The sequence below is a fragment of the Adiantum capillus-veneris genome, chromosome 7 (genome assembly GCF_014529385.1).
Source record: "Adiantum capillus-veneris isolate H3 chromosome 7, ASM1452938v2, whole genome shotgun sequence".
Lineage (NCBI taxonomy): Eukaryota > Viridiplantae > Streptophyta > Polypodiopsida > Polypodiales > Pteridaceae > Adiantum > Adiantum capillus-veneris.
Window position 1 is genome coordinate 169,067,939 of NC_140937.1, and position 72,089 is coordinate 169,140,027.

The 72,089-nt window shown below is 42.0% G+C and overlaps 1 protein-coding gene and 1 pseudogene across 1 annotated transcript; both read right to left on the bottom strand.

Moving 5' to 3' along the window:
- Nucleotides 1-11,515: 11,515 nt before the first annotated feature.
- On the bottom strand, nucleotides 11,516-36,364 carry LOC147455027 (protein S-acyltransferase 24-like). Its single transcript, XM_086516896.1, has 13 exons — nucleotides 36,017-36,364; nucleotides 16,777-16,917; nucleotides 14,733-14,845; nucleotides 14,536-14,615; nucleotides 14,269-14,432; nucleotides 14,051-14,189; nucleotides 13,857-13,956; nucleotides 13,528-13,579; nucleotides 13,352-13,429; nucleotides 13,185-13,283; nucleotides 12,370-12,448; nucleotides 12,144-12,292; nucleotides 11,516-12,065 (listed from the first exon to the last, which is right to left on the bottom strand). The coding sequence occupies exons 1-13, from the start codon at nucleotides 36,254-36,256 to the stop codon at nucleotides 11,817-11,819; spliced, it is 1,683 nt and encodes a 560-aa protein (XP_086373022.1). The 5' UTR covers nucleotides 36,257-36,364; the 3' UTR covers nucleotides 11,516-11,816.
- Nucleotides 36,365-46,003: 9,639 nt separating this feature from the next.
- On the bottom strand, nucleotides 46,004-49,382 carry LOC147455028 (brassinosteroid LRR receptor kinase BRL2-like; annotated as a pseudogene).
- Between the last annotated feature and the right edge of the window lie 22,707 nt (nucleotides 49,383-72,089).

Here is a 72,089-nt window from a genome sequence, read left to right on the forward strand (position 1 = left end):
GCTTCTGCTGGTAGCACTTCGTCTGGCAATTCTGGTGATAAGGGCAAAAAGAAGATGCGTTGCCATTATTGTAAAGTTAATGATCATTTGATCAAGTCGTGTCCTAAGTTAAAGGCCAAAGAGGCTAAGAAGAAAGAGGGTGGTTCCACTGCAAATGCTGGTTCCACTACAAATGCAGCCATTGTTGCGTCTTCTGTGAAAGAAGACTGTGTTGCTGCAGAATGGGCTTTTAGCGCAGAGTGCACTTACAATCTTGATGACCATGATGCATGCTTGTCACTTGCTGCAGATTCACATGTGTGGTATTTTGGTAGTGGTGCTACAAAGCACATTACCTCACATCGTGAATTGTTTACCTCTCTCGAGTCTGTCCCTCATGGGAATTCAGTCACTTGTGCCAACAATGCCTCTTATCCGGTTCAGGGAGTTGGAAAGATTGTGCTTACTGTTCCAAATGGCAGTTCCTTCACACTTGTTGATGCACTTTATGTACCTGGGATCAAGAAGAATCTCTTGTCTGTATCCGCACTTGCTAGACTTGGACTTGTAGTCAAAGTTGTGGATGACAGATGTACAGTTCATGATCTCAGTTTTGGTGATGAGATTGTTGCATCTAGCCTTTTGTGCCGTGGGCTGTATAAGCTCACTTTGTATGACAAGCGTGGATAAAATTTTGCAAATGTTGTTGCAGATTCAAGGTCTATTTCAGATGCAAAACTTTGGCATGCACGTTTTGGTCATCTGAATTTTGCCAGTTTGCTGCGTTTGCAGAAATCTGATATAGTTTCTTCTTTGCCGCCTCTTGAAGCACCTGTCAAACATGTTTGTGAAGGCTGTATTTTGGGTAAGATGCAGCGTTCTAAGTTTCCAAAGGATGGTTCAGTTCGGGCCACATGCAAGTTACAGCTTGTGCACAGTGATGTTTGTGGGCCCATGCAAACTCCGTCCTTGGGCAATTACCTTTACTTCGTGACTTTCATTGATGATTACTCCAGGCATGCATGGGTATTTCCGCTTAAAGCGAAGTCTGAAGTTTTTTTGTGCTTCAAACAATTTCTGGCTATGGCTGAAAATGTCTCGAAATGTACTATGGGCATCCTCTGTCCCGATCGAGGGGGGGAGTATATGACTCATGAATTTAAAATGCATTTCTGGCTAGTTGTGGGATAAAACACCAATGTACAGTGCCTTATACACCTCAGTAACATGGTGTTGCTGAGAGGAAAAACAGGTCACTGACGGAAATGGCATGATGTATGGTCAAAAGTCAAGCTTTGCCGCATTCTTTTTGGCTTGAGGCCATCATGTGTGCCACTTATGTACTTAACAGGTGTGCTACGGAAGCTTTTCAGTCTATTACTCCATATGAAGCATGGCATGATAGAAAGCCTTCTATTGAGCACATGCGTGTTTTTGGCTGTTTGGCATATGCTTTGGTGCCACAAGTGCAACGCAGAAAATTGGATGATAAGGCTGTCAAATGTATTTTTGTTGGTTATAGTGCTGAAAGCAAAGGTTATAGGTTATATCATCCGCAAACAAAGTGTATTCTGGTTTCTCGGGATGTAGTGTTTGTGGAAGATTCTGTTCAGCCCTTGCTGTCATGTACTAGAGACAGTAATGTAAGCTCACAGGACATTTATGACACTTTGTTGCCTCTTTTCAGTGGTGGAAATACGGATGTAATTTCCAATGAGGCAAATGTACAGCCTATGGGGGTTTCTGAAAATGTTACAGATCAGCCTATTACTGATGCAGATGTACATGATGTACTTGATGAGGAAAGGGCTAAAAATGAGCAGGCTAGAGGTATGCCAAAATGGCTGGTGCACACTTTGCGTGACAGTAAATTGGATGCACCTTTGTCTAGTCGTACTCGTTCGGGTTCTCGCCATGCATCTTATGCATCAGATTGTTATGCTTTGGCTGTGTCTAGCTTACATGATGTTGAGGAGCCTCTGTCTTTTGATGAAGCACAAAATCAAGAAAATTGGATGGCTGCCATGCACTCAGAATATGATGCACTTATAGAAAATGACACATGGACTTTATGTGATTTGCCTCCTGGCAAAAAGGCCATTGGTACAAAGTGGGTTTACAAGTTGAAACGCAAGCCAGATGGTGAGATCGATCACCATAAGGCTCGACTTGTTGCAAAGGGTTATGCACAGCAAAAAGGCATAGATTATGAAGAGACTTTTGCTCCCACTTGTCGTATGACTACTGTGCGTTTTCTATGTGCATTGGCATCTCATTTTGGTTGGGATGTACATCAATCAGACATTGTTACTGCTTTCTTGAATGGTGACATATTTGAGGAAGTTTATGTAACGCAGCCTCGCGGTTTTGTCATAAAAGGACAAGAGGACAAAGTGTGCAGATGTAAGAAGGCTTTGTATGGGTTGAAGCAATCTCCTCGTGCATGGTATGAGAAAGCTGACACTCATTTGGTCAAACGAGGCTTTCGTAACAGTCCAACAGAAAGCACATTGTATGTAAAGCGTGAGGGTGATGTACTTCTCATTGTGGTTCTTTATGTCGATGATTTGCTGATCACTGGACCAAATGAGAGACATATTGCTGAATTTAAGGCTGATTTGAATGCTACTTTCAAGATGAAAGATTTGGGGCTGTTGCATCATTACTTTGGGTACACAGTTTAAGCAATGTGATGGTGGTATTTCCTTGTGTCAGAAAAGTTACATAGAGACAATTCTATGTAAGCTTGGACTTGAGGATTGCAAACCTATTGCCACTCCCATAAAAATAGGTTTGAAGTTGAGTCTACATGATGCTGGCGATCCTGCTGATGTCACTCTTTACCAAAATGTTGTTGGCTGCCTCATTTATGTATGCAACACGACGCCAGATATTCAGTCTGCAGTCTCACAGGTCAGCAGATTTATGCATGCCCAAGGTCTAAGCATTGGCAGGCTGTCAAGAGGATTTTCCGCTACCTTACTGGCACTTTACATCTTAGCTTGTTTTATCCCAAGGGGGGATCATTGCCGCCACACTTACATGCTTTTTCGGACTAAGATTGGGCTGGTTGTTTTGACACGCGAGTGTCCACAAGTGGTTTTTGTTTCATGCTTGGCAGTTCATGTATATCATGGTTGAGCAAGAAGCAACCTACTGTGGCCACTTTGAGTTGTGAGGCTAAGTACAGGGCAGTCTTCACAAGTACGGTTGAGTGTGTATGGCTCAGATGCCTTATGGCTGATTTGGGTGTTGGACAGGACACTGCCAACACTATCTACACTGACAGTCAGAGCGCATTGGCAGTTGCGAGGAACCTAGTTTTTCATGCTCGCACAAAGCACATTGAGGTGCATTACCACTATGTCAGGGAGAGGCTCTCAACAGGAGAGATCAGCTTGGCTTATGTGCCAACACAGGACAACCTTGCAGATCTTTTCACAAAGGCATTGTCTCGTGAGAAGCTTGAAGCTTTCCGCAAAGCTTTGGGCTTACTCCCCTTTGTGGACTGATCAGTCCTCAAGGCATGGCACTTCCCTTTACTCATGTGCCAGCTCTCATTCACCAGGGGGGATTTGTTACCATATACATGTGGTAGTGACACACTAGGACCGCTGGGGCATTTTTTCCCTCTTTAGGAGGTTTTTCCCCCCGAGCATTGTATATATGCCCATCACTCTAGGGCTATCTATCTTTCCATTGCACACTAAGTAACACACTCTCTATTTTGTGCCTTGAGCTTCCTTCGTCTTCTCCAAGCTGTGTGTGTTTCTCTGCAGCCCTAATTCCAACATTTCGTAGTGCACGAATAAAGAGATAAGGTACTACTCAGATACCTTCTAATTTACTAAGGTGTTAGATAGCAACCACCACTATTTTCACTCACAATGTAAGTACTCTGTCGGCAGCTATGAGCAACCTAAAGTTCCATTTTCGCACAAAGCCATCAAGGTGCATTATCATCATGTCGATGAGAGACTCTTTGTAGGATAGGTCACGTTCGCTTATGTGCCTATGCAACTTTTCTTACGGATGGTACAACCTACAACCTTTGCTTTCAAGATTGTACCCAACAAAAATGCATTTGACAATCTTGTCATCCAAATTTTTGCTCTCCATTTGTGGCACCAAAGCATAAGTTAAACAACAAAAAACGTGCATGTGATCAATAGATAGCTTCTTATCGTGCCATGCTTCATAAGAAGTCAAAGAATGTGAGGCTTTGGTAGGACTCTTTTATAAGAAGAGCTTCCACGTTTGTTTTATGCATGGTATAACCTATAACCTTTGCTTTCAAAACTATAACCAACAAAAATGCATTTGTCAATCTTGTCATCCAAATTTCTACACTCCGTTTGTGGCACCAAAGCATAAGCTAAACAACCAAAAACGTGCATGTGATCAATAGATAGCTTCTTATCATGCCATGCTCTATAAGAAGTCACAAGCTGCAAGGCTTTGGTAGGATCTTTGCAAAGCTTAGTCAAGAAAAAACGAATGTGGTAAAGCTTGACTCTTGACCCGTGCCATCTTCGTAAGCGACCTGTTTTTTCTTTCAACTACACCAATTTGCTGACATGTATATGGAACTGTACATTGGTGTTTTATCCCACAAATAGCTAGAGATATATTAAATTCATGAGACGTATACTCCCCCCGTTGATCTGAATGAAGGGTGCCCATAGTATATTTAGAGACATTTTCAGCCACCATAACCAAAATTTCTTGAAACACATGAACATATTGGACTTAGCTTTAAGCGGATACACCCATGCACACCTAGAGTAATCATCAATGAAAGTTTGAGAAACAACAAAAGCCTACTCAAATTGCACAATTTTTAGCTCTGTTATTTCTTGAAAGTGACTCTTGCAACTAGCAATTTACATAATGCATCAGACTTGACAACTTGAGGGTTTCCTTGGGTCATAAGTCTCCAAGTACTCGCAAAATTACGGTAAGAGTCTGGAAACACATCAAGAACAGTCTACACAAGTGAGCTGTAAAAAATAACCGCTTGAAGAAATGAGTTTCTCATTGATATCCTTGATACTAGCAAGAAAAGTGTCCATGTCATCTTCCTCTTGCATAATCTTTGACTCCACTTTGTTATATAGCAATGCAATTTTAGGTTTATTTACGACTTGCATACTAGACCTGATGTGAACTCCTCCAAAAGAGGGGAAAAAAATTAGGATTAGCACAACCTGAAGACAACTAGTCGTCAGGGACTTGTTCTGCAAAAAATTGCCCTCACAAAAATTTTGCACAAAAGGAAAAAATTACATGCACAATGCTACCTATAGTGAAAACGGAGGCCAAAATGAGTCTGAATCAAAATTCTCAGCACACCAAGCTCTACAGGCTTTCCCAAAGTATTACTCGACCAACCGGTGCTCACCAAAGCTCACCCAATTTGGAGAAAGTCAGCACATGCGGTGCTGGCAAACTAGCGACTATGCTCGGAAGGATGCAACCTGCTCTGATATTAATTGTTGGAATAGGGTTGTAGGAATGCACACACAACTTGAAGAACATGAAGAATCTTAAGGCACACAACAAAGAATAGATTTCGTAGTGCACAAATAAAGAGATAAGGTAGCCCTAGACTTATGGCGTACATACAATGCACACAAGAAAAAGCCTCCTAGTCAGGGAAAAAGTGCATCGGTGGTCCTACGTGTGTTTATACACATCACTACCACATATATGGAAAAACTTCTTTGTGCATATAGTGTTGGACTGAAGAGAACCAATGCTCGCTTAGCTATGTCCTACAAGGAGATTTTTTGTTTGGAAAACAGAAATGAACCAAAATTGCTCTCCCCTTCTTGCAATGCTTGAGCTATCATAACTCTACTATCACTTGAATGCACAAGACTAGAAACATTAGAATGAGCGAGGAGGAGAGGATCATAGAGAGTATGGTGTGGAGAACATTCTACCAATGCACACGACTAGAAACATTAGAATGAGAGAGGAGGAGAGGATCATAGAGAGTATGGGGTGGAGCACATTCTATCAATGCAAAACATCTCCCTTATTCTCTTGTGTATATGAAATTGGTTTGCAAGGTTAGTAAGGTGGACAGCCAGTCATGTCCAGCAACCCACACACAATGATCCATTACTCTACACATTATACATCTTAGAGAATATCATTGCCACTAGATTTATAGTGCAGCTCATGTATGTCTGGTGGTTGAGCAAGCATCATCCTACAATGGCCAATTCTATCTGTGAGGATGAAAGTAGAGTATATTTTACAGCTATCATTGAGTGTGTACTACTCAGATACCTTATAATTTACTAAGGTGTTAGATAGCAACCACCACTATTTTCACTCACAATGTAAGTACTCTGTCGGCGGCTATGTGGAACCTAAAGTTCCATGCTCGCATAAAGCCATCAAGGTGCATTATCATCATGTCGATGAGAGGATAGGTCACCTTTGCTTATGTGCCTATGCAACTTTGTTTATAGATGGTACAACCTACAACCTTTGCTTTCAAGACTGTAACCAACAAAAATGCATTTGACAACCTTGTCATCCAAATTTTTGCTCTCCATTTGTGGCACCAAAGCATAAGTTAAAAAACAACAAAAAAACGTGCATGTGATCAATAGATAGCTTCTTATTGTGCCATGCTTCATAAGAAGGCAAAGAATGAGAGGCTTTGGTAGGACTCTTTTATAAGAAGAGATTCCACGTTTTTTTAATGGATGGTATAACTATAACCTTTTCTTTCAAAACTATAACCAAAGAAAATGTATTTGACAATCTTGTCATCCAAATTTCCACACTCCGTTTGTATGTATCTACTCTGTCGGCAATTATGAGGAACCTAAAGTTCCAAGCTTGCATCAATCCATCAAGGTGCATTATCATCATGTCGATGAGAGACTGTTTGTAGGATAGGTCACCTTTGCTTATGTGCCTATGCAAGACAACCTTGGTGATCTTTTTGCAAAGGCTATGTCTTGTGAGAAGCTCAAGGATTTTTGCAAAGTTTTGGGCTTCCTCCCCTTTGTGGACTAATCACATAGTCTTTGACACTTTCATATACATGAGTGCCAACTGATGCTCAGTGCATCACTCCCAGCTACCTAAGATTGTTTCTTGAAGCTTCTACACACAAGGTACAAAATGTGATTGGCATTTGAGTACTCCTTAACATATGTAGTTTGTAAGTATGGGTCACATAGATGATATTTCCATCATTCTTTATTCTTGCAATATGTATCTCACCAATTTTCATATTTATATGTAAGCAAGAATATCATGGCTTCCTATAGCTGCTGCAAGAAACTTCATAACACAATGTTCTCTATTTTTCTAGCTTTTGAATGTTTTGGATCAATTATTCATGTATTACATGATTGTTTTCTCTCTTCTCTATCTTATCTTCGTGGTAAATTCTTAGAGACATGTCAGCATGTGAAACGAAAGAAGATATAAAAAGATCCATTTATTATTTTAAAATCAAAACAACATTTAAAATAAGTCTCAATCATCACTCAAAACATTGAAAGTATGCCTAACTCAACTCTCCTCCAAGGATTCTATTAAAAAGCCAAAAAGTCTCTCTCTCTCCCTCTCTCTCTCTCTCTCTCTCTCCCCCCCCCCCCCCCCCCACCAAACGATACACCATTATGCAATAGGCAATGAGCTACTACAAAAACAAAGTAGAGAGTAAAGTAGGCTTCTTAAGATAATGAAAAAAATGCTCACTAGCTCTAATCCAGACATTCTATTCCTCTATTCTTTCTCATAACAAGGATCCACCTTCCTTTTTAATATCTCCATTGGATATTTTGATACATGCATTTGCTTATTTCTACCGACTTTGTTCCCCAACTCTCACACTTTTCACACTAAATATACACCCCCAAGGAAAATCTCTAGACCGTCTTGTCCCTTGAAAACTTTGTCAAAATCCCTCAAATTTTTCCTAGCAACTTTTAAAGATTTTGAGCATTTCATGTCTTCGGATTTAAAGAAAGCTTTTAGAAAATAAAAGCCTAACCTTATAATTTGATCACTTTGCCAACATTATTAGTGATTAGACCACAATATAACTCAGTAGGCTCTTATCAAAAAATGCTATTATAATGGCAAAATCCCTCCCTTAATTTTTGTTCGTCCTTGACTAGAATCATTATGGAGGGAGAGATATCATGGTGCTTTGGATGCAGCCCTTAACTTCACCATTCCATAGTATGTCTACTCAATGCTTGAGGACAGTCTATCACAAGCGTGATGTCACATGCAACTCTTGAAACATACTTATGCATACACATGATGAAGACAATAATATATCAAAAGCATTGTTTGATCATTAATTATTATAACGTTTGAATGCACTTGCATTTAGGAAAAGAAGCCTAGATACTTATCAAAGATATGCTTTGGGAAACAACTTGTTTGTTCTAAGCACAATGACCAAATTTCACTAGGTTAAGTTAGGTAGCCTCGTGAGAAAAAATATCCTAACTTACCTATGAATAGAATTATTGGTAATTCGTAATCTACATACTCATGTCCGTGATTTTGTGGAAATAAAGTTCATGAAGGTACTTTCCCACTATCCATTGGGATCTCTATTAAATACACTAGATCACCCACTTTTAGCTGCCTAACTTTAAATATCTAGAACTTTAGATAGCCTAAGATGAATTCTTGGACTTTTGATACAATTTTGACCAATAAAATTGCCAACTTACTAGTGTGCTTATCTTTCATATCCTCATATGGCCTCTCAATGACCCACACTTCGACTACCATGGCACTCACAAAATCTATGGTGCCTAGTGTCTAAGTCCACAAATACACATACTCCCCCCTTATGTAGTATGTGCCTGTTGTTGGATTGGGTTTTCTTACAATATCCAATTCATTGCTTATCGAGGGAACCATGTGTGGAGTTATCATTTACAGGTGCCTTAAGGGAGATTTTTCCTTTGTATTATAATCCACACCTAAGGGTATCATGGGTCATGTTCATGTTTCCTCTTAAGAAATCCTAAAAGCTCACCTTTTGACTATGTGAAACTAAGGACATTAATGTTTGGCATAATATCAGAGCATTTGCTATCATGTATGACGATATATGACCTGCTTGAGATGTAAAGCATTTGATGCTCTCATGAGAAAATACGCACTCAAATTGGAACCATATTAATAGTGTTTCCTTTCACTTAGAGCGTGTAGGTAGAACAATTTTAATGAACTCTATGTAGCTTCTTGATCTCAAAAGCAACATGTTTACCATCTTGAAGTAGCATTGCACCAATGGATTTAGCACTAGCATCAATTTTCAATGCAAACTTTTTGTGAGGATCGACAACTAGTGCAAGAGTAGTGGGGCAATTTCATTTAAGCTTGTCAAAGCTACATTGTTGCTCTTCCTCCCAGCAAAAGTCACGCCCTTGAGCTTTTATTTGGTATGTCTTGAACATTGCTATCTTTTTTTAATCCTTGATAAACTTTTGGTATATCCTACCGTCCTGAGAAAAATCTTTAGTCACTCTAAATTTGTGGGAGGCATTTAAGGATAGGATTAATCTTGGCTTGATACATTCAAAGACCTTAAACGAAAAATACATTATCTTGGACATGTATTTTTATAGTATACTTTAGCAACTTGAAATCCCTACAAAGATGCTCCAAGTAAATGGGAAACTTATCCAAAACACAATGAAAATTTTACCAATGTATTAATGCAATCATGAAATAAAGTGAGTGCAATGCTGTCTATCTCATAATAAACTATGTTTGATACATTATCTTGAGTACATCACCAGGCCAAATCTATACCTAATCTCATAGATTTTTAAATAAAAAATCGATTGAATAAATTTTCAACTCTTATTACGGGATAAATGTTCTTGATAGTGACAATAATTGAGCATGTAGGCTTTGTGCTTTTGATTGCAATTATAGGCTTTTATTGACTATCTAACAACTTTTAGCTACAAAGTCATGGAGCCATAAGTTTGTAAGTAACAAGCGGTTGTTTAGTCCATGGGTTGACAGAATTCAATTGATATTTTTCAATTCTTGGAAAATTTTGGGTTTCTTGAACGTAACTATGTTTTTTATTTTTCAAGAACCTAGTGTGCTCCCTTTGTCTCTCTCTGATTTTTTCTTATGCATGTAGTGTGTAATTCCAAATATACATGTGGTACCGTGCAACCCTACGTCAACATATTGTCCTTTTTTGTGAGCAACATATACTTTTGCGAAACACGTAGCATTTTTAAATGAGCTTGCTATCACAATATGATAGTGCTGTCTATGAATAAACACAAAGCCCGTGAGGCATTTTTCCCCTAAATTGACACTTACTTCCCCTCAGTTTACATATAAGCCCATAGCCATAGGGCAACTCTTATCTTCATTTATGCACACGCTAAGTGATACTATGTCACATCTTTGGTGCCCTTGAGCTTATCCAACCTTCATGTGTAATTTGAAATGCACAAATCTTTGCAAGTAAACTTTTTTGGTTGTATAGTTTGTTTAGATTTAATAAAAATGTGTGCACATGCACTAGAATGTATGTGTGTGTGTGTGTGTGTGTGTGTGTGAGAGAGAGAGAGAGAGAGAGAGAGAGAGAGAGAGAGAGAGGTGTCCCAACTTTCGATTTACTACAAAATAGTGTTACACAAATCATAGATTTAACCCAAATCAATACCTTATTCCTATCAAGATAGTATGACTATGAGTGTTTCTTAGGTGATTTGTGAGGCACTTACGTGATAAAATAATTTACCCTTCTGCGTAGCGACATTCAACATATATTTATATCAGCCTCTTCATCAATCCATCCTTATTCCTCCACAAGGATGTGTGTGTGTAGAGAGAGAGAGAGAGAGAGAGAGAGAGAGAGAGAGAGTTTCAAATCAATGAACATTCATATTTTGGCCACACGCGTGATAAACTAGCCTACTAGAAAAATAGGTATATTCATTAAAAAAATCTTATATCCACATCTTTAATCAAGTCAAAATTTATGATTAGTCCAATGTTCAAGTTAATTAAGTATATAGAGGCCTTATGGCTCTCATGGAATGTTCGCAAAGTGCACAAAAATTTTAATGCAAGACTAGCATACTTGAAAACTTCTTTTGGAGGGGGGCTCTGAAATCCAAAAAATGGAAGTAGGCATGTGCATAAGATGATAAAAATCACAATACAGATGTGTGTGTGTGTGTGTGTGTGGAACTCACTAGAATGTGCACGCGTGCATGCATCGATGTGTGTCAGGGTAGTGACCAAGGTGGTCGACCACTCGTGCTCCACCTAACCTTCAATAGGCACAGCTAGTACAAACACCGCAAATCGTGATTGGCTGCTCTTTAATTAGGTGCAGGAAATGTTCTCTGTTTCTGACTTTCAGATGGGCTCAACTTGGATAGCTAGAGATAGATGCGATACTACGCACCCGGGTTCAGAGTGATTAACACCTAGAGTACCAATTCCGAGATAGTTAACAAAGCTACTTGGCAGCACCACTCAAATCACTCCCCACACCAACCAAACAAGAACATAGTTTACTGACCTCCAAGAAAAGTGACACATGATCAGCAGACAAGCCAATGAGGGAATAACATGGAAGTCAATGCTTAGTGAATAACAGGGAAACATGGATTCATCTTTAATTACTGTCCTTTTCTTGTAATTCCTTGCATCACATCAGATAAGAATCATGAGTTGCAGCTTGAAAGAATTGACCTGCCATTGCATTCCTTCTTTCTTCCTTTTGCTCGAAATCAATAGCTCTGCTATAGATGACATTGGCATTACAACCAATATGAATCTACCGACTCTCAAATCTATGCATGCGAAGACAGCTTTGTATCATAGGGATCAGGTGTCACGTTGCACTCTGGACGTGTTGGGTTGAGACAATGCAAATCAAGTGCGGGCAATTCGACATCTTCAGTATAACCTTGGACAAGAAAATCGCTACAGTTCTTGCGACAGCCATTGTCATATGGGTTATAAAAATGGCCATCTGTACCTTTCAAGTACCCATATCGCTTGGCATTGAACGTTTCATTTGTTGTAATATTCCCGGCTATCTACAAACAGAGATTACAACAGTTCATTGCACTTGTAGCAGATGCAATATTCAGAAAACCTTAGTCAGCCTGATTTACCTGTTTCACCTGCTTGATTGTCAACAGTGAAGCCCCACAGAGCATGAAAGCATCTGCCACGAGGGATACCATAGCACCCGTATGATGTATGGCAACATAACTGATCCAAGCTCTTCCTGATAGTTGAGCATTGGTATCCGTACAGAGTCCTGAAATGCAAAGCTATTGCATAACACCCAAATGTACAAAAACATATTTGCAGATGATTGTGATCTAGAGAACATACTCTGAAGTGTTACGATCTCAGCAAGAAGCAATGCTGCAGTCTCTAGGCTGAGAAACACGACGAAGTCCCACTTGTTTCTCTAAAAATCCGACAACAAATAATTAGGAAGAGCACAAACCAAATTACACATTTTATGACTTTACATACAGCTTCACTACTTGCAACTTGGTGAGAAGATAATTGAGAGACTCTGCTAGAGAAATAATTACCCTACCTAGCAAAATTGAAGCCTGGAAGATGATTTGACATGTTTTTAGTACAACTCTATGACAAATTTTCAGGCTCAAAAGCAAAGAAACTACAACTAAGCCACAACTAAAATGGAAGCAGTATACCCCATCAAAGAGAAGTATGTCAACCAAGCCACATTTAAATGAACACCATGTCCTTAATCCTTTAGGAGCAAAGCCCAACAAGGTGCAAATCAGTAAAGAAATTGCTTTACTCTTCTCCAAAAAGCCATGATTTGCCAAAAATAAAAAAATATGCCCAGTCTTTGACAAAGGCAGCAAACAATATCTAGCCCCTAAGTCCGTAAGTTCATAAATTAAAGGAGGCAGATAAAACAGCACACACATTGAGATATACATGCACTCAGGAATTTATGCATGCTAGCTTTGTATTTGGAGTATCAACAGTTTCACCAACTAAGAAGCCTACATGGCTCCTAAAGCAAAATATTTCTGCAATTAGAACCTGCTACCAGATATCACCCTTAACCAAAACTCAACAAAACTACAAAGCTGAGCTCTGCACATCATGGTGGAAATGTATAAGTACTTTGAAGCTCCTATCTGTTTGCAAATTTATCTTACCTTACCAACGCAGTTGGAGATCCAGGGGCAGTGATGATCAAACTGTTCAACACATCTATTGCAGGAAGAGCAGTGTTTGGATCGTACTGGTCGTACAACCTGTTTGGAGATTTGAATATTATTATCACATAATGGAGATTTTCACAAGAAATCAAAAAATGAAGTACCTTGCAGGTTGGGCATAATTGAGACCAATGTCCAGCCCACAGAGCCATATTGCTCAGTCCGTCACTTAATAAGGCTTGCTGTTACTACAAGGCCTTCTCAGTCAAACAAAACACCATGATACATGCTCTGTGTCCGCACTTTGACCCGTGTAGAGAAGTACTGAAGTCGCACTCACCTTGTCATTTTCACCTTGCGTTTGGCTAACGTGAATGAAACCAGGGTCCTTGCTGCCAGATCAAGTGAGCAAAAGCAATAAACAAATGAATAATGATTCACATTTAGACAAGACATAAAGCAGAGAGACATGTCAGGCAAGAATCTCACACATAAGCACACAAGCTCACAAACAAGCCATGAAAGAAAGATGTGCGAAGTTCCACAGCTAAGCTCATGATAAAAGATCTTCAACTATAAACTGCAACGGAAGTCATCCTCAACTCAACTAGAAGGCAACATCAACGATAGTTCAGTGGTGAACATGAAACTTTGATAAAAGCCTATTACCTGCTGCATCTATACAAAAGGAACAGTCCAATTGTTGCAAGAAACACTGCCAACCAAGCCCACACCCCAACAACAGCTGGTATTGTATAAAAACTTGCCGCTGGGAACAAGGCCAATGAAAAAAGTGCAAGGCAATATAAGACGTTGATTGAGCTACAGCATACTCAAATCAAAACCAGTGTTTCGAAACTCACAGATGATAACAGAGTTGATAAATGTGAGTAACAGCGAAATGCTTACAACCCAGAGGACAGGAACTAGTCCTAGCCTTCTCAGCCTCCCAAGATAACTTCCCTCATCTCCTCGATTTTTGAAAATCCTTTTTGCATTAGACTACTGACAAAACAAGATTAGCTTCAAAGGCTCTACATGAGAGCACAATTCAAGGCCAAAAAAGCATAAAATCACTCACAAGAAGAAGAGCCACACGCCTGTTTCCTTTACTTGAGGCGAGCTGTTCAGGAGTGCAGCCTGACTTATCAGCAACAAGAAGGTCTTCCTTTGTACCTGCTTGAACTAGCACGGTGCATGCTTCCAAGTTTCCACCTATAGCAGCCCAGTGCAAGGGAGTGCAGCCTGCACTTTTTCAAATAATGTGAGGCTCATACAATCAGCTTCTGAAGTTGAAAGCCTATCTTTTAAGGCGACTCAAATGCATTAATAGGCGCAAGGAGCATGCCTTCTTTATCGTGGCGACCTCTATCTGCATCCATGAACAGAAGCAGTCTCACACAGTCAGGATGTCCTTTATACGCTGCCCTGGAAATATTGAGGTATGCGACCTAGTTAAAAATAAAGCTCCGTACATCAAAAACCCTTGACCGAACTAAAGCAATAAACAGATAGTTTGCAGATATATATTAGCTGAGACTCTACCAGTGAAGAGGGCTTCGCCCATCTGTATCAGGCGCATCAATATCTGCACCCCACTTTGTTCCAATATGATATAAGAGAGCTGTCTGTCCATATTGAGCTGCTACATGAGTTGCCTGAACCGAAACTACAGAATTTTTATGAGAAGATCCAAACTCCTGTTAGATTTTCAAAATGTGTGACCCAGGGAAATGGATTGTAAAACAAGGGGTGAAACTTTGCAAATAACTATAAATATCCGCGGATTTCTTGAAACGTGTCTATGCACAAAAATTATGTGGCTTCAAAAACAAACATGCAGAAATACTTCTGCATACTCAATTGCTTACATCCCGTAAGTTCAATGTTGCAGCAGATATAATTCACAGCTATTCAGCAACAAGGAGATGCAGAACTGGTGCCACTGAAGAAACATTTTTGGACATGATTAAACGCTCTCACAAAGAATTTAAAAGCCAAAAACAAGCATTCATTACTCTCCCTTCGTCGATCGCTCATGAGGCACAACGGGAATAAAACCATAAAATTGGCTCAGATACCTAAATGCTGACTACATAGTATCTTGAAACAACATGATGTGGACACTGGACAAAGAACGATTCTGAAAGTACGTCAAGCATTGAGTGGCCGCAGTGGCCAATCTAAAATGACAGAACAACCTCCCGCTGATCATTTAATGTACTTGCTTTTGATGTGAAGGCCGAAGTTGGTAAGTCAAACATCCTAAAAATGGGTAAGAAGGCTGGAGTATGAGGTCTTCTAAATTCTACGCTTCAAAATCCTGTACCGTTCGACCTGTCAAAATGCAAGTAAGGAGTATAATGGATGTTTCCAAGGCACTTGGCTAGGGATAATTCTCCTTTTGCCTTTCTTGTACAACGCTATAATTTTTTGTCATTCTACCACCTGAAGGCAACAAATTGTTAAAGCAAGAATCGTAGACAGTCAAGGGACTGGCAGAAACAAAAAAAACTGCAACAGATGAGGCAAACTGGACAGAATAAGAGTGACTGTAAGAGCATGCATGTGTGCGTTAGTGAGGATTGCCTGTACAAGGCCAATGTAGGTGTGCCAGATCATTCAGAGGGGAAGCAAGAAAATTGAATGCATGGCACCAAGTGGATAAAGATGTGTCATGTAAATAATGGTGAAAAAGCTTCTCTGCATAGATTCAGAGCCAAGTAACCAGGTTTAGAAACTAGTGGCATGTCGGCAGGGTTAATCTTCCATTGCAGGGAGCAAGCAAAGAACACCACAAGACAGGTAGCTGCGAATCAGCACAGATAAGGAATAGAGATATACAGATGATTATAGGAAAGAAAGAGGCATCTAATAAGGGCCAATACAGAGGAAGAGGCCAAAAATTCCATTATGCTTCCTTGGTCACTTCCTATTGACAAATCAAATGGTATATTAAACATTTGATGCTGGAACTAAAGTTTTAATGCAAAAACCAAAAACCTCGAGTAAAAGGCGAACAAATATCCACATGTTGAGTTCTAAAAATTGTAGGCTAGGCCAAAATACCAACAAATATATTGCTGTCATAAGAGTGCAAAACATTACACACAACTTCCTTTCAGGCCCAGAAATTTGTTTCCTCATTCCAAGCTCCCAAGGTACTTACTTAGTCAGTTCTCAGTTTCCTAATAAATCTCTGCATGAGTTGTAAAAATCGTAAATAAACTCATCAATGAGTGCAAGACATAATAGTCACACAAAACTTCCTTTCAGCCCTTGAAACTTGTTTGCTCATTCCAGGCTTTCATGTGTTTCCATAGCCGTTTTTCCTAACCAATTTATCACAAGGAGTCATCATTTCCAGCACAGGGACATCACTAAAACTGCCTTTGGAACAACTCTTGAGTTACGCCAAAGCAATCGTTTGCTGTCATAAAAAAATATATGGGAAGTGATTTACAGGTAGTCTAAAACACCGAAAGCACGTAATACAGCTGTTTCCTAATACTATCAAAATGCGATTAGATGACAAGATCATAGGGCCCTCAGAGTGCCAAAAGCAGAAAAATTACATAGAAAATTGTACCCGATAACCATGAGAGTCCACCCACTCACGCCGAGCACCATTTTGCAGCAAAAGCTCAGCGATTGGGATGGAACCAGAGACAGCTGCCCAGTGCAATGCGGTTTGCTCACTTAGATCCCGTGCATTCACGTCTGCTCCGTGCTGTTCAAATGACCACATTAAAAAAACGAAACTTATAAGCTAGACTCTGTGTGTGCATGCATGAGAGAGAAATGAAATGAAATGTTATATTAACATCTTCAAAAGGACAAAATGACCTATGAGACCAGAGCATTACAATGTGGTGAATCTGATACAAAGTCAGAATAACAAAATGAAATGACAAAATGATAAATTGATAAAATAAAAGTACTATGGGATCCTAAACTGGTAGGCGTGAACTAAGCAGCTATCTGGGGTAGCTAAATCCAGCATCGGGACTCGCTGGCGGATCTCATCAATCTCCTCCATGGACAGCAGTCTGACCGGGTGTCGTGCATGTCGGCGCAAAGTGATCCGAATCCTCTCATGTAGCCTCCGTCGATGCTGTGTAGTCTTCCGCAGTCGTGGGTGTCTCGATTTCCCCAGCTCAGTCGCTCGATCGATCAATGTACCTCTGGTGTGAGGCGACAAGATCTGTTGTGGTAGTAGCTCCTTTGGGTGTCCAGTGTCTGCTCTAAAGAAGTCTGTGATGTGTCTCTGAGACTGGCTAGCCTCTCCTCTCATCAGGCTCTCTCTGTGTCTACGCAGCTCGAGCAGAAACAAACCCAGGCATCTCTGATCCTCGTACCTCATGACTCTGGAGAGTGGTCCAAAGCCCTCTCTGAACAAGCAGTGGAAGCGGCCTCGTACCTCGTAGTAGACGGGGTAGTGGCATGTGTAGTGTAACTCTGTCTCAGGCTCCATGTCACAGAGGGTGCATGTCCTGGCCTCTGTTGGCACTCCACTGTATCTCCCAGTCTCGATCCGCAGCTAGTGTGAGGATATGCGTATCTGGTCAATAGCACATCGTATCCCATGAGACAAGTGAATGTCCATGTATCTCTGCCTCGTCACAAAACCGTCCGTCGTAAGCTGGAGAAGATGCTCTCTGTAGAAAGGCATCTTCGTGCTCAGCTCCTATGCTGGTTGTACCCAGTCCTCTTGGTGTCTAGCTGAGTCAGGTCCTAGTGGATGAGCCTGGTGGTCTCGGACTGTGTAAGAGTCAGAGAGGGTGCATCCAGGGAGTACTGGAAGGGGGGCAATATATCTATAGTTGTAAGGTGCAGCGGAAGTGAATGTTAAACTTTGCTCAAGATGAGTGCTCCGAACTATGCTCAAGGTTCCTTTTACTTACGGAAGGGAGAGCCTTCCGTTCCTTTAGTGAGAGAGTGCAATGGACACAAACAAAGTGGTGAACACTGTGAATGAAGGTGCTGAGACTGAGAGATAGAGAGAGAAGAATACGACACCAGAATGTTGTCAAACCCTCCTCCGAAGGCCCCACTCTCTATGGCGAGAGCGGTCTACTATTGATTGCACAAATCTCTACAATGCTATGGACTTGGCGACGATGTCAACGACGACAAAACAGGCTGAAATCTGAAAACGCTAATGGCTGAAATCTGCAAATCTTTATCTGCTGAATTCTGACTCTATGTCGGTGACGATGTCGATGGCGACGATGCGACGACGACGCACTGAAAACGCAGATGCTGAAATCTGTGTTTTCCGGGCTGAAACTGCAAACTACACTGGATCTGACCGTGCGGCGAGGATCTGCTGCGGGAAGGTGAGATCTGCGAGGCTCAGGACTTTACTGCGATGTCTGACGCGATGAATCTGCAAAATGCCGAGGCTGATCTGCAAACCAAAAACGCTAGGGCTTAATTTGGGATTGTTGCAAAAACGCTAGGCTCCTGCTGTCGCCGGGTTGGCCTGTAATTGCAAAACGCTAGGCTGGTTCTGCAGTTGAAGAAAAACTCGCTATTCTTGGCTGAAAACACTGAGTCTTCTTGCCGGGGGTCTCTTGCTTGAGAAGGTGCACTGTGGATGTCAGGTCCCTGCTGCCTCCTTTCTGCCAGAAAGTGCTAGCGCTAGCTTTACTTATATACTTGCTTGCTAAATTTGCCCTACCTAGTTCCCAGCAAAAGTCACTTAAAAATAATAAGTGAAAATTGGCTAAAATAGGAAAAATAGGTCTATGCACTGTAAAAATGCTCTTGATGGGTTCTGATAGAAATCGATGATCATGCTGTGTGCAACCAGAGGATATGCATCTAATCTAAGTGTCTGGACATGCACGGTCTGCGAAGAGACTCACAAAAGTGCTTGAACACTTCCTAATCTAATAGAACTGAACCCACGTCAGGAAGTAGCTTGTCCACGTACACATAGGGTTAGATGTGCACATGACATCCCCTCCTTTTCAAAGTGAGGTACTGGTACCGAACTGTATGGCGTCGAGGGAGATCGCCAACAAAGGTCTGCTTCTTTGGGCAACGCCGAAAGCGACACAAAGTCATCTGTAGCTCCTTCAATGCTTCAACTTCGTCTATAGTCATGCGTCTGCCTTCTTCAAGAATCTCCGAGGATAAAAATTCCTGAAACCACTTCCAACACAAAAACATGAACATACCCATTCCATGTAAAGTGACTGGAAAAAGACTATTTCTTTGAAAAAAATGTGCATGCAATGCAGATGAACAAAGTGACGGAGTACCAAACCGTCCATCAAACACACGCAAACAATGGGGTCGAATCGTAACTTTCTGATCTAAATCAATCAACTGTGGCAAAACACAATGGAAATGCCGATACTTGATGCTCAATCCTTCTTTTGTGCTCTTTCGGATGCTGTGTCATGCCAAGGAAGAGACATGAAATGTGAATTCCTTGAATGCAAACATTTCATCTTTTCATGAGTAATCCGCATACATGCGTGCTCATTCAAGAGTGAATCGTGCTCATCGTACAATATGTCATGCCTGTGAAAAGGGATCACATAAGGACGGTGACTAAAATACAGGAAAGCATCACGAATGAAACACTCGAACAATGCGTGCTGACTAATCATTCGTACACATAATACTTCTTGTGGGGGTTCTTTAGGCCTCTACTCGAGAGCCAAGATCCGTACTTCGTGATTGATCGAATCTTCCTGTGGGGGTTCTTTGGCCCTCTCCTCGAGAGCCAAGATCGGGTCTTCGTGATTGATCGAATCTGCAATGAGGTTAGCTTCACTAGAAAAAGTATCAACTAAACCACCATCCTTGTGAACAATCACAGCTTCTTCCTGCAAATCATCATGCTCGTGAATAATCACATCTTGATCATTCAAATCATCATGCTCGTGAATAATCACATCTTGATCATGTAAATCATCATGCTTATCATTATCATGCAAATCATGTGTGTTGAGCTTTGGAGAAGAAAAGACTGAAAGAGTCTCCTTCTCCTGACTCTTTTCAATCTTCGCCTGCACATTAGAAATGAGAGATGAAGAATAAGCAACTTGCTCGCGATTCAATTCTGTTTTTCTTTTTGTGGCCGCCAAGAGTACTTGCTCGAGCTCACACTCTCAGGCTGCTATTTCTTCTTCGTCCGCCAAGCGTGCTTGCTCGCGCTCACGCCCTTAGGCTGCCATTCTTTCTTCGTGTTCACGATCCAAGATTGCCTGCCTTTCTATGTGTCGCGCTTCTTGTTGTAGAATCATGTCCATCACCGATTTGACCAAAGCCTCTATAGGATCTAGTACAATCCTTGGCGTAGATGGGGAAGAGGGAGGGTCAACAAAACCTCCTAGTGGGGAAAATTCTTCTTCACCACTGCCATGCTCATCACCTCCATGCGAAGTATCCATTCCGCTTCAGGTAATGAGCACACACTGAAGTCTTGGGTTCTTAAGTTCACGAGGAACTTGGGTTCTTGTGATTCTTGGGTTCTTGGTGGGTCTTGAGGTTCTTGGGCTCTTGGGTTCTTGGGTTCTTGAGTCCTTGAGTTCTTGAGGTTCTTCTTTAGCTTGCAATCTGTGTTAGAGAAGGATCTTCTCTTACCCGAGCTCTCCTCTTTACTGTGGGCACACCCCTTGGCGGCCTTGCGCTCACACCAAGGTTGCTTTTTCCCACCTCACGTCGATTGGCCGGCCGCTAAGTGCACAGTCCGCTCTCGATGAGTAAAAAGAGAGACAAGGGGAGGTTAAACAAGCCCTTCTTTCTTGGGTTTCCTGTCACTCTTCCAAAACACGATTAGGAATCGACACGCCCAAGAAGACTTGGGTTACGTGCGACCGCAACAAGCAAAAAAAATTCTATGGTTCTTTCCTTGTGTGATATAGAACACTACCAAAGCTTTGATACCAATGTAAGGTGCAGCGGAAGTGAATGTTGAACTTTGCTCAAGATGAGTGCTCCAAACTGTGCTCAAGGTTCCTTTTACTTACGGAAGGGAGAGCCTTCCGTTCCTTAGAGAGTGCAATGGACACAAACAAAGTGGTGAACACTCTGAATGAAGGTGCTGAGACTGAGAGATGGAGAGAGAAGAATACGACACCAGAATGTTGTCAAACCCTCCTCCGAAGGCCCCACTCTCTATGGCGAGAGCAGTCTACTATTGATTGCACAAATCTCTAAAATGCTATGGACTTGCCGACGACGTCGACGACGATGAGGACGACTACGAGACGGGCTGAAATCTGAAAACGCTAATGGCTGAAATCTGTAAATTTTTATCTGCTGAATTCTAACCCTATGTCGGTGACGATGTCGATGGCGACGATGCGACGACGACGTGCTGAAAACGCAGATGCTGAAATCTGCGTTTTTTGGGCTGAAACTGTAAACTACGCTGGATCAAACTGTGCGGCGAGGATCTGCTGCAGGAACGTGAGATCTGCGAGGTTCGGGACTTCAACTGCAATGTCTCCTTGCTAATCTACTACTGATCTATACAATGCCCTACTACTGATCTATACAATGCCATGATCCCCCAAATGAGCTCTGTGGGTACTCCCATCTCCTGTAATCTGCGCATCAATCTAGCTTTGGTTACTATGTCAAACGCTTTGCGGAAGTCCACAAAGCTACAATAGATCCGTCTCCCATGGGATCTGCCCTCCTCGATGATGGCCCTGAGTGTCAAGATATGGTCAAGAGTAGAAAAACCTCTCTTGAACCCTGCCTGCCCAACAACACGCATTCCCTCCCGCTCTGCCCATCTACTCAGCTGCTGCTCAACAATGGATGCGTACAACCGTGCCAATGTGTGTCCAATCATGATAGTGCGATAATTTCCAGGCTCCATAGGGTCTCCTAACTTGAAGATAGGTACAATCGTAAATAGGCTCCAAGTATCATGCAAGCCCTCACATATGGCACGTTTAAATATAACTGCTAGAAGCTCTGCTAGTAGATCTCTGGCATGCATGAAATGCTCAGCCCCTAACCATCATGATCATATGCTCTCCCAATCCTCATCCTGTCAATGGCCTTCTTCACCATCTCAACGGTGAAAAAAACAATGTGTGTGGGCATGGATCGAGGGGGGCGGGAAGGGGCTGCTGTCCAGAAACTGTGTACAAAGATGATGCATACTGACCCCAGGTCTCTATAGAGGTAATGGCCGGGGGACTTCTCATGAAAGAGCCGTCATGCCTCATAAGAGTCCTGACTCAAGAATAGCTGGTATAGAAACTGCTCTAGTCGAGCCAAAAATGCTCTCTTCTTCCGCCGCACTAGGTGTCGGAAGTCAATCTATGACTGTTTGTGAGTGATGTCCCCAAAAGCACTTCCCTCTGAAGTCTGGCTCTAGTCTGACAGCATTCCTCATCATACAAGCTGTTCTGAGGCATGCTCCCAGAACGACGTCTTTGCTCAGGCTGTGTGTGTGGGTATGCCTCTGCTGCTGAATCATGTAATGTCTGTGTCAGTATAGTAGTAAGCTCCTCCCTAGGTCGCCATGGCTCCTCAGTGGATAGGCGTCTGTAAATCCCGTCTATGTATACAAAATCCGTCTCCCGCGTGAAGATGTAGCGAGTAGGGGCTGCTACTCGTGGAATGTGTGCTACACTGAACTGGAAAGAGATGGTCAGCGACACAATAGCATGATCCACTGTCACAAATCAGTGACATGGCATGGCTTGGCTATGGGCAGCAGTACACACACACCCCAGCTGGAAAACAGTCCCGGAAATTCCGCGCAGATGTTGGCTAAGGCTAACGTGGCATTGCTGATGTGGCAGGCCAGTAGTACGGACGCCTGCAAAAAGCGACGCTGTTTGCGGAAATGCCTGGCAGCTTTTGGGCGATAATTTTTGCTATGCTTTTGCTGGCTGCTTTATCCAACGCAAATAGAAAGAGAGACTTTTGCTTTATTCAAGGGCTCAAGAGAGCAATGAGAGAGAAAAGTTGGAGTTGCTTTTTTTTAAGCTTTTGATTTTCAACTTTTGGGACAATTTTTGGGGCTCTGCTTTTGGCATCCCTTGTACCTTTAAATATGTGAGCACGTCACTCACAACTCAGAGCATCTGGACGCAGAGTACGAGTGTGAGCGCCTACCCGTACTTTTGTACTTTGAACTCAGATTAATACAAAAAGAAATAACGAAAGGGCGGCCAGTCAATAACTCTAGGCATGGAACTCCGCCGGACCAATGTTGAATAAATTGTGAATTGTGAACTGTTTTGAAGTGGTCATTTGGTGCTGTCGTGGTAGATTCTTGACTTCGAGTTTCCAAGTCTGTTACAGTGGTATCAGAACACGGCCGATTTCTCTTCTACGGGAAATCCGATCCCAAATTTTTTTCCGCGACACCTATGGCTTCAGGCAAAGATCAGTCGACTCCCTCTGCTTCCGAAGATGCGGGAAGGGATCACAACAAAGATTCCGGCAAGGAGTATGGCCCATCTCGGCCTACTCAGGCAGAGCGTCGAGAGATGGATCGGCACCGCAACATAGATGATGCTTAATTTTGCCAAGGACCCGAATCTCTGGAGGAAGTGCACATGCAATGACAGAAAACCACAACACCACCCCCAAAACCCGTTCTCAAGAAACCTCCTGCTCCCAAGAAGTATTCAGAGAAGGAATTAGAAGAGGTGGTTGATGCACGAATTGCTCAGCTTTTTGACGCGCAAAACAAAGCTAAAAAGCACGGCAAAAAGCAGAAGAAAGGCACTGACTTCCTGGGCTATTTGGGTCGTCAGTCGACATTTGAAAAGGAAAGAAGCATGTTCGATTTGAAGAAGTACCCAGTTCTTCTTCTTCTTCTTCTGACAGTTCTTCTAGCTCATTTGACTCGAGCGAAGAAGACCGAAAAAGCAAAAAGCGAAGCAAGAAGCAACGCTTCGGAGAGGGCAAGAAAAAGGCAAAGAAGTCTAAATCTTGCCCGTGAGTGACAATTCTACAGAGGACTCGTCTATAGACAGTTCAGACTCTGATTGGAGCAACTTTTATGCAAAGAAGAAGAATTTTTACAAAGCCAACCAGTATGACTTTCTGGAAGACAAAAGCAAGAAAGTCCGAGAGTTTAAGAAAGGTGGACAGTCAATTAAATTTGACACGTTTTTGGGATATAGAGATGCTTCGAAGGCTTTGTCTTTTGTACAACAGTTTGACATCGCTTTCGCGGAGGACGTTACTCAGAGAACTCTAAGATTCGGAGAGCTACCTCTTACTTTAAGGGGAATGCTCGAACTTGGTCGTCCACGATTCTATTAAGCAACACTACGCCAGTTAAATGGCTGAAATTCAAGAGGCTTTTTATTTCTTCTTGGCTGACTCGAGAGTATGAACGTGATATACAAACTGCTTGGAACCATCTTCGAATGACCAAGAAAGATACACTGGACGCTTATTGCGAGAGATTATGGAGCTCTTTTCTACCCGCCTCTTCATTTAAGAAGATCTTGTGAGCGGTTTACCTTGGGTCTACCTACAGAGATCCGAGATCACTGCTTGAAACAGAAGTTAGCTTCTGTTCAGGAGTAGATGAGTCATGCAAAACAGGGTTTTTCCATCCACTCTGGCAGTCTGACTTACCCCACCGATGAGATTATGACACAAAGAGCTGAACAGACTTCAACAAATGAAAGTAGAAAGAGAAAGAGCAACTCAGAAAAGAAAGATGCACGACCCAAGCTTACTCCTCAGGAGCGGGCTCACTTCATCAGGGAGGGGAAGTGCTTTAGATGCGGGGAAACGGGACATATTTCCGCGAAGTGCCCTAAAAAGACACAGAAAGGACAGAACTACAAGGACGACGAAAGGCCTCAGAGTTCGAGAGCAGCTGAGGAACGTGGAAGAAAAGGCAAGATGAAAACAGGACTCGTTCCAGATTGCGTGGGTACCGATTCACGCACGATGGATGAGAGTACAGAACTTTGCCGAGCTTGGGGCAAAGTGAAAGACCAAGAAGCCCTGATCTTCTTTGATGGAGGAGCCAAAGCCAACTTCATTTCACCGAAATTGGCGGCGCGGCTCGAGATCACTCCCGATCGAATGGGACCACTTGCGGAGGCTGTTCTAGTGGCACCTGGCAAGGACGTAGCCATTACACCTGTCATTGGCAAACTTCGGTTGCATTGTCAAGGGTATTTGGGGCATGAGGACTTTTACATAATGCCTTTGGAAGGTTGTGATGTTCTCTTCGGAATTCCCTGGTACCACAAGAACAACGCCGTGGTCAAATATCGGGCGAGGAAAGCGACATTAACTACAGAGAAGGGCAGAACCGTCGTACTTGATATAAAACTTAAGGACAAGTTTGTCCCTATTGTATCGGCTTCGGCCATTTCTAAATTAATGAAATCCAGTCTGTTTGTTTACTCGATCTTTATGAAAGAATTGAGTAATGAGGATAGGACAAATATGTCTAAACTTGATAAAGAACGCCAAGATTTTCTCCACTCTAATGCCAATAGCTTCTCAGAGGGCCTGCCAGACGAGTTACCACCTGCTCATCCTGAAGATCATACTATCGATCTGATACGTGGAAGCACACCACCGAACCGGCCACCTTACCATGTGAGCCGAGCACAGCACGAAGAGATTATGAACCAAGTGAAAGACCTCTTGGAAAAGGGTCTGGTCCAGCCTAGTACTTCACCGTATTGCTCTCCAGTGTTGTTGGTTTTGAAGAAAGATCGATCTTGGAGAATGTGCATCGATTATAGAGCTCCCAACAAAATCACCATCAAGAACAGATTTCTGATTCCTAGGATCGATGATATACTCGATAGATTACAGGGAGCCTTGTGTTTTAGCAGGATTGATTTGAAGAGTGGATATCATCAAATCAGAATCGCGCTGGGAGATGTCTACAAGACTGCCTTTCGGAGACTTTTGGGTTATTTGAGTTTTTGGTGATGCCTTTTGCCTTAACCAATGCTCCTACGACATTTGACCAGATGATGGACAGGATTTTTTGAGAGTACAGGCTGTTTGTTGGCACTTTCTTTGACAATATCATTGTTCTCTCCAAGAATGAGGCAGAACATAGAGATCATCTGCTTCAGGTCTTTCAAGCATTACAAGATCACAAGTTAGTGATTAACGCAAAGAAAAGTGAATTTTTCCTACCAGAGATACACTTTTTGGGACACATTGTGTCAGCAGCAAGAGTGCAAATGGATCCGGCCAAGATAGAGACTATCCGTGATTGGCCCGATTTGAAGAATGTCCATGAAGTTAGAAGCTTCTTGGGATGTATTCGTACTACATGCGGTTCATTCGAAAGTTTGCAGAGGTTGCTTCCCCTTTGCATGTTTTGACGCAGAAAGGAGTCCCTTTCTCCTGGGGACCCACAGAGGTGACTGCCTTTCAGACTTTGAAAGAGAAATTGACTACGGAACGTACGAGTCGTACGGTACGGTACGGAACGTACGGAACGTACGGTACGTCGAACGTGGACAACCCTGCCTTCAACAATCTCAAATGGTGCCTTCCCCATCGAAGAGTGTACTGTGTTATTGTAGCCATTGAGTCTTCTGATCTGAGATGTAAGACTTCAATAAATCTAAAACCACTGAATTGGCGATACTACGGACCTTTCCAGATCTCTGAAAAGATCAATGACGTCTCCTTCCGACTAAAACTCCCTGACACTTGGAGGATTCACAATGCATTTCATGTGAGTCTCTTGAAACCTTTTAAAGGTGATGTGCCCGAAGATGGGGAGCCCGATGAGCAACCCGAAGTGGAAGAAAACGAAGAGATCCTTTTTCCTGAACAGATTTTGGCACATAAGGACACAAAGAAGGCGGTTCTTGGTTAAATTCAAGAACTATCCTGCATTGGATGCGAAGTGGATGGAGGAGGAGCACCTAGCGGATACTCCTCAGATTGTGAAACTTTACCTTGAAGCTTTTGGTTTAGCATAGTCTATTCCAAATGAAACCCAAAATTCAACTTGGCCAGAGATCTGGTGCAGTGGGATGCACAAGAGGGGAGTTACTCCACTCCTTTGTCAACAAATGCCTATATTTTAGAATACTAAAGTCACTGATGTCTCTTTGAGCTTCAGGGATACTGAGAGCTGACAGTATTTTGCTTTATGAGTTTATGGAATGGAATTCTTGAATATGAAACCGATTTGTTCTTGACTTCTTTTTTAAGTGCAGGAACTAATAGACGAAATGACTGCAGCATTTTGGTCTAAATGATCTCGAACAGACATGGTTGCAATAGGGGTTAGTCAATCGGGCATCTATGAGGTCCCGACTGGATCTAGATGCAATTGCTAGCTACATTGCCGATAAATCATAGTGTAAGATCCAAATGAATGTTGAATGTGATTTGTCATGTGATGTCTTGTGATGTCAAGTGATGTCATGTGATGTCGTATGATGTGACTGTCGATTGGTACATGTGCTAGATGTGTGTTCCTAGTGCGTCGGTACTAACAGTCAGTGTTTGCTAAGATAGTTTATGGCTTCCGTCTGTTTTGCAGGCGTAATCGAGGACGATTACAATACTTTCAAGAGGGGGGTATGTCACAAATTAGTGATGTGGCATGGCTTAGCTATGGGCAGCAGTACACACACCCCCCAGCTAGAAAACAGTCCCGAAAATTCCGCGCAAATGTTGGCTGAGGCTAACGTGGCATTGCTGACGTGGCAGACCAGCAATATGGACACCCGCAAAAAGCGGCGCTAGTTGCGGAAATGCCTGGCAACTTTTGGGCGATGCTTTTTGCTACGCTTTTGCTGGCTGCTTTATCCCACGCAAATTGAAAGAGAGACTTTTGTTTATTCAAGGGCTCAAGAGAGCTTGAGAGAGAAAAGTTGGAGTTGCTTTTTTTTAAGCTTTTGATTTTCAACTTTTGGGACAGTTTTTGGGGCTCTGCTTTTGGCATCCCTTGTACCTTTAAATATGTGAGCAGGTCACTCACAACTCAGAGCATCTGTACGTAGAGTCTGAGTGTGAGCGCCTGCCCGCACTTTTGTAATTTGAACTCAGCTTAATACAAAAAGAAATACCGAAAGGGGCGCCAGCCTTTGGGGCAATACCTCTAGGCACGGAACTCCGCCAGGCCAATGTTGAATAAATTGTGAACTGTGAACTGTTTTGAAGTGGTTATTTGGTGCTGTTGCGGTAGATTCTTCACTTAGAGTGTCCAAGTTTGTTACATCCACTGCCACCCCCACAAGTCCGCGCCCAACTATGAGATCCTGGATACTAGAGATGAGGCTCGGCTGTGCCATGACATAATCTACCGTGTTGGCTCCATGTCTGTGTAGAAAGCATGTGAAGCCTCCCGCAACAGGAAATCTTTGTAAGCCATTCAAGATGGCCACTCCATGCGTAGTCCCCATGTCTATCAAGTGCCGTCCAGACTCACTATGTTCCCCATCCTGTGATATTCTGGATAGGCCCGTCTCTGCAACATCCAGCTCTCTCAGCATCTCCTCTGAAGTATCATAAAATACCGTCTGATGATGGGCAGTCCTAGCATTGAAGTCCCCTAGAATGATAATGTCACCATCTCTAAAGAATTCCCATATGTCATCATCCAAAATAGAGAAGGGGGACTGTCCTCTGGGTGGTGCATATACTGACGTACTCGGAGGAAAGTAGCAAATGGCAATGTAAAGATATCTGTCAGTCTCTGCTCTCAATCTCACCCACATGTACCTAGCTTGTTCATCCCTACAGGTATATGTATCAATGGCTGCAACTCCTCCCTGAATAACACTGCCACTCCTCGTGAGCCCTGCCCTCTGTGCTCTGATCGTGTCTCCTGTCTACAAACTGTCTCCCATCTGTATCCACTAATGTGAGGCATAGACTACCCAAGGGCCTGATGTGTCTCAGAGTGGAAGGTGATGTATCTCCCGGTAAAACTCTCCTCAAAAGCACCCACATCAAGACGCATAGATCCATTACAATTCCAAATAGCAACTTTGAGTGTGGTCCCATAGGCCTCACACCGTCATGTGTACACAGTTCTTTTTCTTCTTCTTCTGACAGTTCTTCTAGCTCTTCTGATGAGCAAAGAAGACAGAAAAAGGAAAAAGCGAAGCAAAACGAAAAGCTTCGGAAAGGGCAAGTGTCACAAGACGGGCACCACGTGCCAATAGAAAAGAACAGACTCAACAGACTTTTAGCACTTTAATAACAACTGAACTGAAAGAGAGAGACAACACGCGACACGGAGTGGCGGAATTCCATCCTAGAGAGTATTGGCCCCAAACCTTGGCGCCCCTTTCGGTATTTCTTTATATTGCATCAACAGACTCTGCACCTTCTCTAGGAAGCATGCCAGAGAATGAGTCCTAACCTCATATTTGAAGGCCCTTGGCCTGAAAAGCAGTTACAGTGAAAAGCTTCAAACTCAAAAGCTTTCGGTCCAAAAGCAATGCCAAAAAGCTGTCAGCGTAAATCACGAAAATCCGTACAGTTTGCCACGTCAACATGTCGGCGCAATTTTCGAAAATCCGTACACTCCGCCACGTCAACAGTCAGCACGAAATCCAGGCTGTCCGTATAGATTTGCCACGTCATCAGTTGCTTCTGCTTCTTGTGTTGCTTCTACTTCTTCTTATGCTTCTTGTCACAAGACGGGCACCACGTGCCAATAGAAAAGAACAGACTGAACAGACTTTTAGCACTTCAATAACAATTGAACTGAGAGAGAGAGAGAGAGAGAGACGACACGCGACAGAGTGGCGGAATTCCACCCCAGAGAGTATTGGCCCCAAACCTTGGCGCCCCTTTCGGTACTTCTTTATATTGCATCAACACAGTACAAGCCGATACTCCAGACTCTGCACGTTCTCCAGGAAGCATGCCAGAGAATGAGCCCTTAGCACATATTTAGCAATGTCAAAAAGCTGTCAGCGTAAATCACGGAAATCAGTACAGCAGTCAACGTAAAACGCGAAAATCTGTACAACCTGCCACGTCATCATGTCAACGCAATTTTTTGAAATCTGCCACGTCATCAGCAGCTACTGCGATGCTCGTCACTACCCTTGGCACAATGCGCAAGCTTGTCAAGTTGGCTATGGTGATCAACCGCGGGTTTAGGTCTGTGGCTAAGGGTGAGGATGGATCTGCGCATGTGACCCCCGTTGCATTCTGAACCACGTTGCTTGCTCCATCTTCTAGCTCATCTGACTCGAGCAAAGAAGACAGGAAAGGCAAAAAGCGAAGCAAACAGCAAAGCTTCGGAAAGGGCAAGAAAAAGGCAAAGAAGCCTAACTCTCGCCCCGTGGTTAACAATTCTACAGAGGACTCGTCTTCAGATAGTTCAAACTCTGACGACAACAGCTTTTATGCAAAGAAGAAGAATTTTTATAAAGCCAACCAATATGACTTTCTGGAAGACAAAAGCAAGAAAGTCCGAGAGTTTAAGGAAGGTGGACAGTCAATTAAATTTGACACGTTTTCTGGTTATAGAGATGCTTCGAAGGCTTTGTCTTTTATACAGCAGTTTGATATAGCTTTCTCAGGAGGGCGTTACTCAGAGCACTCTAAGATCCGGAGGGCTGCCTCTTACTTTAAGGGGAATGCTTGAACTTAGTGGTCCACACTTCTCTTAAAACAAGACAACGCAAGTTAAATGGCTGAAATTCAAGAGGCTTTTTATTTCTTCTTGGCTGACTCGAGAGTATAAACGCGACATACAAACTACTTGGAACCATCTTTGGATGACCAAGAAGGATACAGTGGGCTTATTGCAAGAGATTCTGGAACTCTTTTCTATCGCCTCTTCATTTAAGAAGATCTCGTTCAAGGAACAGATTGAGCGGTTTACCTTGGGTCTTCCTACAGAGATCCGAGATGACTGCTTGGAACAAATGTCAACTTCCATTCAGGAGTTGATGAGTCATGAGAAACGGGGTTTTGCCATTCACTCAGGCAGCTTGACTTACCCCACAGATGAAATCATGACACAAAGCGCCGAACAGACTTTGACAAATGAAAGTAGAAAGAGGAAGAACAATCCAGAAAAGAAAGAAAAGGATGCACGACCCAAACTTACTCCTCAAGAGAGAGCTCGCTACATCAAGGAGGGTAAGTGCCTTGGATGCGGGGAAACTGGACATATCTCCGCGAAGTGCCCTAGTAAGGCACAGAAAGAACAGAACGACAAGGACGACGAGAGGCCTGAGAGTTCGAGAGAAGCTGAGGACCATGGAAGAAAAGGCAAGATGAAAACAGGACTGGTTCCAGATTGCTTGGGTACTGATCCCAGCATGATGGACGAGAGTACAGAACTTTGCCGAGCTTGGGGCAAAGTAAAAGACCAAGAAGCCTTGATCTTCTTTGATGGAGGAGCCAAGGCCAACTTCATTTCACCAAAATTGGCGGCGCGGCTCGAGATCACTCCTGATCGGATGGGACCACTTGCAGAGGCAGTTCTAGCAGCACCCGACACGAACATAGCCATTACACTTGTCATTGGCAAACTTCGGTTGCATTGTCAGGGGTATTTGGGGCATGAGGACTTTTACATAATGCCTTTAGAAGGTTGTGATGTTCTCTTGAGAATTCCCTGGTACCACAAGAACACAAGCAAAGATTAGTCAACTCCCTCTGCATCCGCACATGCGGGAAGGGATCACAACAAAGATTCACGCGAGGAGTATGGCCCGCCTCGGCCTACTTAGGCGGAGCGTCAAGAGATGAAGCGTCGACAATTGATCGGCGTGGCAACAAAGATGATGCTTAATTTTGCCAAGGACCCGAAATTGGTAAAATATATGAGCAAGACTTCTTTTGAGGAGGTGCACACACAGTGCCACAAGACCACAAAACCACCCCGAAAACCTGCTCTCAAGAAACCAAGAAGTATATAGAGAAAGAATTAGAAGAGGTGGTTGATGCACGAATTGCTCAACTTTTTGACGTGCAAAACAAAGCTAAAAAGCACGACTAAAAGCAGAAGAAAGGCGCTGACTTCCCGGGTTATTTGGGAGGCAAGAAAGCAAAAGAAGCGTGTTCCATTTGAAGGAGTACCCAGTTCTTCTTCTTCTTCTTCTTCTGACAGTTCTTCTAGCTCATTTGACTCGAGCGAAGAAGACAGAAAAGGCAAAAAGCGAAGGAAAAAAGGACTCGTCTACAGACAGTTCGGACTTTGATGACAGCAACTTTTATGCAAAGAAGAAGAATTTTTACAAAGCCAACCAGTATGACCTTTTGGAAGACAAAAGCAAGAAAGTCAGAGAGTTTCAGGAAGGTGGACGGACGGTCAATTAAATTTGACACGTTTTTTGGTTATAGAGATGCTTCGAGGGCTTTGTCTGTTGTACAGCAGTTTGACATCGCTTTCGTGGGAGGGCGTTACTCAGAGCGCTCTAAGATTCGGAGAGTTGCCTCTTACTTTAAGGGGAATGATCGAACTTGGTTGTCCACGCTTCTTTTAAACAAGACTGCGCCAGTTAAATGGCTGAGATTCAAGAGGCTTTTTATTTTTTCTTGGCTCACTCGAGAGTATGAACGCGATATACGAACTGCTTGGAACCATCTTCGGATGACCAAGAAGGATACAGTGGACGCTTATTGCGAGAGATTCTGGAGCTCTTTTCTACCCGCCTCTTCATTTAAGAAGATCTTAAGGAAGAAAATAAGCGGTTTACCTTGGGTCTTCCTACAGAGATCCGAGATCACTACTTGGAACAAAAGTCAGCTTCCATTCAAGAGTTGATGAGTCATGCGAAACGGGGTTTTGCCATTCACTCAGGCAGTTTGACCTACCCCACCGATGAGATCATGACCAAAAAGAGCCGAACAGACTTCGACAAATGAGAGTAGAAAGAGAAAGAGAAACCCAGAAAAGAAAGATGCACGACCCAAACTTACTCCTCGGAGAGGGCTCGCTACATCAAGGAAGGGAAATGCTTTGGATGCGGGGAAACTGGGTATATCTCCGCCAAGTGCCCTAAAACGGAACAGAAAGAACAGAACGACAAGGACGACGAGAGGCCTGAGAGTTCGAGAGCAATTGAGGAACGTGGAAGAAAAGGCAAGATGAAAACAGGATTGGTTCCAGATTGCGTGGGTACCGATCCCACCACGTTGGACGAGAGTACAGAACTTTGCCGAGCTTGGGACAAAGTAAAAGACCAAGAAGCCCTGATCTTCTTTGATGGAGGAGCCAAGGCCAACTTCATTTCACCGAAATTGGCGGCGCGGGTCAAGATCACTCCCGATCGGATGGGACCACTTGCAGAGGCGGTTCTAGCGGAACCCGGCACGAACGTAGCCATTACACCTGTCATTGGCAAACTTTGGTTGCATTGTCAAGGGTATTTGGGGCATGAGGACTTTTACATAATGCCTTTGGAAGGTTGTGATGTTCTCTTGGGAATTCCCTGGTACCACAAGAACAACGTCGTGGTCTACTATCAGGCGAGTAAAGCGACTTTGACAACAAAGAAGGGCAGAACCGGTATGCTCGATGTAAAACTTAAGGGCGAGTCTCTCCCTATTGTATCGGCTTCGCCCATTTCTAAATTAATAAAATCCAGTCTGTTTGTTTACTCGATCTTTTTGAAAGAGTTGAGTGATGAGGATAGGACAAATATGTCTGAACTTGATAAAGAACGCCAAGATTTTCTCCAATCTCACGACGATTGCTTCTCAGAGGGCCTGCCACGCGAGTTACCACCTGCTCGTCTTGAAGATCATACCATTGATCTGATACCTGGAAGCACACCACCGAACCAGCCACCTTACCGTGTGAGCCGAGCCCAGAACAAAGAGATTATGAACCAAGTGAAAGGCCTCTTGGAAAAGGGTCTAGTCCAGCCTAGTACTTCACCGTATTGCTCTCCAGTGTTGTTGGTTTTGAAGAAAGACGGATCTTGGAGAATGTGCATCGATTATAGAGCTCTCAACAAAATCACCATCAAGAACAGATTTCCGATTCCTAGGATCGATGATATACTCAACAAGACACAAGGATCCTCGTGTTTTAGCAGGATTGATTTGAAGAGTGGATATCATCAGATCCGAATCGCGCCGGGAGACGTCTACAAGACAGCCTTTCGGACGACTTTTGGGTTATTTGAGTTTTTGGTGATGCCTTTTGGCCTAACCAATGCTCCTGCGACATTTAACCGGATGATGGACAAGATTTTTCGAGAGTACAAGCTATTTGTTGGCACTTTCTTTGACGATATCATTATTTTCTCCAAGGATGAGACAGAACATAGAGATCATCTGCTTCAAGTCTTTCAGGCATTACGAGATCACAAGTTAGTGATTAATGCGAAGAAAGTAAATTTTTCCTACCAAAGATACACTTTTTGGGACACATTGTCTCAGCAGAGGGAGTGCAGATGGATCCGACCAAGATAGAGACTATCGATGGCTTGACACGTCCGCAGTTTGTGACATTGATGGTCAAACGCCAAGCGACGGCACTATCCATAGACCCAAACAGAGGAGAAATCCGTGATAGAGCATGGTATAGAAATTATTTCCCCCAAGAAATAGACCACGTACTATAAGCTTGGCGAGCAATGCCTTGCTCTACATCTCTAGATCAACAATTCCCAAGCCTCCCTCTTCTCTAGGCAATATAAATGTGTCCAAATGAGCTTGTAGGAGTGTCAATAGAACCATATGAACCACTCCACCGAAAGTTGCATACTAGGCAGCACAAATGGGCCATGACCCCGTCAAGAGTCATGTAGGATGTAGTAAACCAAGCCATCGTAAGAAGGGCCCAATTCACCACAAGTGCTTTACCAACCAACGACAAATGCAAGGAAGACCAATGACAAAGCTTCCTCGTGATAGAATGTAAAACTTGCTCAAATTGTTGCTCATAAGACACATCAATGCCAACATGAAAACCCAAGTATTTGCAAGGCTGTCCTCTAGGCAGCAATGTAAAATTGCCCAGCACACCCCACTGACATCCCCATCAACTCCTACAAGAAAACCAAAAGAATTGTGCCAATTGATGAGTGCACCACTGGCCAAGCAAAGGTAGCTAGAGCATCCCGTAAACTGTCCAAAGTGTGTATGTCATAACGTACAAAGAGGAAAGTGTCATATGCATATTCCTGATCCAACAAATCTGGTGAGCCATCCAAATGCATACCAAGACCTGACAATTGTGGAGTCCTACGATGCAAGAAAAGCGACATAGCCTCAACAAAAAATAGAAACAAGTATGATGTCGTGGGACATCCTGTCGAACTAAGCAAGATAGAGAAAGTCTCCACCCAGTGTGGCCTCTAATAGTGACAACACTGGAAGCAGTACGGTATAACGCAACAACACCTCTAATCCATTGTAAGGGGAAATCCGCCCATCCTCTGTACAATGCCCTCCAAAAAACCCCAATCAGCACTATCAATAAGCCTTCTCAACATCAAGAAGCATGATAGCTACCGGTTCTCAAAATCCCAATCAACACTATCATAAGACTTCTCAAAATCAAGAAGCATGATAGCTACAGGTTGTCCTACTCAACTGCCTCATAAAATGTGAAGAAGATGTCCAAAATACATCAATCCTGCACAAAACCTCTCTCTCTCTCTCTCTCTCTCTCTCTCTCTCTCTCTCTCCCTCTCTCATCTTCTTCTTCTTCTTCTTCTCTCAACAATGAAAGCTGGTAGAACTTCCAAAAGCTCACAATCTATCAACTTCTTTTGAGCTAAAGCGCCAGAAAACTTAAACAGGATATAGACGTATCGACCAAATTTCAATATTCATAAGCAAGGGAAAAAAGCGAGAATGGTGCAACCTCAGTTTTGACACTTTCTGGTACAAGTTCTGCACACCAGCAAGCACAGCGTGGGAGAAAAATGTTCAAAAATGGGAATTACCTCTATGAGGTACTGAGCCGCAGCAGAACGATTGTTGAGGGCAGTCCACTGAAGAGGGAAGTAACCTGCACCGTCGGGGCGGGAAACAGAGAGACCCTGCACTTCCACAAGATGCTGAAGCTTCTCCAGATCGCCATAGGCAGCTGCCGTGAAGAGATCATGGGGAAGCGCAGGGCCCCCTCCATCGGCTGCTGTTTTGTGCGGCTGCTCGGAAGAGATCACCTCTATCTCCGACTCCATATCACCACAGTACCGCCTCAGGCGATCCCTTTGACGAAGCTTTGGCAATTATTCTCTGCAGCGTTCTAATTCTTCGTGTCAACATTGAATGACAGTCGCGCCCGGTTTAGGGATCGTTTTAATATATCTAACGAGTAATTTTCTCTCTCTAGTCTAGATAAACGAGTGATAAAATCACGAGGCCTGCCAATAAAAAGGGCACGTCAATATAAGCTGGCTCTCTGCAGCGTTCTAATTCTTCGTGTCAACATTGAATGACAGTCGTGCCCGGTTTAGGGATCGTTTTAATATATCTAACGAGTAATTTTCTCTCTCTAGTCTAGATAAACGAGTGATAAAATCACGAGGCCTGCCATTAAAAAGGGCACGTCAATATAAGCTGGCTTTATCAGTGAGATTGAGGTTTCTTTCTCACAAAACTATTCACGGTGTACAATGAAACTAAGGATTGGAGAGATGATAAAGCAACACACCAATTGATGTTTGAATGAATAAAGGCCGATAAGAAAATAATCTTTGTTTAATGTTCACTATTGGACTTTATGGGGTTCGAGATTAGGTATCATGTTGAAAGCACGTATTATTCAATGTGCTACTACTAGGATCCATCAGAAAGCAAAGTCTTTGGCAAAAGAATGGTAACGAGTTTTGATCTCTATTTTGCAAGTGCTTGCATGGGTAGAGCATATGTCATTAAATCTAATATCTAACCAACCCAAATGATTTTCTCATATTAAACTGATCATTTAATGTGGGATAATAAACGGGAACAAGGGTTAGAATATAGACATGTGCTTACGGATCTATCTCAACACGGGGCCAATGGTAAAGGGGCCCAAATAAGAGATGGTATGTCAAAGAGCAAGGTTAACTAATGGAACTTAAAAGACCTTAGGGTTAGCTTCGTTAAAGACCTCCAATGGTTAGTTTTAAAAGTCCTTTGACCTTATGCAAGCTACGGCTGAGCTTGAGATGGGAACCCGACCTAAACTTGCTTTTTACCTTAGGCAAGCTAGGGTTGAGCTTGAGGTGGGAACCCAACCTAAACTTGCCTTTGACCTTAGGCAAGCTTGAGGTGGGAACTCCACCTAAAGTGTTTGTCATGCTTGATGGCTAAGGTACTTAGGTGTTTGTCATACTTAATCAGGAAGGTACTTGAGAAGCTTCCCATACATGGGGGGTAAGGAGCTTGAGTCAAAAAGAGACCCTACAAACTCAATGAGGAAGGTGTCTAAGAAGCTTCCTATGCATAAAAGTCCCAAAGTTAGGGGAATCTTTGACCTAACCTTCCACTCACCCAAAGGGCATCCTTTTTCTCGAAGGGCACATGGGACACATGTTAGACTCTCCCTAAGCTTAACCACATGGTGTGCTTGAATGCTTTTGGTTGGGCTAAAGAGGGGTCCAATGAGCTTCTAGTTCCATCCAGCAAATATCCATATATTTTCAAGCTCTCTCTCTCTCTAAGGGGTAAGGAGGACACTTGTCAAAAGACTACACATGTACTTGACTGCATACTGCATGTGATTGGCTAAGGGGAGAGGGGCTCAATGAGCTTGAAACATGTGAAAAAGCCACAACTCGCCCCAAGCAAGCAAGGGGGGTGCTAGGGGGATATACACCACACACACACACTCATTTTGTGGATGATTCTCACTTGGTGAAAGTTGAGGAACTCCACCTCCTTCTCCAAGCTTGTGAGAAGTGAGAGCCTACACCAACACTCTTGGCTATAGAATGCAAATCCAACCAAGAGCCATGCTTCAATGCTTAAGCTTGCCATCTTCTCCATCTTCATTACTATGCTATTATGTATGCTAGCAAGAAGAGTGATGATAAGTGAGGAACTATTTCTTTCTCCTATGAAATGTTTCTTCTTCCTCTTCCCTATCCTCATTCCCCGCTAGCTCTCTCCACCTTCGAAGGTGTTTGAGGCCTTGGGACTTAGGCTTGGGATAGTTAATGCTTTCTACAAAGTTTATGTTATGCTTGTGATGCATGAAGCTTTCCATCTTCATTGCATCACCTAGGTCACAAGGAACACAAAGATTGTATTGTACCAAGTCTCTCTTGATGGGAGAAACTATAATACAAATGCCTATTGGAGGGGGGACCGGCTCCGTATAAATCCGGTCCTCAACTATTGTCATGTTCTCTAAACTCCCTCTCTTGCAAAAGTATTGTTCATGCCAAGTTAACTAAGTACCATGTTTATGTTGCTACCATCAATTAAGTTCACTCGCTGTGCTCACAAAGTAATCTCACAAAAGTGCTCCATCTAATTTCCTAATTCCGCTACTCTCAAACTTCATAGGCCATTTCTATTACATTGGTATCAAAGCATTTGGTTTCTCTTTTCTTGCTTAAGAAGAGAGGTCCTTAAGTAGCCTATTAATGGTTCTTTTTGTTAATTATATTAGGTTAAGTGGGACTGGGATCTATTATCAGTTTTGTTGAGCCCACTATGTGGGATATGGTGCACACCTCAAGAGCTTTGGTCTTAATAATGAAGTCTTTTTAGACTTGCCTACGGCTTTACCATTATTGAGCCATAAGAAGTCCGAAAGGAGCTATCCCTCGGCAACTTCGCTATGTTAGACTCACTCCACTACTCTCTATAATTAACCAATTCGAGCCGTGGGTGTAGATACTTAAGTGCCTATTTTCAAAGGCTAAGAAGAGTAGCAACTAAGGTTTTGAATTGCCAAAGCATACACTAAGTAAACACATAAGTTTAATTAACATGGCTGACAATAACCAAGAGAGTAGAATGAACATTGATAACTTTGATTTTGCACATGAAGGTGCCAATGATGATGCCCCCATGTTTGTTAATTATCTTGTCACTAGGTTGCAACAAGCTATGGGCAACCCCACTTTGCAAGCCGAAGTTACTCAACAACTTCGTGCTTATGGAATTTCCTTTCCTCTCCAAGAGGAGAGAGAGCTTACGAGGCCTCTTGATGAGACCCCCAAAAGAAGACTCTCTCCCATACGAGAGGAGGAATCCAAAGGTCAAGAACGCAATGAATCCCTAAATTCCTCCGAAGATGTGGCTCCACAACGAAGGTGGACTAAACGATTGCCAAGTCCTCCCAAGAGGAAACGGTTAACCCATAGTCCTTCTCCTCGTCACTTCAAAAGGGAAGAGAGGAAACCAAGGAAGAAAAGGGCAAGAAAGAGGTCACCCTCTTCTCCTTCTTCGTCACCTTCCTCCTCCACCGATGAAAGCTATGGCTATTCTCCTAGAGAATATAAGAGGGGAGGACATTGCAAATCTTACCCTGCATGGCGAAGGTCACAAAAGCTAAAGAAGTTCAAAGAGGGAGGAAAGAGTATCTCTTTTCTCACCTATGATGGCACCTTTGGTGCTACCCGACAAAGTATTGGCCTTCATCAAACAATTTGATGCAGCCTTTGGAGACGAGGGCTTCACGGAGTCCTCCAAGCTACGCCATGAGCTATGCACTTTCAAAAATCGGCTTGTCAAGGGTGGGCTAGCCTTCATGGCAATGGCGAAGCCCCAAAGACATGGAAAACTCTATGAGTTTCCATCATGAAGCAATTCCTCGCAAGAGATGCAAAGGAAAAAGTGCTCACTGAATGGCAGAGTTTAAGGCTTCTCTCTCATGAGTCTATCCACAAATATGTGGGCAAGTTTTGGGATTTACATCTCAAGGTTACTGTCTTTCAAAAGATAGACTTTGCTGAGCAAAAGTAACAATTCTATGTGGGATTATCTGAAGAGATGGCCAAGTATGTCAACTCTCAACGGCCTGGTTCTATTAACGAAGTAATCCACCATACCTTGGTTGCTTCACGTATCAATTTCCAACAAGGGGTTAGACGGAATGTCAAGCCCATGGAAAATAAAGACAAAAGTGATGCAAAGGGAAAAATTAATGCCCAAAATTTTTCCCAAGGCCATTCCAACAACAACAACAACAATCGGTCCAAGGAGAAAGGAGTTTACAAAGATAAAAATAAACTCTCTCCTGAAGAGCTTGAAACTTTTCGCAAGGATCACAAATGTTTTAAGTGTGGGGAGCAAGGACATGGTTATCGTTCTTGCCCCAAAAGAAATGCTCGCGATGAGACTCATAGAGCTTCCACTATTGAAGCTCCAAAAGAGGATGCTCATTTCAAAGGATCACCTCTCTCCTATGCTTAGGGAAAGGTAAGGGAGGATGACGCCTTCATCTTGTTTGACCATGGTTCTACTCACAACTTCATATCAATGGAGTTGGCCACCAAGTTGGGCATTCAAGCTTTTGAGATGGGAGATGCTGTAACTGCCGATGCCACTTTCAAGGGACAGCAAACCTCTGTTACTCCCTTGATTGGGAAGTTGAGGCTTCATGTCCAAAGCTATGTCGACAAAGAAGACTTCTTTATCTCTCCTCTCCAACATGAGGATGCTATCCTAGGGGTACCATGGTTCAACCGCATGGCTGCCAACATGAAGTTCCCTGAAAGGAGAATCTACTTCACCTACTACAGAGGAAAGAATATGTATATAGATGCTAATGAGTCTGGTCGTACTATACCACTTGTAAATCCTCTCACCCTTGTTAAATCAATGAAAAGCTCAGTTTCTGCGTACATGATTTTTGTCAAAGAGTCCCTAAAAGGTCCTAATGTTTCATCAAAGGTGAATGGTTGGAATCAAGAAGAGTTAGACTTGTCTAACCTTCTAAAAGGATTCCAAGATGTGTTCATCCATGATATCCCTATGGACTTACCTCCAAAAAGAGGGGATGATGGCCATCGAATTGAGCTCCTATCAGGAAGCTCACCGCCTAACAAACCTTCCTATCGAGTTTCACAAGCTCGACAAAAGGAGATCATGAGGCAAGTACAAGAATTGGTAGACAAAGGGATGGTGAGGCCTAGCTCCTCTCCCTTTTGTTCTCCAGTCCTTTTAGTGCAAAAGAAAGATGGTACATACCACATGTGTGTGGACTATCGCGCACTAAGCCATATCACTATCAAAAACAAATTTCCCGTACCTCGGGTAGAAGATTTGTTTGATAAGCTACAAGGCTCTACCTACTTCAGTAGGATTGACCTTAAAAGTGGCTACCATCAAATAAGGATAGTGAATGAAGACATCCTAAAGACCGCGTTTCATACAACGTTTGGCCTTTATGATAATGCACCAACTACATTCAATCGATTGGTGGATAAAATTTTTAGACCCTACCGCAAATTCACTAGAGTGTTCTTTGATATATCATTATCTACTCCAATTCCTTGGAGGAACACAAGCAACATCTCCAAGCGATTTTTCAAGCATTAAGGGAGAATAAGCTTTTTCTCAATCAAAAGAAAAACGAATTTTCCCTTCAAGAGATTCAATACTTAGATCATATTATCTCTCAAGATGGTATCCGTATGGATCCATCAAAGTTGGAGGTAATAAAAGCATGGCCTAATCCAAGGAATCTACATGAGCTAAGAAGCTTTATTGGTATGTGTGCATACTATAGATACTTCATAGAAAAATTCTCTCAAATAGCAGGACCATTACATGACTTAACAAAGAAAAACGTTAAGTATTCATGGACTGCTAAGGAGCAAAGTGCTTTTGACAAGCTCAAAGAGAAGCTTACCTCCCAACCAGTCCTTATGCTTCCAAATCTCTCAAAGCCATTTGAGGTCCAATGTGATGCTTGTGGTGATTGCCTTGGAGCAGTCTTGCTTCAAGCAGGGCATGCCATAGCATATGAGAGCCGAAGGTTCAACATGGATGAACGGGTCTTAGGCATTTATGAGAAAGAGTTGTTAGATGTTCTACATGCCCTAGACACATGGAGGCACTATCTATCGGGGACTCCATTCATTTTACAAACAGACCATCAAAGTCTCAAGTACTTCGTGGCGCAAACAAAGCTTTCCGGCAAACAAATGAGGTGAGCAAATTTTCTTTCGCAATTTAATTTCCACATTGCTCACATTACTGGTAAGCACAATCAAGTGGCTGATGCACTTTCACGACGACCAAAAGTTAATGTTGTGTCAATAGCAACTCACAATGATCTATCTTCTATGATAGATGAGTATGCTACTGACCCTGACTTTAAAGACATAATGTAAGCCCTTGCTTTGGGGAAGAAAGAGGAACCATTCACCTTGCAGGATGGTTATCTTCTCCATGGCAATAGGCTACGTGTTACCCACTCCCTTCGTGAGAAAGTCATGTATGAATCCCATGCTCCTCCCTATGCGGGGCATAGAGGCATTCAACCTACTCTTCGAGGAGTAAAGACGTACTTTTATTGGCTTACCATGAAAGTGGACATACAAGAGTATGTTTCAAAATGTGTGGTATGCCAAAAGACCAAGTATGACAGAGGGAAGCAACCTGGATTACTCCAGCCATTGCCAATTCTGAATTCACCATGGGAGAGTATATCCATGGATTTTATCTTTGGATTACCCAAGTCTATCCATGGAAATACAGGAATATGGACAATAGTAAACAGGTTTAGCAAGCAAGCACACTTTATCCCTATCAAGAAGACTATTAAGGCACACCAAATGGCAACTCTCTTCAGATCCCAGATTTTCAAACACCATGGATTGCCAACATCCATCGTGTCAGATACAGATCCTAGAATGACAAGTAATTTCTGGAAAGGTCTCTTTAAAAATCTAGGTACAAGATTGAATTTCTCTTCGGCCTATCACCCACAAACGGATGGCCAAAAGTGAGATAGCCAATCTTACAATTCTTGATCTACTAAAGACCTATGTTAAAGAAGTAGATCAACGGTCACAATGGAAAAAATACTTACCTCTTGTAGAGTATGCGTATAATAATACTATCCATACTTCTACGAGAAAAGCGCCTTTTGAAATCATAGAGGGAAGACCTAAAAGTCCCTTGCTACTTAAAGTACATGGGAAGATCTTCGTTGCCGATGAGTATAGCCGTGCCCTGCAAGCATTTTTTCAAAAGATTAAAGAGGTTATATCCATTTCCCAACTAAGGCAAAAAGCTGCGGACAAGCACATAAGGGCCTTAACATTCAAAGAAAATGATTGGGTTTTACTTAAGTTTCCTAAGGCTTGATTGAGGCAAACGATGGGCAAAAATCCTACGGGCCATCAAAAGTATTACGCTAAACTAGCAAAAAGATACTATGGTCCTTTTCAAATTTTGAAGCCAATCAATGAGGTGGCTTATCAACTCAAGTTGCCTAACCATTGGCTCATACACAATGATTTTCATGTGAGCCTACTCAAGCCCTACAAAGGAGAGCCTCCAAATGAACCAATTATTGAAGACCCTCCCGAAATTGAAGATCAAGAAGAGGTACTACAACCCAAAGCTATCCTTCAGCATGAAGACAAGGTACTACGACATGGTAAGATTATCCGACGGTATCTTATTAAGTTCAAAAATTATCCTTTTGAAGATGCTAGATGGATGCAAGGAATCCAACTTAAGGATAGTATGAACCTTGTCAACGCTTACAATGCTACATTAGAGTAAGCAAATGTACATGTTTCTTTTAAATGATCAATGTTTTTGACTTATAAGACTAATTATCTCTTTATTGTGCACAAATTTAAGTAGTATGCATACTAAGAATCATGTTTGGGATGACGACGTCTATCAAACACCATGTAGAATTTGTCACTATACATGGGAGGATGAAATGGACTAAAGAGCATACATGCTTGCGGCAGCTATGTCTCCCAAGCACCAAATGGATTAGTTATCCATCTTGGAATGATGTCGTAGGATAAAAAAGGATCCTTTACCCGCTAAGACAAATTGACTAATGACAATGGCTTTATCTCTTTTACCTCATAGTCGAGGACGACTATGATTTCAAGAGAGAGGTAATGTCATTAAATCTAATATCTAACCAACCCAAATGATTTTCTCATATTAAACTGATAATTTAATGTGGGATAATAAACAAGAACAAGGGTTAGAATATAGACATGTGCTGACGGATATATCTCAACACGGGGCCAATGGTAAAGGGGCACAAATGAGAGATGGTCTGCTATCTAAACACGGGGCCAATGGTAAAGGGCCCAAATGAGAGATGGTATGTCAAAGAGCAAAGTTAACTAATGGAGCTTAAAAGACCTTAGAGTTAGCTTCATTAAAGACCTCCAATGGTTAGTGTTAAAAGTCCTTTGACCTTAGGCAAGCTAGGGCTGAGCTTGAGGTGGGAACCCGACCTAAACTTTCCTTTGACCTTAGGCAAGCTAGGTCTAAGCTTGACGTGGGAACCCGACCTAAACTTGCCTTTGACCTTAGGCAAGCTAGGGTCGAGCTTGAGGTGGGAACTCCGCCTAAAGTGCTTGTCATGCTTGATGACTAAGGTACTTAAGGTACTTGTCATACTTAATGAGGAAGGTGCTTGAGAAGCTTCCCATGGGGGGTAAGGTACTTGAGTCAAAAAGAGACCCTACAAAATTAATGAGTAAGGTGTCTGAGAAGCTTCCTATGCATAAAAGTCCCAAAGTTAGGGGAATCTTTGACCTGACCTTCCACTCACCCAAAGGGCACATGGGACACATATTAGACTCTCCCTAAGCTTAACCACATGGTGTGCTTGAATGCTATTGGTTGGGCTAAAAAGGGGTCCAACGAGCTTCTAGTTCCATCCAACAAATATCTAGATATTTTCAAGCTCTCTCTCTCTCTAAGGGGTAAGGAGGACACTTGTCAAAAGACTACCCATGTACTTGACTGCATGCTACATGTGATTGGCTAAGGGGAGAGGGGCTCAATGAGCTTGAAACATGTGAAAAAGCCACAACTCGCCCCAAGCAAGCAAGGGGGGTGCTAGGGGGATATACACCACACACACACACTCATTTTGTGGATGATTCTCACTTGGTGAAAGTTGAGGAACTCCACCTCCTTCTCCAAGCTTGTGAGAAGTGAGAGCCTACACCAACACTCTTGGCTATAGAATGCAAATCCAACCAAGAGCCATGCTTCAATGCTTAAGCTTGCCATCTTCTCCATCTTCATTACTATGCTATTATGTATGCTAGCAAGAAGAGTGATGATAAGTGAGGAACTATTTCTTTCTCCTATGAAATGTTTCTTCTTCCTCTTCCCTATCCTCATTCCCCGCTAGCTCTCTCCACCTTCGAAGGTGTTTGAGGCCTTGGGACTGAGGCTTGGGATAGTTAATGCTTTCTACAAAGTTTATGTTATGCTTGTGATGCATGAAGCTTTCCATCTTCATTGCATCACCTAGGTCACAAGGAACACAAAGATTGTATTGTACCAAGTCTCTCTTGATGGGAGAAACTATAATAGAAATGCCTATTGGAGGGAGGACCAGCTCCGTATAAATCCGGTCCTCAACTATTGTCATGTTCTCTAAACTCTCTCTCTTGAAAAAGTATTGTTCATGCCAAGTTAACTAAGTAGCATGTTTATGTTGCTACCATCAATTAAGTTCACTCGCTATGCTCACAAAGTAATCTCACAAAAGTGCTTCATCTAATTTCATAATTCCGCTACTCTAAAAATTCATAGGCCATTTCCATTACAACATATTAGCCAACTGGTGGCTTGAAAACCAAATAAAAAATTATGCTTCATAAAAACGTATGTGACATCTTGTTGAACCAAATATTGCTGCTTAAGATTTTACAACCACCAAGTAGAAGTGACCATAACCATCATGCACTTAATTTGACAATTAAGCACCAACATGCTAGATGTATATTTGAATTTTTGCATGGTTGCCACCTCCATGATCATCACATTGTAACGGTAACTCCGTTGAGCATATAGAGCACCGGTTGCATCATGGTCACTTGGAAGGAATGTCTTGAACACAATCTCATGTGATCTAAAAGTGTTGCATGAATTTACATTGATTGGTCCCATGATCTGCTTGCACAAGACATGATTTTTGTGCCTCAAACATACACCTCTCATTCACAACCTGCCTGACACAACCTATTAGATTTGTTCTTCAAAGAATTCTTTGTCTGTAGATCAATTCTTAGTGAGGAGCTCTAGCAAGGTCACAATAAATGAGTAAATGCCCCCTTTGAAAGTGCAACCAAAGCTTTGGCAGTATTTTAGAGGCATGTAGTTGTATGGCCCTACCATTGTGCTCACACTCAAGTGAGTGTCCAGTGGGCACATAGTCAGGTGCCCCTACTAGTGTCCTCACTGAAGTGGCTGCCCAATGCACTTATTAGACTTGACATGCCAAAGCCAGACACTCTGGTATCAAGATTTGTATCAAGAAACACGTTGCTTAACTTTATGTCCCTTTGGATTATATGGGGCAACCGCTCTTGATGTAGCAAGCGTAGCCCTCAAGCTTCCCCGCATGCAATTTCCTTCTGGTGTTGCCATGTCAGCCTCTTCTTTATCCCGTCACCTCCATGCACGCTATCATCTAGGCTTCCAGCTTCCATGTAGTCATTCACTAACAATCTCCTTTGCAGAACACGCACTAGCCTAACAAGGGCACCAAGTTTCTATGCGAAATTTTGCCCAAAGTCTCCATCTGTGTTGTGAACTCTTTGTCTCCATGATAGATGAATTGCAACAGTTTCTTGATGGAAACCGTAGAGCAATATTTTAAAACAGCTTTGCAAACCTTGCCATTGAATCCCCCTCTACCAATGAGGCTCTCCTAGCTAAAAAAACATTTGTTGACTCTATAAGTTGTGCAAAAGCAAACTTTCTAAGAGGCCTCTCAAAGGTAGTCCCTCTCCCCCGTATGTTTCGGTTATTGTTTCCATGGCATGATGCCAGATAAAGATTGTTGAGCATAGATCAATATCTAGTTGTCCCTTCTAAGCCCTCAAGATGAAGATTTCTCAACACATCATCAGTATCTACCATCCCTTCTTAGCCCTCTACATGACACCCCACACTATTAACATACAAATGAGTGCAAGATCTATGAGGATCCTCATGACAATGATGTTGGCCCATGGTAGCACAACAAAGTGATTATGATTGATGCATAATCCATCTACACCATCATGGATGCATCTCTCAGATGGCATATTATCTTGTGACACATTGACACAAGGTAGTAGGGGTTCACTAGATGGACCTTGATTGTGTTCAAAACCTGCTGAAGAAGTAATGCTGAGTTGCCCAGTTGAAGGGACTAGGCAATGAATAGTTGTTGGACATATCAATTAGAACCACAAAGGAGCAACTACCAAGTTGCCAAAGGCCTCCTTCAAGCTTGTTATAGGAGAGGTCTAGTATGTTTTGCAAATGCGTAAAACTCGCAATATGCCACCCACCACCAAGATGTGACCCAGGCTCAACATCATTATGACAATGATATAATCGTTGATCTTTGGGTATAGTGCCCTCTGGTTTGTTGTAGGAGAGTCCGGTATCCATATGCCACTAAGGTCCAGATCATCGTTTAAGATCTCTCTTGCGAACCACCCAAAGGATTTTCATGAATTCATCGATGGAGTTGGGGTGAGAGCTTCTGGAGTTACAAATGCAAACTCCAATAAAGTTTCCAATCCTCTACAACCACTGTATTGAATATGTATGAATGCAAACACTAGACCATGGAGGGGATCTTCGAGCCCATCCACATGGTGCCCAATCTCAAGAGGGATGGGTCCATTCCAGGAATCATTGTTGAGATCAACCCACATAAATTTGGTGTTATCTACAATTTCGGTAGGTGTAGGGCCTCTTCGAGGCTGTTGTTGCCCATTTCTAGCATTGTCAACTATAAATGCATGCTCCATTGTGAAAGCACGGATGCTCCTTGTGAGCTGGTTGTTGGAAGGTAGGAGCCATTGCATTTCAATGCGATTGGAGAGATTAGAAGGTAAAAAACCACAAAGGTATAGTGAGAACTCATTGCACCACATTAATATTGACAAGCTCTCGATGTTCGAGAGACCTCAAACATATGTCGCCATGCATATGAATATTGAAGCTGAGGTCCAGGGCCGTCGAGCGCATTGAGCTTGTTGTAATTAGCATGGGCTGCTTGAATTTCTCCTTCAAAGTGTTCAAGTTCATGATTGCCATTGTGGGGAATGGGCCTGTGAAGGCATTGAAGGTGAGTCGCAAGCTCCCCAGGTTGCAGAATCAAATGACAAAAATTGATGGGAGGATCGCGGAGCGCTTGTTGTTGGCCAAGGTGAGGTGTCAGAAGGAGTTAAAACAAGAACTGAATGTAGAAAGAATGGACGTTATTGACGGAGAAATCCAGCTACACCATGGTAGGCCAGAGCAGGCATTTCCAATTACGCTTTGTATCTATATATCTGGCTAGGCCTATATAGTTGGAAAAACAAAAAAAAAACACAATCAATATCTTTGTCATATGGCACTACTTACCAATTATTATCCAATGATCCAGACGTAGTGCCTTGATCCAAGCATGTTTCTTTAAGGTTTTACTTGTATGAGGAGAAGGTTTTACTTAAACGGATTTTCTTCCTAAGATTGAAGTTTTTGAGTGCCTGATGAAACAGCAGATGGCATTGCAGTGAGGTTTGTCAAAATTTGAGATTATACATGAAGCTTGCACCCATTGTCATGTCCATATTCAATAGAAAGAAAGGTACTTTGGAAATGGTTTAGTGTCAAGTTCGTACTTCAAACATTAATTTATCGATTTTTTTTTTATCATACTCTCTGTTGTTTTGAGTAAGTGCGACATCAACCTTTCTCATCGAGCGGCTGCTTGACATTCATTTGATGTAGGTTTGCCTGATTGTAGCTTCAATGTTCAACTCAATCTGACAAAAGTCCACAAATTAAAGAGAGTAAGTAATCTTGATGAATCATGTGCTGGCACATTAATTTCATTCAATGTTCAATACTTTCATGATAATACTTATATTGATTTGCAGCTTGATCAATACTCATTGCTCATTGTCATCTTTTCATGGTCTCCTTAATGATGATGTCAAGTCTGGATGGTCTTCGAAAGACAATGTCGATGTCAAGGTTCCTTTAATGCTAATTAGTTGTATCCTTGCATTGCAGTATGTTGAGGATGGGGATCCTGTCCAACTTGGTCTTTATGTGTACAGGCGGTGCCCCCGGTTACCGGTTGTGCCACATGTGCATAGAGTCCATTATTTAGACCCAGCCTGCCCTCGCTCACCCTTCCACAGCCATTTGATACTTCACAATAATATACTCATTGAACGATAGCCTTTCGTGCTTGCAGCTTTGCCAATTAGTCCCCTGATTTCATTTTGGGATAGCTACTTGCTTGCCTTCACTTTAATTTGACCCCGTGACCCTCAATCCACACGATTCAACCCATCCAAGCAAATCATTTTGCTGTTGTGTCTTCCTCATTGCTGCAATTGTTCTCGTTGATCTAGTCAGTGCCCAACATTGTCGTGGCCCTACATGCATCGAGAATAGGCCGTGTCTTTGTGCTCGTGTGTGAGACAATGCGACACAACCGTGTGTAGCCCACTTGCAGGTCAGATGCAGCTTTCGCCAATACTCATTAAACACAAACAAATTGACTTAAGCTTTAACGAGTCCGATTTCTAGATTGGCGCTCAACGAAGCTTCCTACTCGTACGACACTATAACCTAGTAGCCATATACTTGCTTCTTCAAAAGGAAACCACATTTCTACAAGGTGGTGCAACTTGTCCCCCCCAATCTACAACTAGTCTTGGAGCTCGTCAGATTGTCCCCCCCAATCTCGAACTAGTCTTGCAGCTTGTCGCTCTTCTTTACACACGCAGACAGCTGAGGTTGCTTGGGGAGAGAGAGAGAGAGAGAGAGAGAGAGAGAGAGAGAGAGAGAGAGAGAGAGAGAGAGAGAGAGAGAGAGAGAGAGAGAGAGAGAGAGAGAGAGAGAGAGATGCTTGTCTCTCCTGCTTACTTAAATGAATATACTGTGCAAATGAGAGCAGCAGATGGAAGCATGTGCAAGCATGAGAGAGAGAGAGAGAGGTTGCAGAAGATGTCGACCATGTCGAGTAAGAGGACGCCTGCAATGCCCCAGAGCTTCATGAAGAGAACCAGACTCAGCTTGCTTCACGACGAGAGATGTAGCACGCACATGGAACGACCAGTCATGCATCAGATGGCGGAGTGAACGCATCTATCGGTCGTCACTGTGCGCACATGAGCTGCTTTAGCCAACGATCGTTGCCAGCTGACGTATTGTTGATCTTCAATGTGCAGAGCAGGCAGTAATCAGCGAGCTCCACGTAAGCTTGTCACAGCTTTTGCAGGCCTGCAAGTGCTGCAGAGTAGCTCCCGCCATGCGAACGCAAGTGACGGTTGCTGAACGGGATGAAGGGGGGGGGGGGGGGGGGGGGCTCCATTGCGGCCACAATGGTGGCTATCCGTTTATGTGTGTGCAGGGGCGTGGTGGGCCTTGTTGAGCTGGAGTGCTCTTTTTCACCGAACGCTCTTCGTGAACGGCGCATGTGCGCACCATAAGAGAAAGACACAGAACAATTAAACGATTCCCCCCACTCGACATAACTTTCTTGAGTGATGATTACAATAGCACTCACCAATCATTTTTTTTTTCAAAATAAGTGATAAAATTAGAAGCTCTGCCCTCGTCACTATATGGCACGACTCTGGCCAGGGGGATCTAGGGCCCAAATTTGGGGAGGCGAGGCGGCTTTAATCTTAAACGTCGGATCACGCGGTGAACTAGGGGTGAACTCGGGGCAAAAATGGTGCCCCAAGTTCACTCCTAGTTCATCCCCCTAGTTCACCCGCCTCGTGGGATGTGGGTCGAACCCGAGACGTCTTGATTGCCACACGGATGCCCTACCACCACGCTAGCGCGCGTCACTATCCATGTTGGCATGGCACATGATCATACCCTAGTTTAGGCGCACCCCTAGTTCACCCACCCCTAGTTTACCCGACCCTAGTTCACCCTTAGTTCACCCACCCCTAGTTCACTATGTGATCCAACGACTGAGATTAAAGCCGTCTCGTGCCCCCAAATTTGGGCCCTAGATCCCCTTTGAGCCAGAGTCGTACCATATAATGACGAGCCAAACCTCCAAGAAGATATAGAAGAAAGAATAAGTGACCACTTTTATAACTAAGGTACACGCCCCCACATGGAAAGGCCATAAGACGGAAGATGAGACTGAAAAGACACTTGATGAGACACCATAAAATGGAAAGGGGGGGACTCAGGGAGGTAACTTTTGCAAATCTAGCCACACCTCTTTGCAGGGAGGAGGGGGTACCTTGAAACCAATCAACCTTGTTAGATCAACTCTGGTCAGAGTTTGATTGTTGTGGGAAGACCAATTTAATCTCAATTTTGTTTGTATGTAAGTTCCATGTCTTTATGGAAGGGGAGTTGAGTACTACTCCTCAATGTTGCAATAGACCTTGCCAACCAACGTCTACAGGTGTTCTTCCCAAGGCCAGAGGAGGTTCTACTTGTGCAACTCGATGTAGGTCAAGATTCTCAAGATCTGCAGTACAGATTACCCAAGAGTGGTGCAAGTATGTCGTCAAAGGACACCTTTCTTGCCTCTGATAACAGCAATGGTAATCACCCATTTCCTTCTCATGAATGGATGAATCTTTTAAATTAGTACTTTGTGGTAAAAAAATTAGGTGTTCAAGGTTTGCCAGTGTTTTTCCCATGTCCAAATCTCATAAGTTCTATTGTTGAATGCATAGTTTTAACTGGTGGTGGAAGTGTTTTTACTAATTCCCATCCCTCTTAATATTTGTGCCCAACAGTAGCATCTCGAAAGGATCAATATCTTAAACATACAATATTAAGATTTACACCACATGACCTTCATGAGGAGAACGGTCTAAGTTTGGAAGGAAAGCTATATCAACATTTGTCTAATGAGGATGTGACAGATCAGGATTGGCTGGCAGTCTTCCCAAAGAAAAGTGAGACGGGTGTCAGGATCTTCTTGCACATGGTGTGGCCTGAATATGCAAAAGAATGTAGGTTATTGTTTCACATAGTATATCAATCCATACCAACCAACAAAGAAATTACGCACATTTTCAACCTTGTTTGTATATGAGAGATGGCCAGCTGCCATGTAAAGTCCAACGGGTCAGTGGAAGGTTGCATGGGCTGTTTTTGGTGAGCAAGTCCTAGATCATTGCAAGAAGCTCCCGAGTGTGATGGAAAAAAGCTCAAGAATTGGACTGACTACAATGAGAATGGTCAGCTACTAGTGACTCGGACTACACAATCCACTTCGAAGTCTCTCATTGTCCATGGGGAGATAACTTCCATTTCCTGCAGTTTGGGACCTCAATCAATTCTGGATTGCAGCTTTGTTAACCTCCAAATTGAGGCAAAAGTTGAGTAGACATTGGTTGCAAGAAAGAGTACACTAGAGAGTGTGAAAAGCACACTACATGCATCCCAAGTACAACTACAAGAGAAAAGTCAGAGCATGTGGAAGATAGAGGGAACATCTTCAGCTGTAGTAGTACTTCAAGGGCAATTGACAAACACTAAAAGATGGCATGGAGGGAGAAGCCTCTGATTCTGAGGTGATGGTAATTGACACAAAGATCATTGCTCTCTCAAGTGCATTGATAGCTCTTGGGGTTGTTGAAAGCAACTCAAAGATTAGAGACGACATTGACCGTTATGCATCAAGATCGATACATTGTGTAATAAAATTAAACCTTGCATTTAAGTTTTTAAGTGAAATGTAAGTAACATGTGAACTTTTGGGTGGTTCATAGATTTTTGGGATAGTAGCTGACAAGTACAACTCTCAATAATCAGCACTTGACACTGATTATGTTTTACATGGTACTTTTCACAAGTGCCAATGGAGCCTTTTTGGTACTTAACAAGGAACAAGTAGATATAACTACTCAAAGTCCGCCATTTAACAAGGACTAAATATGCCATGGTACTTTATATAAGTACCAATGGAGCCGTATGGGTGCTTCACAAAACCTAGGGATGGTAGAAATGAGGTAGGACTCTCAAATTCTACCATGTGAGTGTGATCATATAAACCATGATACTTTTTGTAGCTACCAATGAGGCATTGTTGGTGTTTCATAGAGCTTATAAATGGTATCAAATAGGTAAAACTCTCAAAATTCTCCATTTGACTATGATCGAGTAGATCATGGTACTTTTTGTAACTGCCAATGTGATTTTATTGACCAATGGTTCACAACACTTAGTGATGGTGGTGCAAATCACAAAGTCCACCATTAGACTAGGATTAAAGGTACTTTGTGAAGCTAAAATAATATGGTAGCTTTTTATATGGTAGTTCAAATTCAAGGTACAACCAGAGTACCGACATAGGCACTTTGTACATATTGTTGTATTGCTTGGTATATTCTATAGTACCTATCATAGGTACATTGACAAAAGATATGCCTTTATATTTCAAAGTACGTTTCATAGGTGAATACTTTGAAAGTAGATATGACTTGTTTCCAAAGTACCATTCATGTGTTTGTACATTGTGAAAGTAAGTGTCTTTTTTTTGCTAAGTACCATGCATGTGTTTGTACATTAAGAAAGTACATATTCCTTTGTTGCAAAGTACCTTTCATATGCGTTTGGTAAGTTCTTGTGATTGGTACTCTGATGTTGTCCTAAGTACTCTCATAGGTACTTAGAGTATATCCTTTGTACTTTTTTGCCATGGACTAATATTTACTTATCAAGTGTGGTGCAAAAAGAACTAATTGACCTGGCAGCATCAAAAGCTACATGTGCTACTCAAGTCACATTTTGTGAGAGCTTGCTGGAGCAAGTGAGAGGTGACTCAATGTTGCTATGTCCCACAACTGGCGAGCATGGGAGTCACTCACAGGCCAAAGTGACTGTTCCAGGAGCATGTGTTGTATGTGGCTTATGTTTTGTGGCTTTAAAAGTTGTGTGTGTGTATACACTAGCATGTGGTGATGCATACAATGCGTTGTGTTTTACTGGATGGGTTGGGTCAAAGAAAGAATGTGCCAACCCCTCTTGTAAGCAGAGTATTCTGGAATCGGAAAAGTCGTTGCTTGTGCATAATGGTTGGTTTTTTAATCTCCATGTCTGTCAAGATTAATAGAGTTTGTTAAGAATGCAAGAAATTTTTTGTGATTGCACAAGCTACAACTTCTGTGGTGTTGTTGTAGGTTCCATTCATATGCCATATGTGGAAACATTACCAATTGAGGTGCCAAAGTTGAATGTTGATGCAACTCCGGACACCCACACAATGGACACAAACATGCAATTTGATGATCAGTCAACTCTAGCTGGCTATGAAGGCTCATCCTTGGAAAGTGACAAAACTCTTTCTTGTAAGGAAGGCTCACATGTGGCAATTGACAAAACCCCAGCTGCTGAGGTAGATCCCTTTGAACAAGCAGAAGGTGAGCCAGAACCAAAGGAAATTGAACCAATGGAAGATGTTGATGTTAAGATGATAGATTCTATAGTGCGAGAGGGGGTGGAAGCGATGCAGTGTATGATTCAATGTGATGAAGATCGAGATACGTCTTCCTTAGTGAACAAGAAAGCTGTCAGAGATGACTTCACCTGTAGAAATAAGTTGCTCATTGATATCCTTGACACCAATAAGGAAAGTGTCCATATCATCTTCCTCATACATAATCTTTGACTCCAGCTCCTTACGCAGCAATGCAATTTTTGCCTCATTGCGGCTTGTATAAAGACCAGCCAGAATATCCCAAGCTTGTTTTGCAGATTTCGCTGAACAAATGTGAGGAGTAATGGTGCACTTCACAAACAACGCAATCAACGCATGAGCATGTGCATCCTTTACATCCCAATGAGCTCGTTCTACCGTAGGCAAAACAAGCAGCAATCCTTGTAGCAAGACCTGCAACATCCTCAACATTGCCTACATCCTTAGAACCAGGACGTACATCAATGCCCTGCACAATATTCCAGGCGCCCTTTGACACAAGAACATGTTGCATCATGTAAACCCACATAGGGTAATTGTCCCCAGCCAATCTGTCCTCAACACCAAACATCTTGAACACATCTGTGTTGTTGTCAGTCATGGTAAATGCAGCACCTGATGTGAAAACTGCCCGAAAAGAGGAGAAACAAAGTGAGAACAACACATGCTATATAGCACAAACCGTAGAAGACTGTAAGGGACGTGTTATGCAAAAAATAGCACTGATAGAAATTCTGCACAAAATGAAGAAATAGCATGTACCTGCTTGTAGTGGAAACGAAATTTTGAAATGAGCCCGAATCAAAAATCTTAGCAGACTGAGCTCTACAAGCGCGCTCAAAATTTTTGTCGACCTGCTAACGCTTGTCAAAGCTCACTGAAATCGAAGAAAGTGAGCAGGCATGTGCTGGAGCTGTTGGCGACTAAGCTCGGGAGGATGCAACCTGCTCTAATACCAATTGTTGGAATTAGGGTTGCAGGAAAACACACACAACTTGGAGAAGATGAAGGAAGCTCAAGGTACACAACAGAGAGTGTATTACTTAGTGTGCAATGTAAAGATAGATAGCCCTAGAGTGATGGCGTATATACAATGCACGGGGGGGAAAACCTCCTAAAGAGGGGAAAATTGTCCCGGCGGTCCTAGTGTGTTCACACACATCACTACCACATGTATATGGTAACATTGCTACTGCTGACATCAAAACATGTCCATGAAAAGAAGTTGACTGGGGAGTGTGATCATTTGCTTCTATAGGCACATGCTATGTCCTCTCATTGACAACAGACATTTGAACATCCGTTGCAACTTGTTTGGCATTAGCACTTTTCTTTTTAGCTGCAAGAATTTGCTCTGCTATGCGAGCATACTTTGGCAATCTAGCATGAATATCTCTTGGCGTAGTCGTACACTCAGAGACATTACCAAGGATTTTAAACAAATGCTCTTTGATTATGGTCGCATTACCACTAAACTCATGGCCGCAGGTCTTGCATTTCAATCGATGTATTCTTTCCAGCATGCAGCTTGTGGACGGAACTCCACTCATATCCTTTCACCATGCTGACAGATACATTTAAACTTCTAGATCAACAAATCCACTTGTTAATTTCGAGCTCAAAACTAATTCAAAGCAACAAACTACACAAGCAATGCTCTATCGATCAATATAGTGATCAAAATCTGTCCACATTATGAATTAGTCTCGCGCTACATTATCAATTAACAATAAACAATGATAATCTTAGCATTCTTCAATAAACTCATGTCAATCAAATTATATAGGTTTTGCTAAATAACTTCATCACTTCAAACAAAACATTTCAATCACATTGCACTATATCGATTCATCTAAAGTGCAAGCTTTTGGCTTTCACACATTACGATAATCAATAATCTTAATCACTTATTTAAAACAATACAAACAAAACTCATCATCACGTTGCACTATATTGATTTATTAAAGGGCAAGCTTAAAACTTTCACACATTACAATAATCGATAATATTGATCAAATTTGCAATTGATTCTCATCGGAAGATGAGGATTAATTGCAAACCTTGACGATTGCCATATCTATCTGAAGTGCGAACATGAAGTTCTCACACTCCATGGTAGATCTTTGAAAGCTTATCCATCTGCAGCTGATGCACGTGTACAATCACACAGTATGATAAACGTAGCAATCCAAATAAAGATAATGTAATATCAATGTATTTGGACATGAGATTCCTAAATTTTGATTCCAATGAGAGCATAGTGTGATGGCTTTACACAAGACAAAAAAAATTATATCTATGTTCACTTTGAGGTGAGAAAGTATATGCACGTCAAAATCGAACCTACCTAAATAAAGCTGACCTCTTTTCTATTATATTTTGCAGACAAGTAACCTCATGTGAGAGTACACTCTGCACACAACGACAATCTCTAGATTATATCACTAATTCACTTCCACATGTCAGTAAAGTGAGCACGTAGTAAGTGATAAACATGTTGCATGAGTGAGAGTTTGAGCTTTACACAACATACAAAGCTTACATAATTTGATTTTAAAAGAAAGAATCAATCAAATTTTAACAGAACATTAATTTGATTTTAATCAAAAGATTTTAAAACTATTTAAAATTTTGATATTTTTGAATTATGGAATACCTTCCGTGATGAATAATAATCTCAACAAGGCGCGTTGCCGATATATATACTTTATTTTTTGATCAAAACATTCTTCAATCAATAAATATTTTGTCCTAGTTTTTTTTCAATTAAAAGTTTTTTTGATCAAAGTCGCTTTCGATAAAAAAACTGGGAAAAAAATACGTTGCCCCTTTTTGCTGACGTGACATCGTATAATACGCACGTATAATATGAGGTCAAGTAAAATACACCCGTATATGACGTATTATACGTTTCATGTATAACGTATAATGCAACTTAGGTCCTGATTGTATCTAATATTTGGTGAGTTGCTCTCACACCCTCTTCATTCTCCGCTATCACACTTTTTGCAGCTGACCTAGGTAGTGGTCCAGCCAGGGGAATTTGATGGCCCATGCTAAGTAAAATTTCCACTGGAGGAGGACGCCACAGATTTTCCAAAGGCCTTAATCTTGGCATTAGGAAATTGGTACCAATCCTATTACTCCAGGCTATGGTAATTGCATTTCCAATCCCCTTCTTTGAGTGTCTTGGCCTCGTGGTTGTCTGTCTGTTGGTAGCTTAGAAGTGGCCTTGTCTATTTCTTCTGCTTCCCTAACTTGTTCTTGTGATTTCTCCTCCATCTTTTCTTCTTTCTTTTTGGGCCCATGGTGGAGTTGAGGTGCCATATACAACCTCAAAAGCATCTTCATATGTATATCCAGCTTAATGAGATCATCACAAGTGCACCTGTCTTTCTCTTCCTTATCTTTCGACGTTGGCTCATCCTCCTAATGCCTTCTTTGATGAATATTTTTGTTGAGATGTAGAAGGATTTGGGCTTGGAGGTTGTTGGGTAGATTTCGGGGGAGATGACGATGGTGTTTTGCTACCTCCCTCCCCTTGAGACTCTCTTTCCTACTGTCCATGTTCTTTAGGCTGCTCTTGCAGCTTCCTCTTGATATCCTGAACCTCTTCATCTATGAAGGGCTACAGATTTTTTGGTTCTAACACCCTCTGAGACTCTTCATAGGCTCATATGTAATGATCAAAGTGGTCTTCTAAGGGTCGTGAGGAGTTGTCGCCCATTTTATTTGAATCTGCAACCTAATACTCTTCAAAGTCACCCTTGAGTGCTCTTTCAGCCTTGAACTGCTCGATCAATCTTTCAATGCAAGCCACCTTTTGACTTGTTGTCTCCTTAGGTTTATCTTCCTTGGTCATCACTGTCTTTTCTTTCTTTTTCGATGGCTCCTCTGTCTTTTCTACTTGAACTATCTCTAACTTTCTTCTGAGCCTTGTCAACACGGGCGATGCCACTGATGGTTCATCTTCAGCATCCTCTTTAAGACTTAGCCAATCATTCTGAGTTGGTGGGTCTAGTCACTGTCCCTTGCCTTTGATCGCTTCATATGCTATTTTTGTTAAGATTTCCGCTCCTCCAATATACTTGGGTTTATCAGTTCCCAAACCCACTACTTGTTCATGTAAATATTGAGCGTAATTCACATCCTTTGGCCCACCGCTTCTCAGTGCCCAAGTGAAGGTGGTGGCAATGGAATGAGGTGGTGTAGTAGTATACTTTTGTGGCCTCTTGTTGCAAATATGGAAGAATTGGTTGTACAATTTGCAAATCCTGACCGCTCTTGGATCCACCATGTATTCAAAGATGGGATTAGTTTTCTTTTGAGAGTATACTTCAACAATCTCTCTTCTTCCCTTGACTGAGTTGTCATCGTTGTGTAACCCAAGGAATCTTCTATGAGCTGAGGTGTAATTACTACTTCCTTACTTTCCCCATTAAGTGTAGTGAAGACTGCCTTTCCATCCTTCTTGATTTGTAGTAGCCAGATCATAGACCCTTTGGAAATCAACACTTGCCGACTGTAAGGTCTCTGCCACCCTTGGAGAGGGGATTCCCATGTAAAGGAATACATATCAAGCCATTCTAGTCATATACAAAAAGTTACTAATTTTGGCAGTTTTTTCTCCTCTGATGAGCTAATGTTAAATATATTGTTGTAAAATTTTCAAATTTTATTTTTTTGTCATTTTCGTCCAAAAACAAAAAGTTTTGAGGTGCTTACACCCACCTAACATGACCGTCTTATCAAAATCTACCCCGTCTTGAATTTCCATAAAAATAGCTACCTGCTCCAAAAACTGCTAAATATAGCAAGTGTGTGCATCTGACACCTTAGCTTATCATCCTCAAGCTTGTCTTTTAATAGCAACTTTTATAACTAAATTCTGATAAGCCAAACTGACTCTAGACAATTAATTTTCATCCTAGTGTTAATAAATTAATTCCTAAGTCTAAGGTATTCATATTATTCATGTTCATGAGCATGTATGTGCATGTGTATGTATGTCCATGTATGCCCATAAATGACCCATATCCATGGACCCATCTCTTATAAAATAATTGACTATGAGCATGGGGGCACTACATGAGGTGTATCACCCAAAAGGGTAAAGAGGGACACCTCTAATGGCTAAGTAGGAGCTTGTGACACCTCTACTCATTCTTTTAGCAAGAGGGGGAGAGCTAGGGAGGTATGGGGCTGATTTGGGAAACAAGGAACCTCCAAACTCTATATAAAAGGCATTCACACTCAATTTTAAACACACTTGAACGCACATTGAAGATAGGGAGACTTTGCTGTTGTGGCTACTCGTTGGTGAAGCTTCAACAAGGCTTTGAGAGATCAATAACTCCAAAGCACATTTGGGTAATGTAAATCTCTTAATTAATCAAGTTATTATCAATCTCTTCTTTCAATTGGAATCCTTTCCAGTCGCTACCATATTATTATTCAATTTGAATCCTTTTCAATCACTACCATATTACTATTCAATTGGAATTCTTTCCAATTTCTACTCTACTATGAAATGCTATACTCTTATTAACATGTACTCAATTGGAAATCAATAACCATTATACCTATTTTATGGTAATTTATCAACATTGCAAAAAGTAATGAAGGTCTCAGTGCTCGATTGCATAATCAATTGTGGTGATTGCATGCACAATTGTTAATCAATGTAACATAGATGCTTGTATAATCAATTGTGGTGATTGCATGCACAATTGCTCATCGATGTAACATAGATGATTGTATAATCCATTGTGGTGATTGCATGCAAAATTCTTTATCAATGTAACATAGATGACTGCATACTCAATTGTGGTGAGACTGCATGCATAATTCTTCATCAATGTAACCCAGATGCTTGCATGAATTAGCTAATCATATTCAAGAATTTTGTCCAACTAAAATGATGGATTGTTCTTATTACAAGTAGATATAAGTGATTAATCGTGTGATTAGTGTATGGGTTATAACTCATGTTTATCATAAGATTATGGCAATATTAAGCAAGCATATGTTTTTGGTTTGATGTGTGGAATAACCCTATATGTTTTGGAACGGAAACACTTATAATCATTTACCCTACTTCCATTGGATTCTTATAATTTAGCTTACAACTTCGCAAGTTAAGCTAAGTTTCTAGTAGTGGGAATGACACCTAAGAGAACTCTCTATGGTTGATCACACGATCATGAAGCCAGAACCAGTGATGGTAAAGGCAAAGGAAAGGCCTAGATGAATGAGGATGTGCCACTTATCCCATGAAGTGACATTATTACTCATGAACAGGTAGGAAATTTCTTTTTGTTCCTTGCATCATGAGTAAATAGGAAGGGGAAAACTACCTAAACATGGGGTCATTCACAATTCAAAACCGCATCAATTGAACTTATTAATTTTCTATAGTTGTATTAATAGGGAAAGATTTTTTAAAAAGTAGTCTGTTTGCTCCTAGGAAAGAAATTTTTGCCTAGTAGAAGAACTCTCGAATCTTCTTCATTCAAAAATCCTATATGATATAGTCAAAAACCCTTTGATATCAAGGGAGGAGATCTTAGCGGAGTGAACGCTAAAGCAGTGCATATGGTTGCACACATCTTGCGGGTTGGTTCCCAGAATGCAAGATAATACTTGCAGGTTGCAAGTTAGTCATTGTGGGTTTGTACTCAGGTTGCAGGACAATTTAGTTGTATGGGCAACTAAAGACACCGGGAGCAATAAACTCTCGCCAAGAGGAGTGAACTCTTGGGGTTTGGATATTTAAATGAAGAAGAGTCATATGTTTTTTTTCTTCTAGGAAAGATTGTCTTGGTGCCAATTTGATAATGGCTGAAGGGCTTTCTTAATGAACTTGTGATGGGAATCTTAAAAAGGAACTTTGTGTATGAACAATCACGTTGTAGTAATTAGAAAACAAGCAAAACAAAGTGTGAGTGTGGGGGTGGAAAGTGGGGGCTGGTTCATGTTGCCAATCAAGGATGTGTGGTCTCGATTAGTCAAGAAACTATCCGCTCCTCATTGATAGAAGAAGCAAAACTAGAGACTCACTATGCCAAGAATTGAGAAGTCCCAATTGTACGTGCCTCTGAAAATTATGGGAAAAAAGGCATTTGGGGTTTATCTCTTTTGGAAGGTGAGAATTAGGAACATTAGATTATTGTGTTAGTTCATGCTTTCCCTGTGAGACAGGGCTAGAAACCCTTTTCAATGGCTCGGACTCAAGTTGCTTGGTGACGAGAGTCTGTCCATTAGAAATCTGGTTTATTTGACTATGCTTTTCTCAATGGATTAGGGTCTAGCGACCTGTCAGGTACCGTCCGTTTGCCAAATGGATGTGGCACGTGGTATCAGAGCCTAGGTTAGGAAACTGGAAAAATCGTTATTGCTTGAAAATTTGGAAAAATGAATTGGAGACTTAAGTTCGAGAACTTACCAACATCGATGTTTCAAGAAGATGCCGACGCTGAGTATCGCAAGTTCAAAACCTTTGAGATAATGTATTATGAGGCTTGTCGCTCTTCAAATTTTGCTTTTCAATGCAACATGATGAAGATTTTGATGAAGGCTTTCTCTCCTCCTTCAACAAGAATCCAAAGGGGATGGGAACTTGCGTGGGACCGCTACATCAATGTGAGGAAGTTTGGATGCCTCTCCTTTGATCTGCTTTGGTGGGGGGAAGAGCTGCGAGTTATCAAACTTTGCTACTCTGTTGGTGCTACTAGGGATAACTACACTGTTATCTCTGAAGATGGCCTTGACATGACCTTAAATGAATGGATTTTCAATCAAGTAGGTGAAAGTGATGCCTACTTATAGGATCAAACCCATTTCTTGTCCCTGATATATTTCCTCAAAATAAGAGTCTTGTATTTTATGAACCCCGCAAAGATGTTTATAAAAGCTACTACACATACAAAATAGTGGATTGTAAAAACTTATCCACAAATACCTATCAATTGTACCACTATGTCACTGGAAATCTAGCTCTAAGAATCATATAGATTTTTAGCAGAGCTAAATTTTGTATACATTGTAATAAAATAAAAAGATGTCTATCTAGCTTCTTGATGAGATCTCAACTTTGTACATATCTTGATTTATGACATCTTAAATTTAATAAAGATAGTTGCTTTCCAAGTTTTGTCTTGAGTTGTGGACATTTAAAGCACTTGGTATTGCGTTAAGTTTTAATCAAACCATCGACAAGGGTACTATTGCGTAGGTATCAAATGCTTTATACACGGCCGTACAGGAGAAAAAACTTCTCTTGAAACAAGCCCAACCACCCACATTCAAAGGCAAGGGAACCCATATCGAGCGCGACGCTGAAGCCTAGATTGAGGCAATGGAAGACTATTTTGAAGTTGCAGAGACCCAACGTGTAAACCAAACTATGCTTGCAATGTTTTGTCTTACTGGCGTGCAAACATATGGTGGAAACAACATTGCAAGGACTTGGGTGTTTCAGGATCTTCTCAGTCTTGGGAGGATATTAAAGAAGCATTTACAACACGATATCTTCCACTCGCTCATCGAGACGCCAAAATGAATGAGTTCTTTTCTCTAAAACAACTATCCTTATCGATGGGAGAGTACTACTCCAAATTTGTACCCTTGCAAAGATATGCCCCAAAAATGTCCATTGAGCAACATGCAGCATGATTCTGTCAAGGATTGAATCATCCCTTGGACACCCGTCTTGAAGCAATGAGACCCACATCACTTCAGGATGCTCTCTTAAGGGCAACACCTCTGGCTAAAGAGACGGCTAGGAATCAGGGAAGAGAAAACTCTAGAAACCAAAGGGCCATGCCAAACAATTGGAGCCCTAGGCCTACTAATCAAGCTTATCAACCTCGTCCTACAGTAGCATCAACTACGATAACTCAATTGTAGCATCCAAATGTTTGTTGTTTTTAGTGTAATGAGTTGGGTCATTACGGAAGTCACTATCCTAGAAGAAATGTAGCAACAATTGCAAATGCCATTCTTGTAGCACCAAATGGTAGAGGCCAACCTGTTCGTCACTTGAGGAAGGAACACAAGGAGAGGTTGTGGAAGAGGAGCGATGGCTCAAACTTGTGCTATTATTATGGAAGAGCCAACAATAGGAGACCAAGCTGAAGAGAGAGCAACTTTACATGCCGCTATTGACAACCCTAATGCTCGCCAACAATATGCAGTCATTCAAGCACCAGGATCTCGCCAAGGTGAACAAATCCAATTCTTAATTGATTGTGGAACCACACACTCATTTCTCTCTCTTAAATGCATGAGGAAACTAAAACTAGACTAGTATCCTGCTCAAAGGCTAATTATAGGACTAGCAAACGGAAAGGAAGTCCTAACTAAACATACAGCAGGACATGTAGAATTTGAACTAGGGGAATACTCTACTTCTGCTCACTTTCATAATTTATCTCTAGGAATATATAATGGGATATTGGGAATGGACTGGTTGAAGCAAAACCAAGCTCATATTCATTGTGCACAAGGTAATTTTACCTTTACAGACACATTAGGGAATGAAGTTCTAGTTCAAGGGAAGAATGGGAAACCTAAAGCTCACTTAGTCATGGAGGCTAGTAGACTTCTTAAGGGTTTACGGAAGGGTCAAAAGATCTATGCAATTAAACTCAATAAGGTAGAAGACACATATTCAAACTTTTGGCCTAATTGGTTGAGAGAGTATTTAGATGTGTTCCCTGAGGATCTTACAAGTCTTCCACCACTTAGAGAAGTTGATCACAAAATTGAGAGTATCCTTGGTTGTGAACCCGTTTCAAAGAGACCATATAAAATGTCACTCCCTAAAGCAAATGAACTCAAAGAAACTTAGGCAGCTTGTTGAGCAAGTATTTATCAAACCAAGTACTTCTCCTTGGGGTGCTCCATTCCTTTTCCAAAAGAAGAAGGACGGGTCTTTATTACGACTTTGCATAGACTAACGCGGGCTTAATCAAGTTACTGTTAAGAACAAGTACCCCATTCCTAGGGTTGATGAGCTATTAGATAGGCTACACCGCGCTAAGATCCTCACAAAGATTCATCTTTGCTCTGGGTATTATCAGATAAGGATCAAAGAATCAGACATTCCAAAGACAACTTTCACAGTAATGTCTTTTGGTCTTACTAATTCTCCTGCAAGCTTCAATCGACTAATATAGGATATTTTTAGACCTTACCTAGATGATTTTGTCTTGGTTTTCTTTGATGAAATGTTGATCTATTCTAAAGATGAGGCAAATCATGAAGAGCATGTTTGTAAAGCAATACAGCTCTTACGTCAGCATCAGCTTTATGCTAACAAGAGTCAATGTACCTTTTGTTCTTCCCAAATCAGCTATCTTGGCTTTATTATATCTTCCAAAGGTATCTCAGTCAACCCAAATAAAGTTAAGGAAATTGTAGAATGGCCTCAACCTACTTTTGTCAGTGAAATAAGGGGATTTCTTGGAATCACAGGATGGTATAGGATATTTGTCAAGGATTGTGCTCTCATCGCAACACCTTTAACAGAATAACTAAAGAAGGGAATGAGGATCGAATGGAGAGCAAAACACGAGGCCAATTTTGCGAACTTAAAAGGATACCTAGTATCAGCCCCGATTCTTAAACTTTTGGATTTCAACAAAGAGTTTGAAGTTATAGGAGATGCTAGCAAACTCGCTTTAGGGCGAGTCCTTACTCAAAAAGGTTGGCATGTAGTCTATACTTCTTGAAAGCTCAGAGATCATGAGAAGAATTACCTGAACCATGACTTGGAACTCTTAGCAATCATCCATGCATTAAAGCTATGGAGACATTATCTTCTCAGTTGCAAATTTCAGTTAGTTCACTGATCATAAAAGCTTGAAATGGATCTTTACACAACCCAATCTCAACGTGAGGCAAAGAAGATGGATTGAACTTCTTCAAGAATACAACTTTGACTTAAAGTTTAGACCGGGGAAGGACAATGTAGTTGCGGATGGACTTAGGCGCAAAGCTTTCCTTAGTGCTATCATAATCCTATGTGGGAAAGAATTAAGGAAGCGGCCTTGGAAGACCTAGATTATCAGCAGTTATCCTTGGAGATTCAACAAGGCGTAACACCTAAGACAAAGAATATATTGATAAAGGATTACTTTGTTCAAGAGGGATGCCTTTATTTTCGACAAAGGCTTTGTGTACCTAAGGACCCAACACTGAAGAAAGAAATCCTATTTGAGGCTCATGATAGCCCAACTTCAAGTCACACTAGGTATACAAAGACCTTAAATGCTGTTAGAAGAAGCTACTTTTGGCCAGGAATGAAGGGGGATGTTCTTCACTATGTGAAGCAATGTCTCCCCTACCAACGGATTAAAGCTGAAAGAATCAAACTACATGGACAACTTAAACCTCTTGATATACCTCAAATGAAATGAGAATGTATCAGTATGGACTTTGTCATAATAATCAATATCTAATTCTCCTAAATGATTTTCTCATTTTAAACTGATCATTTAATATGGGGAAGTGCGAGGGGAGAAAAAGCTAGAAAATTGGTTAAGCTAGCAGACCGGCCACAGTAGGGATCCAAAGGAGTGAAAATAGGGATCCAAAGTGGGGGCCATATGCAAAAGAGCCATGTGCAACAATGGGCTAAAAAGACCCTAAGGCTCAGCCCATTAAGACTTCCAAAATGCTAAGGTTCCAAAATTCAAAGGTTGTGTCCAAAGGTCAACCATGGGGGGAATTGGATGCTTTGTGTGTGTCCCAAAAGTCTTTTCAAATCCCTACATAGGAGGGGGCAAGCCTAGCTTGTAGGGGATGAGGGAGAAAGCCACACACACACACACACAAGCTCCCTTTACACAAAGGGAATGAGGGACACATGTCAGCTCCCTAGGCCAGATGCCCACAAGGTGTACCCAATTCCTATTGGATGGCCTTGGAGGTGGACCAATGAGAATTAGGCTAGAGTAAATCTAGTTTAATTAATTTAAAAACACTTAATAAAAGAACCAATGAGAATTAAGTCCTCTAGAAGACTATTGGACAGTCTCCCAAGGGGTCCAATGAGCATTCAACAGCCCAATGGTTGCCTGATTCCTATTGGCTAGGAGGCAAAGGGGTCCAATGAGAGTTTAGTTGAATTATTAAATTACCTAAAGCTCTCACAAAAGGGGAAAGGGGGACACATGTCAGAAGGCTATCACTTATGCTGCTTAATTGTCATCGGCTAGCCCTAGGGAGGTCCAATGAGAGGATAGCAAGAACAAATAGCAAGAGGGGTCGCCCAAGAGAGAGAGGGGGGCTGATTTTTGCAAGGCATTATCACACACACACTCACACAATCTCATGTGTGAAGTAAAGAAGACTCTCTCCCCTTCTCAAGCTTTAATGGAAAGCTTATCACCTACTCCAAGCTTGTGAAAAGGGAGGCCTACACCAACAACTCTTGGCTTTGTGATGCAAATCCAACCAAGAGCCAAGCTTCAATGCATGCTCATCTCCTCTACCATGGTAATTACTAAGCTAAGCTATGCTAATATGAGTGATTATGTGAGGAGATGTACATCTTTCTCGTAAGAATACTCCTACTTCCTCTCAATCTACTCTCATACCCTGCTAGCTCTCACCATCTTCGAAGGTGTGTGAGGTCTTGGGTCTGAGACCGGGGATAATTGATGTTGTGTTTGCTAAGTGTTTTGCTTAGTGCATGAAGCTTTCATCTTCATTGCACTAACTAGTCTTGAAGGAACACAAAGAATTGTGTTGTACAATGTCTCTCTGGATGGGAGAAACCATAATACAAAGCCTTTTGGAGGGGGGATCAGCTCCATGCAAATCCGGTCCTCAACTCTTGTCAATAGCTTAATTTCTCTCTCTTTTGAAAGTATTGTTCATGCTATCTAACTAGGTGTTATGCTTTTTGTTGCTCTCTCCACCCAAGCACTCTTGTAATTCTCATTAGGAATCTATTCTAATGAAATGCCCACTATGTTCATGCTAATTTCCGCTACACACAAGTTTTTAGGCCATTAAATGTTACATTGGTATCAGAGCACAAGGTTTCTCTTTTCTTGCTCAAGAAGGGAGGTCCTCAAGCTAGCTATAAATGGTTGGTATTATTAATTGCCTGTGAGTAAGTAGAATAGGAATTTTTCAACCTTGCAGTGCGCCTGCTTTTGTGCAGTTAACGAGGCATCACTGTCGAGAGCTATGGTCTTAATAGTGGAGTCCTACGGGGCTTGCCTACGGATTAACCACTATTGAGCTATTAGAAGCTTGACAGGAGCCGGTGCTGTTTTGGTGTTGAACGACCCTCTCTTCTATTCCTTGCAATTAATGGTATTCGAGCCACGGGTACAGTAGCTTGAGTGCTTTTTCTAAAGGGGTAAAGAGGAGTAGCAACTAGGGCTTGAAGTGCCAAATTACACCCAAAAAGTTTACACCTAAAAGTTGTTAGAATGGCTGACAATAGTAAAGAGAGTGAAATTAATATTGATAACTTTGATTTTGCTAATGAGCAAGCTACTAATGATGCTCCGATGCTTGTTAACTATCTTGTTTCTAGGCTTCAACAAGACATGGGCAATCCATCTCTCCAAAGTGAAGTGCAACGGCAGCTCCGTGCTCATGGGATTCTCCAAGCTCATCACCATGATGAGAGAACACCTAGGAAGCCTTTCTGTGAGACTTCCAAAAGAGGTCTCTCTCCGATTCGGGAAGAAGAAGAGAATCCATACGAAGGGCTCAAGAATTTACTTCTTGATGATGCATCTCCTTCCCAAAGGAGAACTCAAGAGCCTCCACCGAAGGAACGAGAAAGAAGTGAGTCTCCCGCCACCTCGGCGGAGATGGATCCACAAAGACGGCGGGCTAAACGCTCTCCATCACCACCAAAGCGGAGAAGACCATCGCACCCTTCTCCACACCATAATTCAAAGAGGGATGATAAAAAGCAAGATAAGAAAAAGGCGAGAAAGAGGACACCCTCTTCTCCATCTTCTTCATCCTCTTCCTCTTATGAAAGTGATGGTGAAGACGACGAAGATCAAGACAAGAAAAAGGCGAGAAAGAGGTCACCCTCTTCTCCACCTTCTTCAAATTCTTCACCTTCTGAAGAAAGTGATGGTGCAACCTTTGAACCATAAAAAAGAAGAGGCCATAGGAAATCCTATGCTGCATGGAAGAGGTCGTCCAAGCTGAAGAAGTTCAAAGAGGGAGGGAAGAGCATCTCTTTCCTTACCTATGATGACACCTTTGGTGCTACGGACAAAGTCTTGGCCTTTATCCAACAGTTTGATGCGGCATTTGGAGATGAGGGCTTCACAGAGTCCTCTAAGCTAAGCCATGTAGCTATTCACTTTCAAAAGTCCGCCAGGCAATGGTGGTCTAGCCTACGAGCCAACGATGAAGCTCCGCAAACATGGAAAGCTTTAAGAGCTTCCATTATGAAGCAGTTTTTGGCCACCGATGCCAAAGACAAAGTACTCACCGAATGGCGAAGCTTAAAACTCTCTCCCTAAGAATCCATCCACAAATATGTAGACAAGTTTTGGGACCTACAGCTCAAAGCCACTGTCTTCAAAAAGTTGGATTTTGGAGAGCAAAAGCAACAATTTTGTGCTGGCTTAACCGAAGAAATGGCGGAGTATGTCAACTCCCAAAGGCCACGTACCATATCGACGGTAATACACCATACTATGGTGGCCTCTCGAATCAATTTCCAAACGGGGGCTAAAAGAAATAATAAGCCCACGGAAAACAAGGGTTCCAACGACCGTAAGGGGAAGGACAATGTCCAAAAGTCTCCTAAGGGCAACTCCAACAAAGCTAAAGAGAAGGGAGTTTACAAAGGTACAAGGGCATGCATACCGCGCTTGTCCCCAAAAGAACAACCGCCAAGATCCTCCTAGAGCTACCTTGGTTGAAATCCAAGAGGAGGAGACTCACCAAACTCATCACAAAGGATCTCCTCTATGCCATGCTTGGGGAAAGGTAAGAGAACATGATGCTTTTATTCTCTTTGACCCTGGTTCTACTCACAATTTTATATCTATAGAGTTGGCCAACAAGCTAGGCATACAAGCCTACGAGATGGGAGATGTCCTACCTGCCGCGCAGACAGTGCTTTCAAGGGGCAAGAAGCTTCAGTCACTCCCTTAATCGGGAAATTGAGGCTTCATGTCCAAAGCTATGTGGACAAAGAGGACTTCTTTATCTCTCCTCTCAAGCATGAGGATCTAATCCTAGGGGCACCATGGATTGACCGCCTGGCTGCCAATGTTAAATTTCCTGAAAGGAGAATCTCCTTTAAGTTTAGGGAAAAAGACATGTATATAGATGCTAAGGAAATGGGTAACACTATCCCCATTGTACATACACCAGCTTTCAACAAGTCAATAAAGAGCTCTATTTCCGTGTACATGATTTTTGTTAAAGATTCTCAAAATGAACCTAATGCTTTAGCAAAAGAAAATAAAAGCAACCAAAAGGAATTAGAGTTATCCAATTTTCTCAAGGGGTTTCAAGATGTCTTTATTGACGACATCCCTTGTGAGCTACCTCCTAAACGAGGTAATGATGACCATGCAATTGAACTTCTTCCAGGAAGTTCACTGCCTAACAAACCTCCGTATAGAGTTTCTCAAGCTCAACAAGAGGAGATTATGTGGCAAGTGCATGAGTTAGCTGAGAAGGGCATGGTTAGGCCTAGCTCATCTCCATTTTGCTCACCTGTGCTATTAGTGCAAAAGAAAGACGGCACATATCGCATGTGTGTCGATTATAGAGCACTAAATAGGATCACTATCAAGAATAGGTTTCCCGTTCCACGGGTAGAAGACCTATTTGATAAGCTACAAGGATTCACCTACTTTAGTAGGATTGACCTAAAAAGTGGCTATCATCAAATAAGGATAGTTGATCAAGACATTGTAAAGACCGCATTTCACACCACATTTGGTCTTTATGAATACATTGTCATGCCTTTTGGATTGACAAATGCACCAGCCACATTCAACCGCTCGATGGAGAAGCTGTTCAGGCCTCATCGAACCTTCACTGGAGTGTTCTTTGATGATATTATCATCTACTCTAATTCATTAGACGAACACAAGCAACACCTCCAGGTAATATTTCAAGTTTTAAGAGAGAATAAACTTTATGTTAATCGAAAGAAAAGTGAAATTTTCTTGCAAGAGATTCAGTATTTAGGTCACATTATCTCTCAAGATGGCATCCAAATGGATCCATCAAAGTTAGAGGTAATAAAAGGATGGCCTAAACCAAAGAATCTTCATGAATTAAGGAGCTTTATATGTATGTGTGCATACTATAGACGCTTCATAGAAAAGTTCTCACAAATTGCAGGACCATTACATGACCTAACAAAGAAAAGCGTTAGGTATACATGGTCTGCTAAGGAGAACAATGCTTTCGAAAAGCTTATCTCTCAACCTGTGCTTACATTACCAGATCTCTCAAAACCATTTGAGGTCCAATGTGATGCTTGTGGTGATTGCCTTGGAGCTGTTTTGCTTCAAGAAGGGCACGCCATGGGCTATGAAAGTCGAAGGCTCGACCCTGTTGAGCAAGCTCTAGGCATATATGAAAAGGAACTCCTTGCAGTTCTACATGCCTTAGACTCATGGAAGCACTATTTATTGGGGACTCCTTTCATTCTGCGAACGGATCACAAAAGTCTTAAGTACTTCATGACGCAGACCAAGCTCTCCAACAAACAAATGAGGTGGGCAAATTTCCTTTCGCAGTTTCATTTTCATATTGCTCACATTGCTGGCAAGCATAATCAAGTAGCTGATGCACTCTCAAGACGGCCGAGAGTGAATGCGGTTTCCATAGCAACTCACAATGATCTATCTTCAATGATAGATGAGTATGCTATTGATCCCGATTTTAGAGATGTGATTTCAGCCCTTGCATTAGGGAAGAAAGAAGAACCATTTACTTTACAAGATGGTTATCTTGTCTACGGCAATAGACTATGTGTTACTAACTCACTACGTGAGAAAGTAATGTATGAATCTCATGCTCCACCTTATGCGGGGCATAGAGGGATTCAGTCTACCTTAAAAGGAATTGAAACATATTTCTATTGGCCTACCATGAAAGCAAACATACAAGAGTATGTTTCTAAATGTGTGGTATGCCAAAAGACAAAATTTGATAGAGGGAAGCAACCCGGATTGCTTCAACCCTTGCCAATCCCTAATTCACCATGGGAATGCATATCCATGGATTTTATCTTTGGATTGCCTAAGTCTATCCATGGGAATACGGGAATATGGACGATAGTAGACAGGTTTAGTAAACAATCTCATTTTATACCTGTCAAAAAGACTATCAAAGCCCATCAAATGGCAACCCTCTTCATTTCACAAACCTAACAATTCTCGATCTACTAACCTAACAATTCTCGATCTACTAAAAGCCTA

Bases quoted from the DNA above. Each gene is read 5' to 3' on its own strand.
- LOC147455027 (XM_086516896.1), bottom strand. From the start codon at position 36,256: ATGGAGTCGGAGATAGAGGTGATCTCTTCCGAGCAGCCGCACAAAACA. The intron at 14,616-14,732 runs GTAGAGTCTCAG...CAATATTTCCAG, and splicing joins GGGCGAAGCCCTCTTCACTG to GGCAGCGTATAAAGGACATC. The intron at 13,284-13,351 runs GTACTTCATTTT...ATCTCCAAACAG, and splicing joins AATTATGCCCAACCTGCAAG to GTTGTACGACCAGTACGATC.